General features: G+C 48.3%; 1 protein-coding gene and 1 long non-coding RNA gene across 4 annotated transcripts; one reads left to right on the top strand and one right to left on the bottom strand.

Moving 5' to 3' along the window:
• Positions 1–8,260: 8,260 nt before the first annotated feature.
• Positions 8,261–14,877, bottom strand: Nkx2-5 (NK2 homeobox 5). 3 transcript variants are annotated; one of them, XM_087569304.1, is made up of 3 exons: positions 14,770–14,877; positions 10,685–11,268; positions 8,265–9,250 (listed from the first exon to the last, which is right to left on the bottom strand). In XM_087569304.1, exons 2-3 carry the CDS (start codon positions 11,013–11,015, stop codon positions 8,622–8,624), a joined length of 960 nt encoding a protein of 319 aa, XP_087425430.1. In that variant the 5' UTR covers positions 11,016–11,268; positions 14,770–14,877; the 3' UTR covers positions 8,265–8,621. The 3 variants fall into 3 exon arrangements, with proteins under 3 accessions (NP_446103.2, XP_087425430.1, XP_087425431.1); XM_087569305.1 differs by lacking the exon at positions 14,770–14,877 and adding an exon at positions 11,684–11,815; NM_053651.2 differs by lacking the exon at positions 14,770–14,877 and having other exon boundaries at positions 8,261–9,250; positions 10,685–11,121.
• Positions 14,878–18,443: 3,566 nt separating this feature from the next.
• Positions 18,444–62,983, top strand: LOC148002801 (uncharacterized). The gene is made up of 3 exons (XR_015631512.1): positions 18,444–20,071; positions 60,348–60,493; positions 61,772–62,983. It is a non-coding gene; the product is annotated as an uncharacterized LOC148002801 (long non-coding RNA).
• Positions 62,984–71,192: the final 8,209 nt, after the last annotated feature.

Genomic DNA, 71,192 nt, shown 5'->3' with positions numbered 1-71,192 from the left:
ACTGTAGAAGACAGATTATTAGGAAGTCAAAGCTTTTTTGTTTTTTAGGAAAGGTATCATTACATAACCCAGGGTGGCCTTGAACTTGAGGTCCACCTGCCTCAGCTTCCGGGGCACCAGATTCTGGGCCTCTTCCACCATGCCAATTTCTACTGTATACAAGTAGTTTGAGTCGTGAACATTTGAAGGAATGAGACCCAAACCGTCCATTGCCCAGTACTGTGAATTTGGCATTGAGCTAACTGTCCTTCCCATGTGATCCTGTGTGCAAGGCTCATGTAAGATCCGAGGAAGACTCTCCTGGTGTGGTGCTGGAGGTTACCACTGACCAGCCCATGTCCTATATGTCCCTCCACCTTCCCGTCAGTCCTCTCTCCCCAGGATGGTTTGGTGTGATGGACCGACATGGGTCAGAGAAACAGTGAGTTCCCACTCAGGCCCTGCAAACTTCTTGATTCAGTGGACCTACTTCACTTCCTGTTTAAACAGCAGCTGGACTCATTATGCAGAGGTATTGTCAATCAGGAATAGGCACATGTTGGAAATGTGACATTGACATGAAATTGGCTTAGATGGTATAAAATACCTGTGTTCTGTATTTACCCATCCATCCATCATCCATCATCCATCCATCATCCATCCATCCATCTATCCATCATATCAATCCATCCATCACATCCGTCCATCTACCCATCCATCCATCCATCCATCCATCCATCCATCACATCTACCCATCCATCCATCTATCCATCATATCAATCCATCCATCACATCCGTCCATCTATCCATCCATCCATCCATCCATCAATCCATCACATCCACCCATCCATCCATCATCTATCTATCCATCAATCCATCACATCCACCCATCCATCCATCATCTATCTATCCATCAATCCATCACATCCACCCATCCATCATCTATCTATCCATCAATCCATCACATCCACCCATCCATCCATCATCTATCTATCCATCAATCCATCACATCCACCCATCCATCCATCCATCCATCAATCCATCACATCCACCCATCCATCCATCCATCAATCCATCAATCCATCACATCCACCCATCCATCCATCCATCATCTACCATCCATCCAGTCTCTGGTACCAACTTCTGTCTTAGGGTTTTACTGCTGTGAGCAGACACCATGATCAAGGCGAGTCTTATGAAAGACAGCATGTAATTGGGGCTGGCTTACAGGATAGAGGTTCAGTCCATTATCATCAAGACAGGAGTATGGCAACATCCAGGCAGGCATGGTGCAGGAGGAGCTGAGAGTTCTACATCTTCATCTGAAGGCTGCTAGCAAAATCCTGTCTTCTAGGCAGCTAGGATGAGGGTCTTAGAGCCCATACCCATAGTGACACACCTACTCCAACAAGGCCCACCTCTAAATATTGCCACACTTTCTTGGTCAAGCATACTCAAACCATGACAATATCCGTCCATTCACCCATCCATCCATCCATCCATCCATCCATCATCCATCCATCATCCATTCACCCACCCATCCATCCATCCATCCTCCATCCATCCATCATCCATCCATCTATCCATCATATCAATCCATCCATCACATCCGTCCATCTACCCATCCATCCATCCATCCATCACATCCATCCATCTGTCCATCATCCATCCACTCACCCATCCATCACATCCATCCATCCGTCCATCACATCCATCCATCCGTCCATCACATCCATCATCCATCCATCCATCCATCCATCCATCCATCCATCCATCACATCCATCCATCCATCACATCCATCATCCATTCACCCATCCATCCATCCAGCCATCCATCCATCCATCCATCATCCATTCATCATACCCACCCACCCATCCATCCATCCGTCATATCCATTCTTGGTGTTGAGCAAAGTGTTCCTCAGAGAGTAGTGGAGGAACTGGAGCTAAGCTCTGTGGTAAAGCCTCAATCCCCAGAATACAAATGTAGAAGTCGTAAAAGCTAATGGAGAAAAAACACGGAGACCACCAGGGCTGTGTATAGATAGCTATCTTAAATGGAATACCCAGAAGGCTGGGCATGGTGGCACACACCTTTCATCCCAGCACCCAGGAGGCTGAGGCAGGTGGATCTCTGAGGCAGGTGGAGTTCTATGCCAGCCTAGTCTATGTAGCAAGTTCTGAGACTGCCAGAGCATCATAATACACCCTGTCCCAGTTAAAGTAAAACAAAACAAGTGGAATACTCAGGATGGACCTTCTGACAAGGTAACACTGGAGTAAAGATTTGAAAAGAGGAAGCACTCACTAGGCAGCTCTCTAGGGAAGGGCATTCCTAGTAAAGGAGCAGCTAGTGGGAAGCCCTGAGGCAGGAATGTACGAGGCTCCAGGAACATCAAGGAAGCCAGAGACTAGCAGCAATGAGGAGTTACAGAATCTCATTATGTATTCTGGGTGACAAGTTATACACACACTCACAAATGCACGTGCACACACACACACACACACACACAGCGTTGTGCTCTTTTCCTACTCTAAGGCGTAGGAACACCCCCCCCACCCACATGTTGGGGAGACTTTATTTACCACCCAGGTGTGACTTGTGAATGGTGTGAGGTAGGAACTTGATTGCATTTGGTCTGTGTCTTATGGAGACTTATAGCCACATGATCCTCAGTGCCTGTCTCAGAGGCTTGCCTCCCGTTCTATGCGGTTCTGATTCTGAACACTCTTCTGTATCTCGGACAATCTGTCTGACACTGTGATGTTACCTGCCTCCTTGCCTGATAGGGGAGATCCCCCTGCCTCACTCATTATGAATATCTTGCTTTTATTGTATGTGTCTGAGTGTTTTGCCTTCGTGTATGTCCGTGTACCACACGAGGACAGTGTCTTTGGAGGCATCAGATCCACTGGAACTGGAGTTACAAATGGTTGTAACTGCGTGTGGGTGCTGGGGACCAAACCCAGGTCTTCTGCAAGAGCAGCCAGTGCTCTAACCACTGAGCTATCGGCCCAGTTTTCTCTCTCACTTCTGAACTTCCAAAGTTACAGAGAGCGAGCTGGCTGGTATCCTGAGCACTTCCGAATTATATGGATCTATGTGCCCTTTAAGGGCATCTTAAAGCACCAAGCTTGCATATGCTATAAACCTCAAATCTTCCCCCAGTAGCGTTTGTAGGTGTTTGTACCAGTCAGTTATGAAACTGGATGGTGGAAAGGGTTCAACCAGGACAAATAAGGTGACATTTGTAATGTTTGATGGATTTGGGGGAGGAAGGGGGAAATGTCTGTTTTATTTTTACTTTAAGTCTGTGGGTGTGTGCACCACCTGCATGCAGGACAGCATCCACTGGAATTGAAGTTGCAGGTGGCCTTGAACCACCATGAGGGTACTGGGCACCAAGCCTGGGTCCTGTGCAAGCCATCAACAAGTATCCTTAACCACAGAGCCACCTCTCCAGCCCCAAACTCCTCTTTCAAATGCAAGGAGGGGGTCTACACCAAAGTCACCAGGGAGTCATGCTTCCTGGTGCCAGCCCTCTGCTTAGCTATTTCTTGAGTGTGGGGACAGGGTAAATATCCAAGGCCTCCCCCTCCTCCGAAGCTAGAGACCGAACCCAGGGCCTTGCGCTTGCTAGGCAAGCGCTCTACCACTGAGCTAAATCCCCAACCCCAATCCAAGGCCTTTTAAAGCCTTACTTCCCTTCCACTATACAATGAAGCCAAGGAGTGACCTTACAACTGACAGTCAGCCACCCTGGGCTGGCTCGCTCTCCTTCTTTTTCTGCAAGCTGTCACCAAGGGGTAGTCTGGAATCTGGGCAAAGAAAATGACTCTAGCAGGAGATTGCCCAGACCCTTTGTCTTCTGGGTCAGAGCAAGTGGTTCCCTTCCTCTCCCTCCCTGTCCTCTCCCTCTCTCCCTACTCCCTCTCCTTGGGGTCCTAAGTGCTACCAGGCCATCTCTCTGCCCTGCATCACAATGAATACAGAGTGACAAGAGAGCAGGGCCATGAAACCTGACTCCAGACTTCTCCCAGGTAAAGAGCTGGAGCCTGGGGTTGGGGATTTAGCTCAGCGGTAGAGCACTTGGGTTCTGTCCTCAGCTCCGGGGGGGGGGGGGGGGGGGGAAGAGAGCTGGAACCCACCTCTAGGGTACCTGGTCATAGACAGAGTCTCAACCTGACCTAGGGATCCACTGTGCAGCTGGGCAGGCAGGGGCTCCAGGGGCAGCATGTGTCTTCAGGCAAGTTTGAACACTGCCACTGAGTGCCTAGGGATTCGGTTCCCTTGGAACCTTCTGGATTCAAACCTGAGTGGCCTTAGGTAGGTGAGGTCTTGTCTGACTGTCAGTTTCCTCCTGGGAAGATAACAGAGATGTAGGGTCAGCAGTTAATGCTATACCCTCCGAGCCCCAGCCTGCACCAGAGGATGTAAGGCAGGGACCCGTCCTCACAGCCATCTAAATGGGGGCTGGGGAGGGCGTTGTGTTGACTCTAGTTAAGCACCCTGTGTATCCACCCTCACTGCTCACAATATTCTGGGAGCAGCAAAACGGAGCGGAGTCAGAAGGTTAGACCGCAAGCAACCCAAGAGCTGAAGCAGTGCGCCTTCCCGTTGAGTAGCCGCTTCACAGGTTTGAGGAGGAGGGATGAGGAGCTCTTCCACCAAGTAGGAGCTAATCTCACCGCTGTGTTGCTTAACTGACTAAAAGACCTTTTAGGTGTCAGCCCTGAGCAGCACATATGTGGACAGATGCCAGACTCTCTGGCCCTGGAGCTGGGCTGCTGAGATTTGGAAGCAAGCTCTGGCTGTGCGTGCCCTTGGGCAAGCTCCTGCCCCTTTGGGGGTGGGGACGAGATGACTTTTCACCTGTTTTCCCAGCGCTACTCAGTGGGCTAAAAGCCCCAAAAGCAGTCAGTTTACTGTTCACCTCTGTGAACGACTAAATGATACCAGGTCACCACTTCTTTCTCCAGGAGCCCTGTCTAAGAGACTGGGGGACCATGGGGCTGTTATCTCCAGCCAAGGCCGGCTGAGGTGGGGAGAGTTGGAAGGAAATGTTTTGGAAAGTCTCAAAACCCGAGGGGCCATGTGTGGGTGCTTCTAAGGTCTGGGTCCTAAGGTCCCCTCTGTTTGGCTAAATGGTGGTATTTACATACGCAACCAGGTGTTGGCTTCTGGGACATTTTAAGCAAAATGAGAAGGCAGGGTCCGGAGGGCACGGGCCGGCCGAGGACTTGAGCTGCATTCCAGGAACCCAGGGTTCCACATGTGTGGTGAGATTTGCATGGCTGCCCTCAAACATCACATGCCAAAACACAGGCGCACTCGTGCTCTCTGTCTCTGTCTCTCTCGTATGCACACTCGCATTCCTCTCTCGTGTGCACAAGAAACAACAACGATGTGAATAAAGGCCGGAGTATTCTAATTAAGACAGGAAATGTTCCAATCAGGCAAACCTCTGGCTGGGTGCACCAGGACCTGGATGGAGGGTCGACCTGGGGTTTTACTTGCTGGACCCAGATTCCAGGAGCTCACCTCCTCTCCTACCACTATTTCTCTCGGAATATTTTTAAACTGTGCATGGTCTGTTCGAGTGTTTTTGAAAATAAACTGGTGTTTTTTGAAAATAAACAAGTGAAACTAGCTCCCTGTGCTCTCCACAGCTACTGGGAGACCTGCACTTCCCCACTGTGGCTGAGTTCTGCCTCTTAACCTCTTGACAGCCCCTCCTTCCCATGTCTTTGTCCTAGTTAAATCTTCCTGTCCTTTATGTGATGATTGAAAATCAAAACTAACATGGACTTGAATGGGGGAGGAGAGACCAGAGGAGGGCTCTTGGTTTAGGGCACAGGTTTGCCTTCACTCTAGGACTGAAAACTCCTTCAGTGCAGCTCAGAGCTCACTGGCCAGTGAGAGTGATCAACCTGCTTGGGATTCATCTGGTTTATGAGCCTCAGGAACCAACCAGCTCTTCAGTACCCAGGAGCAGAGTTGAGTGCAGTTTCCCATTTAGAAACACAAATGCAGGGGTTGGGGATTTAGCTCAGTGGTAGAGCGCTTGCCTAGGAAGCGCAAGGCCCTGGGTCCGGTCCCCAGCTCCGAAAAAAAGAACAAAAAAAAAAAAAAAAAAAAGGAATACAAATGCAAGTGGACTAAGTTCCAGACATTCTAGAAAAAACTCCCCTCTCTGGGCTTAGTTCTAGATGACCCTTTTATTGGTACCAGCCAGCCACAGCCCTCTTGAGCTTCCCGAGTAGAATTAGTCCTGGTCAAAGTAGCTGGTGGTGCAGGCCTTTAATCCCAGCAGAGGAGACTGTAGGTTTCTGAGTTCAAGATCGGCCTGGTTTATTGATCGAGAACAGCCAGGGCTACGCAGAGAAACCCCATCTTCAAAAACAAGCAAGCAAACAAAAGTGTCGGTCTTTGGATCCCGGAAAGAGTTGCAAAGGAGACATCACAGAAAACCCTGCAAGGCTCGGGGTACCATCCCTGGCACTGGAGGAGTGAGGCAAGCAGGAGTGATATATAATGTTAAGTGAGAAAAAAATCTTACTCTGATGTTATTGAACACAAATATAAGGTGCCCCAAGCCTCGGCAGGACCCAGAGAGGCTAAACTTAATCTTAGTAGGATCGAGGGTGTGGTGATTTCCAAAGGATTTCCCAGACTGTGAATTAGACCGTGTGTTGGGCATCTGGGCGGTAGAGTGCTGCCCTGCGTGAGCCGCACAAGCCTCAGAGCATCCCTCTGAGGGATGGAGCGAACTGCCTTGCAACAACAGAGAACCCGACAGAACACCCTGGGCACTGGCAGGTGTGTGCAGCCCTTTGACATTGTAACAGAATGCTGTCAGCTACAAAGTGCAGGAACTTGAAAACCTCACTTATGAGTTGCAAAAAAGAATAGACAAACAATGGTACTGAAGTATATTTACAGCTATCCCCGGATACGAGCAGTGGCAGCTGCTGGATGGATTAGTTTAGACCCAGGAAGTAGAATGCTAGGGGCTGAGCTGAATACAGCCACCTAGCTGCAGGCAGTGCGGGCTACCTCAGGTGTGTGGGGGTGGAGGGCACACGTTCTCTTTCTTCACACGGCCCAGCCCAGAACCCTGGCATGGGCAGCTCTTTCCATGCAACTGCGTCTGCACCCTCCACATATCCTCTAGGACCCTAAATGGTAGCACCTAAGATCATCTCCTCCACTCTGGGGGTTAGGAGATGACATTGGCAAGCTATTTGGTTTCCTCCACTGCTGCAAAGTGGTGACTCCTGAGCCAGCCTCGCTAAGCCGGGCATCATGGGTCCTAAACTCTACGGAGCTCAGGTCCTAAACTCCACGGAGCTCAGGTCCTGAACTCCACAGCAGTATCGCGGCTGGATATAGAGGTGCCTGGCCTGCTGACTTTGCCACTTACCCACTGCTAGGTCCAGAGGCAGCGGGAGGACAAAGTCAGGATCCACCCTAATTTTGAAGCAAAGTTAGTAATCTGGCCCTGAGTACCGGGCATAGAGAAGCTGAAGTAGAAAAAGTTGAGGCGGCACAGTGGACAAGCTCCACAGTTGTAAGTCTTTACCCCATTTTTTACCAAACCTGTTCTCTCATCTGTAAAACCAGCAGACCGGTTACATTGGTCAATCGGAGGTGCGTCAAGTCCAATGAAATTACTGCGTCAGGTTGGAGAATCTCCCCCAACACACCCATGGCCTCTCACAGCCTCAACCCCACCCCGGGAGATAGATGTGAGCGCCATCTCCCATCAGGTTTAGGTTCGACCTCCGTGCTCAGCCTAAAACAGCTCCTAAGGCTGGCCAAGGACCCCAGGAGCTTCCAATGAGAGGCAAAAGTCGGAGAAGCTGACTGGGGTCCTTGGCTCTTCATCTGTAAAAGGGCTGTGGCGCTAAGGAAGATGACCTAGGGTGCTGCTCTTCTCTCAACGCCCAGCAACAGTGAGGCAGGTTGTCTGAGGTTGGGCGCTCTAGGGTCAGCCTTTAGCCCTCTTTGATGCAAGAGGACGCTAACCCTTTGGGCTACACCCATTTGCTCATAGGCAAATCATAAAACCCCTCATGCCCTCCGCGTCTATCCTTGGGGGAAAAAAAAGACTGCCCCTTTGAAAATACCGACGACCTCAGAAAACACCTAACGAGGGAGGGGCGCGGGGTACCTTAGCTTTCATCTGTGTAGGTTCTATCAATGCGTCCAGAGAAAGCCTGCCTATGCCTGAGACCTGGAGGAGGCCTCTGCGTTCAGAAATCCTAAAAGAAGCACGCGTGCGTTAGCGCACTCACTTTAATGGGAAGAGGGTTCTCATTTCTTACAGCAACAGGTAAAAACATAAATACGGGTGGGTGGGTGGCGGCAAGGCACCCAGGGCCCGGGCGCCCGGCCCAGGCTCCGGGTCCTAGTATGGGAATCCGTGGAGGGTGCCTTGGCCCTGGAAGGGCTTTCCCAGGACCGAGGCATCAGGTTAGGTCAACAAAAGGGGATGGATCGGAGAAAGGTCCCAGGCCTGCGCAAGTGTGGGTGTGAAATCCGAGGGACAGGACACAGTGGGAGCCTTTCCATCCCCGGAGTCATCGCCCTTCTCCTAAAGGTGGGAGTCGGTCCGGGGTGCCCCAGACGGGCCCTTTCCCTACCAGGCTCGGATGCCGTGCAGCGTGGAGACGCCCGAATTGCCCTGTGGCATCCCGGGACTCTGCACCGTGTTCAAGTCCCCGACGCCGAAGTTCACGAAGTTGCTGTTGGCCGCTGCGGCTGGGGGCTGCGCGGCGGGGGGCGCGGCGGGGTACGCGGCTGCGCAGCTGTAGGCGGGACTGCAGGCCGCGCCACCGTAGCCGGGATAGGGGTAGGCGTTGTAGCCGTAGGCGTTGAGACCCACGCCGTAGGCGGGAGCGTAGGCCGCCGAGTCCCCCAGGCAGGGCTTCCCGTCGCGCACCAACACCGGCACCGCGATCCTGCGCGCGGGCGGCGGCGGCGGCCCCAGCAGCTCCAGAGTCTGGTCCTGCCGCTGTCGCTTACACTTGTAGCGGCGGTTCTGGAACCAGATCTTGACCTGCGTGGACGTGAGCTTCAGCACGCTGGCCAGTTGGTCGCGCTCAGGCGCCGACAGGTACCGCTGTTGCTTGAAGCGCCGCTCCAGCTCATAGACCTGCGCCTGCGAGAAGAGCACGCGTGGCTTCCGTCGCCGCCGCGCGCGTGGTCGCTCGGCGCCGTCTGTCTCGGCTTTGTCCAGCTCCACCGCCTTCTGCAGCGCGCACAGCTCTGAAGGGAAGGAGAGGCAGAGAGACGGTGTGTTAGAGCGGCGGGCCCGGGAGTTCAGGGCCCTCGTGGGGAGGCGGTGGCGGTGTCACCCTTGTCCTGTGCGGGACGCACAGCTCCGCTTAGGCTCCTCGCCGAGTGCGCGGGGCTCGCACGGTTCGAGGTTGGCGCAACTGCGCAGCTGGGAAAACCATAAGTGGCTTGGACACCTTGTGTTTCAGGACAAAACAAAACAAGAGAAATCTCAGGCGCCCCGTCCCAAACCCCTTCCCAGGATAGTTCGCGTTCTCAAGGCAGTCTGTGTTTTAGATTTTCTGGCTGCAAAGAAAATATAACCATAAGGATGCTGGGAGTGAATTGTGCTAGGAATACTCCGGTTTGACCCTCGGGTGGTCAGCTTGTCTTTAAACAAGCAGTTAAAGAACTAGAAGGCCCAAAGCTTGGCGTCTCCCGCACGGCTGCCAGCTGATGTTTGTGCGGTTCCCAGTAACCGTGGGAGGACGGAGGCCTCTACACCGGCCCTGCAGGATTCCAGTTGGTAGCAATCAGTTCTAGTCTTCCTCTAGTCCTCCTCCGATGTTACTGGACCTTCTCTTGACTCCTAGAGAAACTTGGGAATGCTTTTCTAACTCGCAGAAGCTATTGGGCCTCTGTGGTTTTGCTCAGACCCGGAGGTGGGCCTGGGTCTTCCCTGTTCCTTCTGTGAGCTGGCCAGGAGTCCCACTCCCTACTCTGAGATATTTTGTATTCAGCCACCTTCGGAAGCCTGTTGTTCACTTCTGTGTCTTTCTTTATTCGTTCCATATTTTCCAACATTCCCCAGAAAGAAATCTCTGCCTGATCCTGCTGGGAAATTGTACTGGAAAAACAAAGCCAACACCAGCTCCTGGGATCCACAGCATCGCGTCTCAAAATCACGACACTGTCCCCAGACTCTTCTCTTTTGTCACAAAGGAGGCAAGGCCCAGAAAGGCAGGATGGGCTACACAAGGCCCAAGATCTGCGGGGGCTAAGCTTTCGGTTCAGCGATTCTGAGTTTCTCAAAAATACCCCCAATTCTGAAAGAGATTTTAACTCTCCAATAAGAAGATTTATTCTACCGAGAGTTGTTAGGTAGCTTAACTTGGTAACAGATCCAAGAGCAAGGCCCTAACCTACTGGAGTTTTGTAGGCCGAAAACAATTTTTAATCTCTCTCTCTCTCTCTCTCTCTCTCTCTCTCTCTCTCCCCTTTTTCTGATCCTCGAAATTCAGTGTTTCCTCTAAACTTCCGATTGACAGCGGGGTGAGAAGATCCTGGACAACCTGGAATCTTACACTCCAATCTCCCCGCGCGCAGCCTTCACCCCAGACGAGCTACTGTCAGGCTTGGGTTTCCTGACTCAGGGTTTTGGGCATGAAGCGACTTCAGAAGGGAAGGACTTGGGGTTCTCCTTACCTTTCTTATCCGCCCGAGGGTCCTTGGCGGGGTCAGGGTCACCGTAGGCTCGCGGATAAAATGTAGGGGCGGTTGGGAAAGCAGGAGAGCACTTGGGGGGCGAAGGCGCGGGGCCCAGCTCCGCGCGCAGCTCTGCCAGGCCGGGCGCTGCCGCCTCGGGGCCTGAGTAGGCCTCCGGCTTGAAGGCGGCCAGCATGCAGGAGGCGGGCGCCAGGGTGGCCTCGAGGCGCGCAGACAGGTCCCCAGCCGCCAGGCTGCGCTGCTGCTGCTCCAGGTTCAGGATGTCTTTGACTGAGAAGGGCGTGTGTGTGAGCGCAGGGCTGGGGAACATGGTGGCGACGCCGGTCTCACAGCGCCAGGTGGGTGGCAGAGAGTGGCACTGCCCACCCCCGGGGATAGCCTTCCCGCATGGTGCCCGCTGTCCGCCCGCGCACCCGCCTCTCTGCCCTGGATGTGGCGCGCAGCAGCAGGTAGCGCGGAGCACCAGGGGCAGAAGAGGCGGGAGCAGGCCGGAGTAGGGGGGATTCAGCCTGCCATTGGGCCAGGGGCCTCGATGACAGGAGCGACGGGCAGTTCTGCGTCACCTAATATAGACATAGGGATAGGAAAAAAAAAAATCCAGCTCAGCTTTTTTTAAAGGGGCCGCGACACATTTGGAATAGTCTCCCACTCCAGCAGGGAGTGGAAATCCCAGCCAGACACACCCAAGGAAAATACCTGAATCTGTTGTGCTGGGTCTAAACACAGGGTTAGGGTGGGACTATGATTTGAATAAATATTCTTTTGCGCCTATCACTAAATGGGCTAGTGAGGATGAGTGGAAAGCTAGGAGAGGGAAGTTATTTTCAGGGATCAAGGCTATCACTATAACATTGTTTACTGAAGTCTGCCCCAGAGTAGCTTGAATAGGAACAGAAGCACCGAGGAGACAAGTTGTTCTGGGGCGACAACACATCAATTTAGGAATTGGGTGGCGGAGCGGTATTTAATTTGACCTACCTGACCACAGTCAACCCAGGATTCCAGACAGGCCCCAAGGGGTTCTGAGCTGAAGGGAAAGGTGAAGTGGCTAATTGTGGGGTGGGAGTGGCCACCTGCTTCACTCCAGGCTGTCCGAACCCGCACCTCTCCAGAAGGAAGCATTCACGTGGGAATTGACTCTTCCCGGAGAGTAAGGAAGCCAACCCCAGGTTCAGCCCAGCTTCCCTGAGGAGAACTGCCTTCTGGGGTGTCTGACTGGATTCTCCTGAGGCCCAAGCTGCCTTCATTTTTTTCATCCCTCCTAGGCTATCAACAAAAACCCCCAGACCCTTTCTAGCCCCAACCCCCCCAGGGGCCTACCCGAGGCTTCCACTCTACCGAGCGGAGGAGGGGGGAGGGGCAGGTGGAGAGGGATTTTTCAGTCCGGTTCTTCTGTCTGAAAACTGTCAGGGTTTAAGGAACCCACGATCTGTACTAAAAGAACTGCCTGGATCTGAGGAACACTTGAGCCCTCCAGCAGAGTGGGGCTTTTTCCGGCTGTATTCTCAGAGAAGGCACATCGCTTCCAGGCAAAACCTACCCCATCGAAGGTACGGTAGGGCTAGCCACTGGAAGAGCTTGGGCTCCTCACCCGGACTCTGAAAAATCCTCACCACATCGATTTGCAAAGGATATGTCCCCTCACAAGTCCATGTGGCAAGGATTTATCAGGAAGGCAAAGGGTATTAAGGACTAGTTAGCCACCAGAGAAGAGGTTTTAGGATAGAAAAAGGGGGTGTGGGTGTAGGGCCAAAGGTTAACTAAACAAACCACTCCTAAGTCATGAGCCCAAACCCCAGAGATCTAAAATTTTGAGTGCAGAGCGTGAACTGTCCCTCCATCCAGGACAGTGGGCGCTGGCAACCATCCGGGCCATAGTGAAGTCAGCATAGGCCAGATTTGCCTTCTTCCCCGCCTTTTCTCAAACCCAAACTCCGAAGGCCTTAGGTCTTCAACTAATGGAGGAGAACCAACTCCAGGCAGACTGAAGCGTGCAGCTCAGAAAACCCCATTCCAGGTTCCAGGGGTCATCGTCAGACTTGGGAACCATAGGGAGAGCTCAACCCAAGGACCACAGAACCCTCCGAAACTGCTCGCTTCAACTTTAAGGGAAGCCTTTTCAAAGATGTGGGGTGCAAAACTCCGGCTGTCTCTGTCCCTCCACTGTATTTCCCTCTTGAGCAGTTTGCTGCCACTGCTGTGTTTTTTGTTTGTTTTGGTTTGGTTTTTTTTCCTTCCTTGCCATGACTTTTGGTTACTGTTCTTCTAGTTACTTGTTCTGAACCAAACTAGCTGGGGACCCTCTTCCCTTCTGAAGATTGGTTTCTGTGGTTGGAGGGGATGTCTATCACCCAGGCGGTGACGTCTGGCAAACAAGCCACATCCGATTCAATTAAATGTCTTGGTGAAAACAGCTACGGGCGAGGGTCCTGGGAGTCCTGGCCCTGCGGACTGCGATGACAGTTTGAAAGATTAGTGTGAGCCGATGTCTGAAATATTACCGTTTAATTGGGGGGGGCGGGTGGCGTATAACGGGGCCACATCCGGGATCCCTGTTTTACGTCTTTTTTTTTTTTAAATAAAGATAGTTCTGAGAGGGGACATTTCCTTTGCAAATCAATATGGTGGGGATTTATCACCTTTTCCCGGATATAAAGGCTCCCAGAGTTGACAGATCTGTGGGTCAGGTGTCAAGAAAAAGGAAGAAAACTCTTCTAATTTGAACAAAATCAGTGACTTTCCCCGCCCCTACAACCTTGGTGAAAAGGCCCTGGCCTTTTTCTTCGGAGAGGAAGCAGGACAGAGTGAGATAAATGGCAAAACAGAATTGGGGTGACCTGTGGGGGTTTCTGCAGAGAGCTGTCCAGAGAACTTTCCAACTTAGCTTCTGTCCTAAAGACAATACTAAACACACACACACACACACACACACACACACACACACACACACACACACACACAAAATCAATGTCTGGGAAGGAACAAATCTTTCTCCCCAAGGGCAGCTGGCTCAACCTGGCTAGCGCTCTAAAAAGCACTTGGCCAAACACAACCTTCAGTTGAGAGGGCCAGAGACAAAGGAGACTGGAGGAGACTGAGAGAAAATCTGCCGAGTTATTTCTTTGCCTTTTAAAGACTTGGTGTTTTAGGATTAGTCAAATTCCCGGGTAGCTGCGGCGCATCCTGCGTAAATAAATTATTATTGATTGAAAAGCGATCGGCGCGGCCCGGGCCGGCCCCCCCTTTCCTGCAATCAGCAGCGCCGGCCGCGAAAGGTATATATGATTAATTGAAAGATAAGCTGCAACTATCACCCGGAATGTCATTAATGCGCCGGGGAGACGTCCATTGGAGACAGGCGGCGTTATCCGTAGCTTTATCTTCAACAACGCCTCGCTCTCTTGGCCCGCGCCAGGGAAACAGATGGGGGTTTCTGTCTGGGACGCTTGCCCCATGTTTATATTTTGGGAAGAATCGCAACTCTAGGGAGTCCCGGGCGGGCCCCCTGATAAATGAACATTAGCACTTTTTCGGACTACTGTATCAACAAAGGGGCCGCGGCGCGGCAATAATTGGCGAGAAAGCAAACAGAGGGCCGAGAGCGCGACTCTGCTCTTCGTCCGGCTGATGGATGAGCAGCGCGGCCGCCTCCTGGCCTGGCCCGTGCTTCCTTCCCGCGGGTCGCGCAGGGCCGGCCGGATCTGGAAAGAGGCAACGCCTCAGGCTGCAGGTATTCAGCCCTCCTAGCCAGCGCCCTCAGAGGTGGTGCGTCTTGAGTCCTCTTGCCAGACTACCTGGCTAAGAGAAGAAGGTCGCAGGAGAGAGTGACTCTCTCTACCCAGATGAGAAGTGGTGATCGCCGGTTCCTTTCCTGTTTGTCAAAGGGAAAAAGGCAAGATGCCCGCTGCCTGAGAAGAGAACCTGGGAGCCTCCCTACAAGAGGCAGAGACGTACACACAGAGCGATCCACAGAGACAGACACACAGATTAAGAACGTATTTGAGATGTAACCACTCCCCCCTCCCTTTTTTTGCTAAGGTATAACTGAGATAGAATTCACTCACCATACTCCACAATCAACTTGAGGTCCCCCCCCCCCCAGAACCTTTCAGCCTTCAACCTCCACGCACCCTTCTCAGCCCTAGTCACTACTAATCTACTTCCGCCTCTATGGATTTGCATCTCCTGAGTGGGTCATACAAACACGCTCACACAATCTATGACCTTTTGTGTCTGGTATCTCAATTAGCATAGAGTTCATCAGATCCCTTCACACTGGGACACTTATGGGTATGGCTAAATAATATCCAGTTGTTCGAATATGCCATTTTTGTTGACTAATTGATTGCTATTCGGGTGTCTGAATAATCTACCTTCACAGACAGGGAAGCCGCCTTCTGTTCTCCCTATTAGCAACTCTAACCTTCCCAAGTGGGGACTGAGTTTCCTGTAATATTCTGTTCTTGCTGTATCCTGATTCTTACAAAAAAAATTTTTTTACACGTTTCCAGATTGTCATTTTGGGCTGAGCTCACCCCATCTGCCAACAGTCCTACCTTCTAGGTTGTCGGGCAGAGCCCTGGAAGTACTTACACCGAATATTATTTGAGGTCCTAGTCACAAGCCCAGGGCTTTTGGATTTACCCCAAGGTACAAGGACTGAGCCAGGCAAAGAGCAGCCCCCAATGTGCCGTTTTCAAGGAAAGGCTGTGCTGGTCATTGACCTGAAAACCCACAAAAGAGAGAAGCAGAGCAACCTTGCAAAGGAGTGTGTGCCCTTCTGTCTAGAGAATTCAGGACTCCCACCTGTTTCTTCAGAACTCCAGACTCAACTCATTTCGGGGCGCTTGGTCTGACTTTCTCTACCCCTTCATCTGCGCTGACCAGGTGGGTAAATGCTTGCTGAGCAAGGGGGACCTGAGTGCGATTCTCAGGAATCTGACCTCCACAAGTGCACCAGGGCACGCGTGCAGCCAAACTCACAACATATGTACGATGATCTTTAGGTGTTAGCCATAATAAGGATAACAATTTGGAATGTTTGCTTATTTTTCGAGGGAGAGTGAATAGGAAAAAAGATTGAGAAACCATAGGAGATTGCTTTAAAATGTCGGCAAAGATACCATAAATAGAACTAAAGAAAAATAATCTAGAGAGAATAGCAGGGATACATAATGAAATTATGAATTTTAATAATATACCTAGAACATGTTCTGGTAAGTCAATAAGGAAATGACTCAACAGAACAATTGTAATATTGGCCAAGACTAGTAGAACCTTGCTGGGGAAAAAAGGAGGGGGGCAATTGGGGGAATAAATAAATAAATAAATAAGAAATGAAAATTAAGAAATGTCGACTAAATGAGAGAGGTAATAATGGTATATATTAGATTAACAAATGTAAAAAAAAATGACACCCCTAGCTTACCAATAAATAGTGAAGTTGAGCAAAACGGGGGGAGGGGTGGGAATCTACACGTCCATTTATACTGTGGACATAGCTGAATGGAAGAGGGCTTGCCTAGCGTTCCTGAGGCCTGAGCTTGGTACTAGGTCTGCTGGTTTCTGTCAAGTGACCTTTCTGTGTGGTTCGGTGGAAGAATAAATTGAAAAGCCTCTCTGGAGAAGTCTGGTTCTGCCAACATGTAAAACGCAAAAACCATGAGATGGGATGTAACTTTCTGCAGATAAACATGCATATGCAAATGAAATTCTTCCTTTGCACTTTATTTTTTTAAGAATGAAAATATTGTTTTAAAAAAACTAACCCAGTATATTTATTTTTGGGGGACTAGCTAAAAAACCATGATATACTTAGTGAAACTGCAGATGTAGGAGAGAAAGAGTTCCGTTTATATTTATGGCTACGTTTTGTGATATTTAAATATCAAGCCAAAATACAGGTTCTTTCCTTTCTGGTACACTGTGTATGTAAGCAAGTTCTCCATCACTGAACTATACTGAAAGTTTGGATTTTACTTACTTGTTTAACAATGTGTGTGTCAGAGGACAACTTGCAGGAGTCTTCTTGTATGAATTCAGATCCTCAGGCTTCTTAGCAACCACCCTTTACCAATCACCAGCATCTGTCTGTCTGTCTGTCTGTCTGTCTGTCTGTCTGTCTGTCTATTTATCCATCCATCTAGGGTCTCAAGGCTGACCTTGAGCTCCTGAGACTGAATTGTCCTCTGCCCACACTATCCATTTTTGTTACCGTTTGCTGTTCTGTAGCCAAGCCTGGCCTCAAACTCCAACCTTCTAGCAATTCTCCATCCCCAGCCTCCTAAATGTTGGGATAACAGGCGTGAGCCACTATACCTGTCTGTACTCTATTAGGAAGCTAGGGGTGTCAATTAAAAAAAAATAAGGCTTTACAAAATGTTGAAGGAAGGGTTAGAAGGAAGAATAATGGGGGAGGGAGGATCTAGAATTAAACATCACAGTATGTTGCAGTGCTCTTGAGAGAACAGAATTTTGTTTGTTTGGGTTTGGTTTCGCTTTAGGAGCTATGGTGGACCAGAATCTACTATTAAAATTGTAGATTTATTTGCCCTTCCTCTCACTTTGGAATTTAAAAAAAACAAAGGTAAAATGAAGTTTGTGACAGAGAAGCCCAAGTGGCATCCAGTAAACTCACCAAGGTGGGTCAAAAAGGATGGGGACAGGGTCCCAGTTGTGTGTGTGTGTGTGTGTGTGTGAGAGAGAGAGAGAGAGAGAGAGAGAGAGAGAGAGAGAGAGAGAGAGAGTGTGCTCTTTGTCCAGCAGGATCTGTTCCTAGCCTCCCTGCAAAGTTGCCCACTAGCTTTCCCCCTGAAGTGGGCTTTGGTCTCAGAGCGCCCGCTGGAAGGCATACTGGAGCAGGCTCAGTGTAGGACAGCTCCCATAACTCTCAATGCAACAAGAGGGAGAGGGAAGAAGGAGGTTGGCCAAAAGGTGTGGTCGCCCACTCCACCACCACGCCTAGGTACTGGCCCAGCTGGGGGAGGAGTTAGGCAGCCTAATCTAGCTTAGGCCTGTTTGTCCATCCTTCCCCGGGGTGCATGGAGAGCTCTAGTCACCTCTCTGGTGAATTCCAACTAGATCTAGGGTCTTACTAACCAGATTGAGGTGACTCTTGTGGTCCTAGAATCTTTCACCTGTTGCGGGGCCACTTTGTAACTTTTGAACCCGTAGGGACACTACTATAATATTTCACTTTCTCACTAGAACAAGTTTCCAGGTAGAAGGGTGCCACCCCAGCCTTACCCAGAATGACCGCCAGCTCCCTCTTTGCCTAGAGCGGGATTGAGCTCTGGCAAGCACCAGCCAGGCTCGGTGTTCCCAAGCCTTAAGTTGCTCAGTCCGATTGCCTTAGGCTACCGGGAGGAGATGTGCACACCGCACTGTAGCCACCAGAAAAATCCTGGGTTCTCCTTTCTCCTCAGGATTAAATATATTAAAACCAAAACAAAAGAAAAAAAGAAAACAGAACCGAATGTTAACATCTCACTTTCTAAAGAATGTTGTGAGTTTGATCAATCCGGGAAGATACATACATACATACATACACACACATATATATATATATGCATACATTCTACTTGTTTCTGGGGACTGGACTCAGGGGCCTCTCATATGCTGGTCAAGTGCTGACCACGATTCATTTTATTGAGACACAGTAAGTGTGGACTACAATTAACAGGGTCATAAGTATATTGTCCCGTGAGTCTGGGCACGTGGAAAAGCTCGTGTTAAGTTCGGAGAAATACTGGAAACGCTGGCATTTTAAATGAGCTCTTGCAAGGGTCTGTCACAGACTTGAAGAGAAGTACATCTTCCGCAGATTTTATTTGTACGTTTATGGAAAACGTCAAATAGCAGACTGTGCGGTTTTTCGAAATTCTGCCCGCTTCTTTATATTTTTTGCGCCTAAAGTTTGTCGTTAGTTTCTTGCCGCGCACACTTTCCTCGTGCTTTTCGCGGGAGATGTTTCCAAAAGGCGAAATTTCATTTTGGTTACTTGCTGGCTGGGATCAGTTTGATGGATCCGGTGGGAGCGGGAGCGGCGTTCCGATTTCTGCAGTTTCCTTATCTTGAGTTTTCTTTCCCCCAAGCTCCGGGTTCCGCAGTGCCAGTAACGAGGTCTTCCACCTGCCCAGTCCCCTGCAAACTGCTACAGGGTAAACGGCGCTCAAAGGTGGGGGGACTCCGCCCGTTCCTACGGATCGCGTCTCAGAAGGTGATAATTTGAAAAAATCAGGTGAAATGGGACAAGGATTCAAGATGCAGGGAAGAGAAGGCGATGCTTTCAGAGCTTCAGCGCGGCGGAGTGGAGCTCTGGGAAGCGGCTTTTCAGAGTCCTTGGGCGTGAGAGCTCAGATTGAGCAGTGCTCGGCTGCGGGGCAATGCTCGGCTGTGGGCCACGCATAGGGTTTCGCTCCTAGCGCGGACAAACCGGGTCTCCAAGGGTGCTGTCCGCTGTGCTCAGAGTTAAAGAGTCACCGCCTGATCCGAGTGACTGAAACGCAGCCCGTAGCCGCGGAGCCTCCGCCTCCCTCCAGGACTGCTGGGGTCTCCGGTGGGCGTGAATCTGGCCGTAGGCGGTCACCGCACGGTCCTAGGATCATCACTGCCCTTTCTCCCTCCGCACCATGTTTTCCCTTTCAGGCCGTGCTTTTCAAACCTTAATGTGCATAAAATAAGCTGGCCTCCCCACGGAACATGCCGCGTTCTCCCACGCGGGCCGAGCGGATTGTAAACCGGTAGGCGACCAAGTGTCGCACGGGGGAAAGCCCAGACCAGGGACTGTTGGGAATCAGGCTGTACTCAGAGCCACCCTGCGTGGCCTCGGCCTTCGGGAACCATGATACTCCGTTACCGGAGCTCCTGCTCCCACAGCATTCGGCCAGAGCAGGAATTGGCGAAAAGCGGGATGTTGACGCTAAAGGAACGCAGTGTCACATGCCACCCTTTCAAGGTGCACAAGAAGGCTGCAGCCACTCAAACCTTTCAAAGGAGCATTTAAACTTGGGAGGAGTACGAATGGAACACGGAGGCACACCAGTGAGTGTCAACAAGACGCGCGGACTTGGCGGGAGAGCTCACAATTCCGTAGTGCACGGGGACCCGGAGGTGGCCCCGCCTCACTCCAAACTTCACAGTCTCTGCGGGGTGTAAAGGCTTCTTTGCGCTCCCAGGGCTCTACTCGCGCGTCGCCTGTACAAACCCTCTGCTGTGTGGCCTTGTATCTTTAGGTAGGGGACATCTTTTGTCTCTCGGCAAGAAGCTTTCCTCCGGGGAAGATAAAGTAATCGATAGGGTCTTTTTAAATAGCTCCGAGTTTCCTGTCCGGCCAGGAGTATCAGCGCGCACGCCAAATCTGCTCTGGTATGTCACCTTATCTCCCTTTCCCGCTGTTGTCCCCAAACGCTGCCTGTCAAGAGAGACGCCACCCGCATTAGGACCCAGACTGGGGCCCTTCCGCTCGGGGTCACGCGCTGCCCCCTTGGCTCCGCTGTCCTTCGCGTTCCTGGAGGGTGGGAAAGAGATGCTGCAACCCCGGGTGAAGATTCTGGGACATGCAGGGGGTGACTGTGTCACACTGTCACTCAGAAGGGGGCGTGTGGGGGCTGTTTTCTAACCACGAACACGGGGAACAGCGTTGATTGCTTGTCTGTATGAGGGAAAATCATTCTTCGAAGGGGCCCGTTGGATCTTAGAGAGCTCCAGCCTGGCCCGGGTTTTCGTTAACTCCAGGATGACTTTGGTAGGGGAGAGGACTGGGTCAACCTCAGAATCCCCCCATTCTCCTATGCTCCAACTGCTTTATACTTCCAACTGGCAGAGACCTGGAGTGGGGTGACTTTCCGACCTTAGTCAATGCAGGAAGGCCGAGGTAGGAGGTAGCAGGGACAAGTGACTGTCACTTGGGCAGTTTTTTTCTTAAGATGAGTCCTGAGGAAATCTCTGGGCCAGGCCTCTGCAGCCTGAGCCCTTGAGGTTCTGAGACACCCTGATCAGATAGGTGGTGCAGACACTCTTTGAGTATCTAAGCACTGTTATTAGGTGCCCGCCCTTCATTTTTCTTTTTCTATATTCAGTCAGCTGTATCTTTCCTTTTAGACAAAGACAAAGAAGCCCTCTTAGATGCCCTCTGTCCCCATCAGTACTGGTTTCCACCAGCCTGGTCCATCTCAGGCACATCCAGTTATGTCACACTGACACACAGGGCTGGAGAGCGACTGCCATCGCTGGGGGAAATCACTTCTTGGCTTCAATACAGGCTTGCTCCCTTCCAATTGCCAAGGATCATTCTGGATTACTCGAACTGCTGAGAGAGGACCACCCACCAAAACACAGCCCCAGGATAATCTAGGCCTTGGGAAAATCTCCCTCTCCCTTGTCATTTATCAGGGTTTATTTACCCAAGATAGCAGTTTCTGTACGGAAACAAAGTAGGGGCAAACACCACCCTTCTCCCTTCTGCTAAGGAAGAGGTATTTCTTGTTCTTTAGGTCGGCCTTCTCCCAGTGGGCCCTCCATATTTTCCCAGCCCTAACAGAAGCTGATTCTTAGCAACAGCCAAAGATTGGTACGGGAGTAGTGTTTTTTCACTGTGGTGAAACCCGCAGACTGCAAGCTGAACATCTCAATGGTTTGGGAGTCATGACTCTGGTCTCTTGCATTATTTTGACAACTGGTTCTTCCAGGGCGGGCAGAGTGCTCAGTCAGAGCTCTGTTTGAAGAGACATTTGAAGAGTGTCTTTCCTTCTAACAAAAAGTGGGAGACAGGAGAGTGACGGGAACAGCTCTCTTTCTGTCACCAGAACACTTAGCTCTTTTCTTGAGGGGAAGGGATACTGCCTGGTTGGTAGAGGTGGTGGGAGGAGAGGTAGGGGAGCTAGTCCTGCTCTCAACTCTGTGACCCACCCTTCCAGCTTTGCCTGCCTCTGCTCTCCTGGGCCTTCCTAGGTCTCAGGACTTTTGATTGCAATACAGAAGTGCACAGAATAACAGTGTATAGACTTGCGCATTTTCCCAAACAGAACACCCAGATGCCTTGAGCCTGGGTCCCCCCCCCCCAACCTCCTGTGATTTAGGGATGTGCTGGAATTACAGATGTGTGCCACCACGCATCACTCTGACTAGAAACCTAGACTCCTCTTACCCACTTCTGAGCTTCACTGAATACCCAAGCATGAAGAAGGGCGACTTTGTGCTTGACAATATTTATGCAATGTGGGCTCATGAGGTCCTGCCAGATTGGAGCCGTCAACTCTTTTTGCTCTCATTGTATTAATATATTCCAGGCTGAACATTCCTGACTAAAATCCCAAATGCCCACGGTCTGTAAAAGCCCCTGTACCCACACACTGGAGCTCCGTGTGACCATCAGACAGAAAGGGCAATAACATTGTGCAAACATGGATTCTGCATTGACAATGGAGTTCTGTCCATGTGGTGTCTCTCACTATAAGCAAATATGGAGGCGAGTATCCCAACATCAAAGTCTGAAGGGATCCAACCCCACCTCACTCTGGTGCGTCTAATAAGGTGTGCTTCCTATGCTGCTACCATTTCTGTTCTGACGGGGTCTCTTGCAAGTCACATTTCTTGTTTTCTGTTTGTGGTTTTTTTTTTTTTTTTTGGATTTTTTTGTTGTTGTTTTGTTTTTTTTTTTTGTTTTTTGGGTTTTTTGTTTGTTTGTTTGTTTTTGCTTGTCACTGAGGTCCTGCAAAAACACCACTGAGTGAGTGGCGTTTGTTCTGAGCACTCTGGTGCCTGCCTTTCACACACACGTTTCTGCTGTGTGAACACCGCTGAGTAGCGTTGCTCAGCTATAGGATATCCACAGACTCCGTTTCAGTTGTCTCTCAACAGTTTTCCACACTGAGGAACTGGCGCTCTCTCCATTCTGACAGGGAATGACACATGAGGGTCTCAACAGCCAGTCCGTGCCATGTTTTAAAGTTTGAGCCATTCTGGCAGTCGTGGGTTATCTGGACTGACTAGAGAATCCAGATAGTTTCAAAGTCTTATTGGCACTTTGATTATTTTTGCCAAGGTGCCTGTCTATCTCTTTTGTCTTTTTATTCTCATTCATATGCTTTTATTTGATTCTTAAAATTTCTCATTTTCACTTTTTTTTACAGTAATTATAACCTTTGGATATATTACTTATATCCAAATATAAGTTGAATGCTTAAATCAAGTTAGACATACATATTTCCTCAAACTCATTCTTCCTGGCAATCTGTATGCTGGGTTGCTCTTTTGCACAATCTCTCCCAGTGCCTGCTCCCTGAAGAGCACCAGCTTCTCTTTACTGTCCACCCACCCCCGGCTGCCTTTTATTGTTTGTATTTGAGACAGGGCTCACTTATGCCCTGACTGGCAGGAAACTCACTATGTAGACCAAGCTTGTCTCAAACTTAGAGGCATACACCACCTTACCTGGCCTGACTCCTGTTTTGTTTGTTTGTTTGTTTAACTCTCCTAAGACTGTTGAATGACCCCGGGGAGAGGGGGGGGAACCATGGTTCTTGAAGCCTTGAAGTTGTGATATTACTAGTGAGTATACCTGGGGTATCTGCAGCTGAGCGATCTTCTTGTCTCTGAACATGACCCTCAACTAAGGAAAGTCTTGAAGACAGAACCCTGGCGTAGTTCTGTTTGCTTTTCTCAAGGTTGCTAAAACCTCAAACACCACCTATCTATCTTAATGATCCATCAAGTGGTCCAGGTTCATTTATTACCGTGTGTCCGACTCTTTGGTATATGGTGATGGGTTAGATCCTGCCAAGCAGTCTGAGCAGATTTTAAATCCCACGGCTGTTGTTTGGGTCTTGTACTTGGTGCTAAGAACAGGATCTAAGGCCTCTCCAGCAACAGTCCACCTAGCCGCGTCTCAATCCTAAATTCCATGTGTTCTTATTTTTTTTTAATTAAAATGTATTTTGTGCATATATTCCATGACAGCCCAACAAGGGGCTCAGAGGACAAGATTTAGAAATCATTTCTCTCTCAGTCTGTGGGGCCCGGGAATCAAACTCAGACTGCTGGCTGGTAGCAAGTGCCTTTACCCTGTGACCTCTAGCAAGTGCCTTTACCCTGTGACCTCGGAGCTGTCTCAGTTGTCTTCATGCTTCTAAAAAACCAATCCAAAGTAGCTGCAGGTCAGAAACAAAATCACAGAGACACCTTTCTCCTGGAATACAAGAGAAACACAAGCTTCACTTAATGCAGTTTTTTTCTGCAATTTGGTAGTTCTAAGACACTTTAAAAAACATATTAGGTGAAGACAACATATGATTTTTCTAAATTATTTCGATTGGGTGGTTGATTTTATTGAGACAGGGCTTTTTCTGTGTAGCCATGGCTATCCTGGAACTCACACTGTAGATAGGGCTGGCCTCCAACTCACAGAGTTCTGGGACTAAAGGCGCCCACCACCACCACAGCAGGCTTATTTTGATCATTTAAAAGTGTCTGTTACCCACTGATATTTTTCTTTGCATCTTCTAACTATTGGACTTTTTACTTCTTACTGATGTTTGAAGTCTCGCTTCCTGTTAGCTAGTGACCCTTTGTCATGTTATTTTATGTGATTATTTTATTATTGTTAATACATTAATAAATAATATTATTACTATTTAACCATTTTCCTGATTGTCTTTTTAAAAGTTTTATTTACAGTTTAGGGTGCTTGGTAATTTATAAAAGGGTAATTTATAGAAGGGCAGATGAAGGAGGGTCAGTGAACTCTCTTCAAGGTCAGAAAGAAACTTCTAGTTGGCAAAGCAACAAGAACAGAGGGAGGAAAGCCCCGGAAGTCAGGCTTGGGGAGGGGGAGGAGTCTGGGAAGACATTCAGAGGAAAGCCCTGGGGAAAGGAGGTACAGAAAAGTCTTGTGGGCAGACTCAGGCTCTGGACTATGGCTGCTTTCTACTGAGGGACGTTTGCTCTTCTGGACCTTGATGTTCTCATCTGTAAAATGAGACAACAGTCACACTTAAAAGACTGTGGGCATTAACGTAAGAGCGGTCTCAATGGCAGGGCTGTTCCAGTGTAATCTCCCAGATGGGAGAAAAGCTGGAGGTCTTGCTGCTGTGGGTAGCCGGCAACAACAGGTTTTCTCCAGCCGCAGTGACTTCTGGACTGGTTGTTAGGTGGGGTGGTCCCAGAATCCCAGATTCCCCGACTCCTGGGCGTGGGCCCTTGTCCTAGCCTGAGTTCTCTTACCCTGGCCTTATCCCGGCTGCTTAAGGGCCACTGAAGGCCCCACTGCTTGGGGTTGCTGGTCCCAGAGCAACCGGGAGAGAGGAGGAGCCCGGGGGCCGGGAGGGGGGAGAAATGGAGAATAGACGGAAAAGGAGAGAAAAAAATTGGGACGAAGAAAGTGGAGAGTAACGGTGAAGAGACGGGGCAGGAACTTATGGAGTCGAACTTTTCTAAGTTTGAAAGAAGATTCCAAGACTTGCAAGATCCCCGCCCCGCCCCATTTCCTTGATCCGCACTTGGGGTCAGCGGGGGACTAAAGCTCCTGGAGGAGCCTGTAGGGAGCCTGTCCCGTGAGTCCTATGCACAGTCAACCACGTCTCTCCGCTGTAACTCAGGCACTGGGAACTGCTTCTCTGATGTACAGTTTCAGACAGAAAGCGGGCCTGTCCGTCAGGCCTGGTTATGTTTGGAAGGGAGAGGGGAAGGATGTATTTTGAGGTCTGCTGAGCAGTAGTGAGAATGTGGCACAACATATAACAATAATCAATGGTGTGTTATGGTTTATGTAGTAATTCATAATGTTTTACGCGGCTCAAATATGTTATAACTTAGGAGAAATGTATTAAAAATTTCAAAGTAAGCGTTGACTCGAAATGTCTTAATATAAGAAATCAGAGTTAGGCAAACCGGTGGACATGTTAATTAGCTTCATCTAATAATTCTACAGTGTACATACATCAAAGCATCACGTGGTATCCATGTATCTCATATATGTGTGTGATTATGATATGTCGATTAAAATAATACAGTGAAAATGAGAACAGTACGTCCCTTGTCAGTGGCTGGAAAAATTACCCGTGATGCTCTGGATGACCATACAGGTCAGGATAACCGTGAATTTACTCTCCTAACTCTCTTTCCATCTATCGATCTTCCTAGACTATCAGAGGGATCAGTGCACATGGATATACACGCGCAAAAGAAAAACCAACCAACCGAACAAAAAAGGCCTCCCTGCGGAAAACACCTTTGAATTAACTGTTTCCTTACTTCTTGGTGGTGACAGGGATGGCGGTCCTGCCTTGCATAAGCTAGGAGAGTGCTCTGCCCCTAAGCCACACAGCACAGTAGCCCCGCCTACTCCTTAAAACTTGTTCCGCTGTCCGGCCTGGCCGGGTTCTGACTCCGCCAGGCTAGGCTAGGCGAGGCTAGGCTAGGCGAGGCTAGGCTAGGCTAGGCGAGGCTAGGCTCTCCTCATTGGAGAGTGTTTGCGGTCCAGTTGTGTTCAAGAACTACATGGAACCCTAGGTCACTGCAGCGTCTTGGCATGCCAGAGTGTGTAGTTAGTAAAATCATGGCAGGCAGTCCCACTTCCTGGTGCCAGCTGCAGCCTGTGTATTCTTGAGTCCTTGCTCTTTTGTCTTTCTGAGACTCCTCCTGGGGTCATCCAGGCCTCCTCCTTTCTAGAACAGCAACAAGTCTGCCCCCAGAAAGTTTGCTGGCCCCTGCAGCCCCCGGGACTGGTGGGGCTCAGACTCTATGAAAACCAGATCAGGGCCTGGGTTTCGATCCTTAGCACCCACAAAGGACACCAACCAAAGGGGAAAAAAGTAAATGCTTGGGAACAACTTGACCTGTGCTTGAACCCTCAGAAATATGCCCTGGTCATGCTGGGGAGAGCAGGGAAGGTCTCATCAGGAGGATCCCTGGTGTAGCTGGGTAGACAGCCTAGCCTAATGGGTGGTCTCCAGGTCAAGGAGAAATGTCCCTTCAGCGGAGGTGACAATTCCTAAGGATGATAGCAGAGGTAGTTCTTGGCGTGTGCGATCCCACACACACATACACAAACACAAGCATACGCACATACATACATATACACAATCACACACATACACACAAACATGCATATACACAAACACACGAACAGGAATATGTACATACATGAATAAAAATAAAAAGTAAGAACCCCTTGGGTGAGGAAAATAACAAACAGACTTAGTTCCTTGTCTCATATTCATGCTCCTTAACTTTTCAACATTCAAGATTTGTTATTTTCTTTTTTGTTTGTTTTCCTTTGGAGTCAGGGTTTCTCTGTGCAGCCCTGAACAAGGACAAGCTGGCCTTGACCTCAGAGATCTACCTGCCTCTGCCTCGCAAGTGCCAGGATTAAAAGCAAGCACCACCATCACCTGGCCAAGATTCTTGTTATGTTAAAATCACATATGTCATGAATATATCCACGCCTCTGGCCTCACCGTGTGACCCTGACTGGCCCAGAACTAAGTAGACCAGACTGGTCTCAAACTCACTCATAGAGATCCACCCGCCATTGAAGGCATGTGCCACCATGCCCAGCTATGAATATATTCTTTTAAATTTTATTTATTATTTATTCATTTATTTTATGTGCATTGGTGTTTTGCTTGCATGCGTGTGGATAAGTGAGGATATCGGGGCATGGCTCCCACGAGCTGCTGATTTCTGCATAGTGTCCATTTGTGGTTTTCTGGTGTTTTCTGTTTGTTATGAATAAAGGCTTATTTGATGAGGGGTGGCTGCTACATTTATTCAGTAAAGCTGGTTTGACATACCTCAATTTAAAAAATTGGATGCATAGTATTCCCCCATACATCCATAAACCAGAACTTATTAAACTATTTTCTGTTGGTAGATATCTATCTATCCATCTATCTGTCTGTCTGCCTGTCTGTCTGTCCATCTGTCTATCCGTCTATCTGTCTGTCTGTCTATCTATCTATCTCTCCATATAGAGGATTGAACCCAGTGCCTTCTGTGTCTCTCACCCCACAACATCCCCATCCTTTTAGAATGATTATTATTTACTGTCTGTCCACATGAGATGATGGTGGGTGGAAGGCAGGCTGCTGGTGACAATTCTGGGACATCTGGGAGTGTCCTGTCCTCTGAGATGCATCACTGCACATAGATGCACAGAATGTCTCAGTGTTCATTCAGAAGGGAGGGGCTGGAAGTCAGGTCAGGACTTTGTTTCAGACACATGCTGGGTTCTGGGCTCTAGTCTACCTTTTGTGTCTATCTCAGAATTGGGAGCATTAGGAGATAAGGAAGAGACCACTCAGTGGCAGGGGTGACTCCCTGGCTATAGATCCCACCTCCCAAAAGCTCTTGCTGCTAGCAGAGGCCTTGGGGAGGCTGATTCTATCCCTTATCATTCATCCCTACCTCAGGGACAGTCTAAGCTGCTGTGACCTGGGGTGAAAGACCCCAGATCCTGTTACTGGTTCCTCTTGGAAGCCTCCACTCTCTGCCTCCCCCTTTCCTGTGACTAATTCCTGAGATCCCTGTGACTGAGAAGGTATAGGATGAAGTTTCCCACTCCTGGAGGGCTCCACATCCCAGACTGGGGCCAGAGGGTTGATGGTGGGTGACAGCTATGACTTCTGTGTGGTCACATACAATCCTTCCAGAGGAGAAGCGGGAACCCTCAGAATGGGTGGCAGCAGCTGTGCAGGGATAACCTCACTGATGGCTGGGTAGATAGGACTCTCTCTTGTGTTAGGCAATTCCAGAAAGCAGTGCACTCCCTGATGAAAGGGCTGTGGTCATTGTCTTAGGGAATCTGCTGGGCCTGGCTCTGACAGTTCTCAGCTGCCCCATAAATCTTCCATCAGTTCCATCCAGCCAAAAAGATGTCATCACTGTTTTCTCCTAGCGACAAGGAATAAAAGGTCAGTAACTCCCCCAGCCCCGCCTGAGGCTAAGGAGACAAATGGAAAGTTTTCATCAGGAGGTGCTGGGCTGTTTATGCAGAAACTATTTGTGCTAGGAAGTCAGCTTAAGTGTGAGAATGGTGACTGCTTTAAACACAGTAGTACCCAGGACTCTCCCACATTTAAATAGACGGAACCTAAGAAGCTCAAAATTAGAACTGCCAGCCATCATTCAGTACACACAGATTCAATTCTTTTTTTTTTTTTTTTTTTTTGGTTCTTTTTTTTCCGGAGCTGGGGACCGAACCCAGGGCCTTGCGCTTCCTAGGCAAGCGCTCTACCACTGAGCTAAATCCCCAACCCCTCAATTCTTTTTTTTAAAAAAAGATTTATTTATTTATTTATTTATTTATTTATTTATTTATTTATTATTGGTATATGAGTGAACTGTAGCTGTCTTCAGACACACCAGAAGAGGGCATCAGATCCTCTTACAGACGGTTGTGAGCTACCATGTGGTTGCTGGGATTTGAACTCAGGACCTCTGGAAGAGCAGTCAATGCTCTTAACTGCTGAGCTATCTCTCCAGCCCCCAGATTCAATTCTTAAGACAATACAATACAATAGAATCTGTTCTGTAAATAATATGTTTATGCAGGATCTTGATACACTAAAACAGAAGTACTAAGGGTAGAAAAGTCTCTGGCTCCCTCTGACTCCCTCCTGCTATCCTGTGTTTAAACTCTCTGTCTGGCATCTCTGCCAGGGCATCCCTGACACTGGCTGCTGCTTAGGCCCCTTCTATAAAATAGTGTGGTATTTGCATAGCACCCCTACACTGCCTCTCATAAGGTCCAACTTTTTTCTGGAGGGTCTGCAATGTCTAGTATAAGTCAACGCCTGGGGAAGCATCAGCACACATTACAACAGTGTGTGTGGCAGCTCTGTACCTGATCTGGAGACGGTGACTATTTAAAGTTGCCAAGCCACATGGATTGGTCAGTGTGGCTTGTCAGATGTCAATCATCTTGCTTGCATGGATTGTACACACTGAGGGGCTGGCAGCCCTTCTGCCTTGGAGCTTGAGGGCCAGTTGTCATTCTCCAGTCTGGTGCCTGGGTTAAGTTCAGGGACAGCCTGCGGCTTTTAGGGGAGAGGGTGGCTCCACTGCACAGAGTGCCCAGGATGGAAGCTGTTTCAGTAATTTGCATAAAACGGTGACAACAACATCAACAACAAAACCTAATTATGGTGACCATCAAGAAGCAGGGACTCAGAGGCAGCCGGGGAAGTAAGGGTTTGTCCACCTCAACCAGACTCTGAGGCCTGGGGCGAGGCAGTCTGGAAGACAGAACAGTCACCCGGATCATACTTCTGGATTGTGGTGTAAATTTAAGTCCTGGGATGAGGATGGAAATGTCCCACCCGGGCTCTGCTGATACAGCCGGCTTCCTACATGCCAGAGCTCAGCACACACAGAGTCAACCAACCTCAGGTTGAGAACATTTGGGCAAAACTTGTATAGGGTTTTTCTTACAATTGTCCAAAGGATACAGTACAAATACTTACCTAACTTTTGACCTATACTAGGCATCGCAGACCTCCAGAGAAGAGGTAGACCATATGGGAGGCAGTGTAGGGGTGCTATGCAAATACCACACTATTTTATAGAGGGGACCTGAACATCCCTGGGTTTATGAAGAGGAAGTGTCTGGAATGAATCCCCCTTAGACAACTTAGACAACTGCACATTCTCTCTCTCTCTCTCTCTCTCTCTCTCTCTCTCTCTCTCTCTCTCTCTCTTTCTTCTTTTTTAAAAGATCAATTATTTATATGAGTAGCTGTCTTCAGAGACACCAGAAGAGGGCATCAGATCCCATTACAGATGGTTGTGAGCCAACGTGTGGTTGCTGGGAATTGAACTCAGGACCTCTGGAAGAGCAGTCAGTGCTCTTAACCACTGAGCCATCTCTCCAGCACCCCCCCTCCACCCTTTGGGTTGGTGGTAAACTGCTTGCCGTACAAGCCTGAAGATCTGAATGAGGAGTCAGAGGCAGGTGACTCCCTGTCTTGCTGTCCAGACAGCCTAGTCTACTCAGCAAGCTCCATACCAGTGAAAAACTTTCTCAAAAAGTAAAGTAGGGCAGAGCTGGCGAGATGGCTCAGTGGTTAAGAGCACTGGCTGCTCTTCCAGAGGACTGGGGTTCAATTCCCAGCACCTACATGGTGGCTTTCAGGAGTCTGTAATTCCTGTTCCAAGGGTTCCAACACCCTCACGCTGACATACATGCAGTCAAAGCACCAGTGCACATAAAATAAAAGTAGATGAATAGGAAAAAGCAAGGCGGGGGCTGGAAAGATGGCTCAGCTCTTCCAGAGGACCCAGGTTCGATTCCTGGCATCTACATGGCAGGTCACAACCATCTTACCTCCAGCACCAAGCATGCATGAGATATACAGACATACATGCAGGCAGAACACTCATACGTGTTGAGTAAATCTTTTTTTAAAGCAATGTAGCTGGAACCTGAGGAATGACAGCTGAAGCTGTCCCCTTGCTTCCATGTGCACACACACACATCTGAACACACATGTACACACACAGTCCCCCACAGTACCTTACTTAATATTATTTTTCCATGCTAGTGTTTTTAGCAATAAAACCCAAGCTGAAACTATTGTCTGGTTTCTCCTGTCCAGCTTCCTGGGAGACCTGGCTGCCCTACCTGGCTTGTGTTGACTCCCACCTCCCCTCCCCTGCAGACCCACTGTGCAGCAGCTGTGGCTGAACTCCGGTCTACTTGTCAACGCTTGAACCATTTCTACTGCATATAAGAATTTCCCTTGTTGAACAGTCGTTGAGACAGGGTTCTGACCTCAGGTGAATGGCCAGGGATCCAGGGAGAGAAGGGATGTTTTGGCCTCTACCTGGTCTCGCATGATCTAATTGCTTGCCTTAGGCCAGTGGTTTTCAGGCTAGTATGTGTATCTGACCCATCCAGAGGAATGTTGACACACAGAATGATGCCTGCTCCCTGCCGGGTTTCTTTTGACAGTTGCTTGGGTAGGACCTGAGATTTTGCTAAGCCACGGTTAACATTTTTAATTTGAAAGAGAGTCTTGTGCTATGCATCCCAGGCTGGCATAGAACTTATGTAGCCCAGGGTTGCCTTGAATTTGAAAACCCTCTGCCTTTGTTTCTCAAGGGCTGGGAATAAAGCTGTGCTCTTCCTGGGATGACCTTGAGACCTGTTTCAGTCAACAGAATGTGAGTTACCCCGAGGACACCCCAGTACTCTGTTCTCCCGAGGTCTTGGACTTCAAGCCCTGTCCTTTTTTTTTTTTTTTTTTTTTTAAACCTGAGAGCTTGCTGTAGTCATTTACAATTATGAGAGGACAAGAGACCAGGTGGAGGAGAACTACGGCCCCAGCCATTACCAGCATGAATGACAACATCCTGCATTTTCCTGAACCAGTTGATCCTCGAGTTCAAGTTTCTCAACTGAGACACTACAGGCATTTAGGACTAGGTGATTCTTTGTCATGAGGGGTGGTGGCAATCGGGGACACGGATCATGGATGGGCATTTATCTATTTTCTGGGGAGGAGTGGATGGTGATATTTTAGGCTTCACAGAGCACACTGCTTCTATCACAGTGACTCAGACAGACAAAAGTCAAAGAGGAACCACAGACAGAACGCTGGAGTGGGTGTGGCTTCCAGTACCCTCGTGCCACCCTGAGCAGTCACTCAGATGAGAGTGACTGTCACTCAGATGAGTAAGACTTGATTTGCTCTAGACTGCAGAGGGTCATCCCAGAGATGGCACAAGAGTAAGTTTTGCCTATTACCTACATTTTTAAAAAGTTTCTCTGATGTTTTAAAAAAAATATGTGCACTGGTGCTTTGCTTGTGTGGGGCTATCAGATCCTCTGGAACTGGAGTTACAGACAGTTGTGAGCTGCCATGTGGGTGCCGGGAATTGAACCAGGGTCCTCTGTAAGAGCAGCCAGTGCTCTTAACCTCTGAGCCATCTTTCCTACCCCTTGCCTATTTGTTTCAGTTAAGGTTTCTATCGCTGTGATAAAACACCATGACCTAAAGCAACTTGGAGAAGAAAAGGTTTATTAGAACTTACAGTTCCACATCACAGTCCTTTGAGGGAAGTCAGGGCAGGAACTCAAACAGGGCTGGAACCTGGAGGCAGGAGCCGATGCAGAGGCCATTGGAGGGGTTGCTGGATTGCTGCCTGTGACTTGGTCAGCTTGCTTTCTTTTTTTTTTTTTTTTCTTTTTTTGGAGCTGGGGACCGAACCCAGGGCCTTGCGCTTCCTAGGTAAGCGCTCTACCACTGAGCCAAATCCCCAACCCCCTCAGCTTGCTTTCTTATGGAACCCAGAACCACCTGCCCAGGGATGGCCCCGCCCACAATGGGCTGGACCCTCCCACATCAATCAGTAATTAAGAAAATATACTATAGACTTGCCTACTGGCTTGGCATTTTCTTAATTAAAAGTCCCTCTTTCCAAGTGACTCTAGCATATATAACGTTGACATAAGCTAACCTGGACATGTACAGCAAAGAAGGCCTTTGATGAGTGACAGCTGTCAGTTGCCCTGTCATAGGTGTGTATGCCTTACTCCTTCTTCAGTCATTTTTGTCTTTGGTTGTGGGCTTTCCTTCAGCATGGTTATTTGACTTTGTTTATGGTTATTTTGGTTCATCTTTGGCCAGTAGTGGTAGCCAATTCCAAGATGGTGCCCTACTGGCTTCAGTTCCTGGTTTTCTGGAAGGATCAGAACCATTGGAGAGGAACTGTGCTCTCGATGCCATCCCACAATGCATAGGACTGACCTGGCATCCAATGGGCATTGTAGAACATCTATAGAAAAATGACATCAGAGCCCCGGTAACGAAGACACTGTGGCTTCTTCTTTGCCCTCTTTAGGTGGCCCATTGGGAGAAACTGGCCGTCACCTTTGAGGACACCCAAGCAATCCTATGGGAAGGGCTTCCTGTCATAAACTAGCCTGACCTTTCAACCATGTGGACCATATTGGAAGTGAACCTTGCAGTTTTGGCTCAGCAAGCTTTCATATGACTAACACATGTTGATACTCTGATCCTAAGCCATATGGTACAGTTTAGCTGGGTTTCTGACCCCACAGAAACTTTGCAACATTACATACTCCCCCCACCACCTTGAGGACATTCATGATGCAGCCATAGCTAGCTGTTACATAACTACATAACTCTCATGTTTACCCCACATTGGCTAACTGCTGCTTTCCTTGTGGAAGGGCAGAAGCTGGCTTTGCAAGTGAGAACTTCTTGTTTGCCCAACATTTTGCTCACAGAATAAACGACAGAAAACATGATCATCTGGTCATTACTGCTAGATGTTTTTGAAAATTCCTGACTTTAAGTGATTTACCTCTAATTTGACCTGTTACAGCCTACAGCCCATCTTCTGGCCCTATGGACTATGAATATGGTATATCAAAATTAATAACACAATATACCACTTATTACATATCATCGCCGTCAAGGACTCTGAAGAAGGTCCTGGTATCAGTTCCGCTGTGTTCAGGTCAGGGATGAGCCTGCATATCCTCACCAAATTTCATGTTGAAATTCGAAATTTAATCTCTGCTTAATACTCCTAGATACTAAGAGGTGGGACCTTGAAGAAGTAATTAGGTGCTAAGAGCTCTGTCCCCATGAGTGGATTAATCCACTACGGATTAATGGATTACTAGGCTAATGGGTTATCTTGAGAGCGGGTCTGTGAAGCAAGCCAATTTGGCTCTATTTCTTACCTAGTCACCTCTGACGGTGTGGGACCATGCTACCTCTGCAGAGTCCCTGCCAGCGAGAAGGACCTCACCACATGTGGCTTCTAGACTTCGGGCCCTCGCCATCAGAACCGTGAGATAAATAAAACTTAATTCTTTATAAATTAGTCTCAAGTATTCTGTTGCAGCGCTAGAAAACAGACTAAGCTGTGTCTTTGAGATGGATTAGACTTAGAGTCTGAGTTAGGACTCAATGTAACTGTGATTGAACTTGAGGTTCCGGCATCCCAGACACTGTTTTGTAGAGGCCCACGCTGCCTTTGTTTCCTCCTCCCGGTGTTCTCCGCCCTCTTCGGCAGCAGGGCAAGGGAACATTCCCCTTTCTATTTCAGGCCCCAGCTCAACTGTCACCTCCATTGTGCCACCTTCCCTTGACATTCTCAGCCACTTAACAAATATTTATCTAGGGACCAGCAATTGACAAGTCCAGCTCCGCAATCTGAGGGTTCACCAGGAAAAATAAAACAAACAAAAAGACAGAAAGAAAAACAGGCTTCTTGCGTTTAAGGGGCGTTCCCGTGGAAAGGGGGCGTTCCCATGGAAGAAAATAAACAGACACCAAGTGGATGGTTTTGAGGAGGGCAAAGGAAAGAGAGGAGTGAGGGGAAAACCCTAGTGTCTAAGTATATGCCTCAGGAATCTAGGCTGACTTCCTGGGGTGGGAGGACTTGAAGAAAACCCGTGGGCGTAAAGTGGGCACTCGGCAAGAAAGCATTGGCTGTCTTACAGTGAGGTTAAATGTTAGGTTGTTTTTATATACATCTAAGTTTCTCTTTTCTTTGGTTTGTGTTGGGGACCAAATCCAGGACCTTGTATATGTGGGACAAGTGCTTTGCCCCAAGTCAGACTCAAATCAGACACGCACATCTGGGTACCTTTGTGGATGGGTCTGGGATGAAGTTGAAAACCAGTGTACAAAGGGTGTTTAAAGCCAGAGGGGTGGGTGAAATTAGTCAGGAAGACTGTAAGGAGAAGTGAGCCCAGGAACAAAAGCAGGGAGGGTGTAGAGGGGGATGAGGCAGCCCAGGAATGGTCCTATCTTGGCTCAAGTTATTTTTTCCCCCTCCTAACTCTACCATGCTCTATTTTTTGCACTTGTTGAAAGGGTTCGTTCCTCGGCAAGCCTGGGAGTGTCTTGGGTGCAGATCCCACGTCTAATGTTGGTTGTTGCTATGCTCAGTGTGATGCCCGGCCACAGTGGGTGGTCCTAAATGGTAACTGGTGTCCCAGGATCGTACAATTGAATGAGGAGCTGCTGTCAGCCGGGAAGTCAGGAGTTGTCCACACGGAATCCACACTTCCAGCCCAGCGCATACCCCCAGGAGTAGCTGTTGGCTCTTGGATGTAGGATTGGTGAGACGGCCTACAATGGGGGACCCAGTTAAGAAAGTGGGATGAGGTGAAACAGAACCCTTTGACAGAAAATTGAATTGTGTAATGCAGTAGTCGGTTGAGCCTTAGAATTTGAGCTTTTCAAGACTTTAAGGAACAACTGGGTGAACAAGACATCAGAGACAACTAATTGAGGGGAAGTCAGAGCCTCAGCAAGGAGAAAGAAAAAAAAGGGAGCAGGGCAGGATTGGGGATTTAGCTCAGTGGTAGAGCCTTTGCCTAGGAAGCGGAAGGCCCTGGGTTCGGTCCCCAGCTCCATAAAAAAAAAACCAAAAAAAAAAAAAAAAAAAAAAAAAGAGGGAGCAGGGCTTCAGTTTTACAATAAATACCAGGTCTTTGTATCTGTTCTAAGTTTTACCTGTTTTAATTTTATTTATCTTTTATTCTTTTAAACATTTTTTCTTTTCTTTTTCTTTTTCTTTTTTTTTTTTTTCCGGAGCTGGGGACCGAACCCAGGGCCTTGCGCTTGCTAGGCAAGCGCTCTACCACTGAGCTAAATCCCCAACCCCTTAAACATTTTTTAAAAAAAAAATATTTTTTATGTGCATTGGTGTTTCATCTGTCTGTCTGTGTGAGGGTACTGAGGGTACCACATCCTCTGGAACCTGAGTTAAAGACTGAGCTGCTATGTGGATGCAGGGAATTGAACCTTGGTCCTTTGGGAAAGCAGCCATTGCTCTTAACCACTGAGCCGTCTTTCCAGCCCTATTTTTTTTAATTCTTTAAAATTATTAAATTATTATTGCTGCTGCTGCTGTGTGTAAGCATGCACACGTACTACGGCACATGTGTGGAGTCAGAGGACCGCTGTACGGAGTCAGCTTTCTCCTTCCTCCTTTGTGTGGTTTCTGTTACCCTGAGCCCTGCCTCTGGCCTCTGCCTATGCTTTAACCAGAGGTCTACCCTCAACCATGGAGGAGGTGATAGTTGTGGTGAACCTTCAGACAGAAGTAGAGGTTTTTCTTATGCTAGAGGAGGAGGAAGGGACTCTAGGAAGAGAGAAAAGTGTGGGGAGAGATAGTGAGGCATGGGCAGCTTCACAGTGACGTCACACTCAGGATTGGTCCACTTTTGTGGTAGGAAACAGAGCAGTAGAAAGACAGACTTCCTTCCCTCAGTGATGGAGTGTGAATGGGAGTGTAAGCCAAAAAAAACCCTTTCCCCACAAGTTTCTTTTGGTTATGGTCTTTACCAAAGCAAGCAAACTAGGACACACACACACACACACACACACACACACACACACACACACACAGAGACACACAGAGAGAGACAGAGAGAGAGACAGAGAGACAGAGAGAGAGAAAGACAGAGACAAAGACAGAGAGACAGAGAGACAGAGACAGAGAGACAGAGACAGAGAGACAGAGATCTCAGCCCTCCACACATACAACATAAACAATTTTCATTTGAGTTCTTAACGTTTGTTCATGTATTTTTCAGCTCTAACACCTCTAGTTGGCTTCTAGTCTTGTTTGAAACAGGGTCTCCCTGTATAGTTCAGATGGGCCTTGAACTCACAGGCATCTCCTGCCTCAGTTAGCCAAGAGTTGTGATCTTAGTCATGTGCTACTAAGTCTGGCTCTGTAGCTCTTTAAAAATAGTTACCTGTTCTTTTTCAAAATCCCTCCTCCTCCTTCCTGTTCTTCCTCCTCTTCCTCCTCCTCTTCCTCTCTGCCTCTGTCTCCCTCTCCCTCTCCCTCTCCCTCCCCCTCCCCCTCTCCCTCCCTCTCCCTTTCCCTCTCCCTCTCCCTCTCCCTCTCCCTCTCCCTCTCCCTCTCCCTCTCTCTCTGTCATGCACACAAGGTAGAGGCTGGTGTTAAGTGTCTTCTGTTGCTCTCTACCTCATGTGTTGATACTGGTTCCCTTGCTGAACCTGGGGCTCGCTGAGTTGGCTGGGCTCCCCTGTGAGTTCCAAGCACAGAGCTGTGGGGCAGGCCTGGCTTTTTCCACGTGGCTGCTGGAGACTCGACTCAGGTTCTCATTCTTCCGAGGTAACAGCTTTGCTTTGGGCCAGCTCCCTACCTGCCTCTCTCACCTTCACCTTCGATTTTATTTCCTTAAATTTCACAGGAATATTTTTGAAGAATTTGTTTGCTCTAATAATCAAAGCCTCCTCGAGCTTCTCCTGCTTGTGGATTGTCTGCCTCTCACCTTAAATGCTCGTTTTTATCTTTTGAGACATTTTATTTTCCACTGTGGTTGGAGTATTGTATTTGCAGATACATAGAATTAATTTGAGGCCCACATGATAGAAGCAAAACAAACTACCCACCAAAGACCCCAAACTCCCTAAAACAAACAAAAACAGCAACAAAAACCCCTCTTGATGATATGTCTTTATTTATGCTCCAAGGATTTCCATCCACTCCTATTTGCCCCGTGGCCTCCGCTCTTGGTGGAGGGTGAGGTTGCTCTGAGCCACCGAGCTTGCACATTGTGGTCTCCAAGCTTACCGCCGAGTTCACGCAGGACCTTGGGTTTTGTTTCTTTATTTGTCAAATGAGAATAAAAATTCTGGCTTCCATGCCTCCCAGATTATAACAGAGACAGGTGGGATAGGCTGTGTGGAACCTGGGACCAAAACGCTGCAGCCGTTTCTCCTTGATTCTCATCCCGGGACTTCCAGAGTTTTCCAAACTCTTTGGGAAGGAGGGGGTTGATGTGGGCTCACAGCCCAGGGGTGCGGTGCCCAGAATAGCTGCATTGAAAACACTGAGCATGCGCTCTCTACCTCTCCCTCTTCCCCTCCCCCTCCCCTTCCCCTCCCTTTTCCTGTCCCTCTCCTTTCCCTCTCTCTCCTCCCTCCTCCTCCCTATGTCCTTTTTTATTTGTTGAGACAAATCCTTACCATGAAGCCTTGGTTGATGCAGAGCTCACTGTATAGACTCAGGCTGGCCTTGAGAGTTCACATAGATGGTCCTGCTTCTGCCTACGGAGTGTCTGCAGTGCCAGGATTAAAGGCTCGTGCCACCACTCCTAGCTTGGAGGTTTCTTGTTCCGCTGTCTGCGCAGTAGCTTGCTGAGGAGTCCAGAGCTCATTGTGTTGGGCAGATCCACCTCGCCCCCAAATTCTGGAGATCAAAACTAGGCCGTTGATCTATATCCTCAGGCTGAATTGTTCAGTGTTACTATTCTATTTATGTACTTTTTGATGGTGGCATGAAACCCAGGACCTCCTGCACTCTGGGCACAAGTAACAACACTGGGCTTCATGCCAGCCCAGCAATCGGCTCTCTTGTATATTTTATTTATATTTATGTGTATGGGTGTTTTGCCTGCATGTATATCTGTGCACCACATTCATACCTAGTCCCCACGAGGACAGAAGAATGTGATGGATTCCCTGGGACCGGAGTTGTGGGTGCTGGAAATTGAAGCCAGATCCTCTGGAAGAGCAGCCAACGTTCTCTCACCATTTCTCCAGCCCCAGTTAGTTGCCTCTGAACTCTTCCTACTTCTCTGTCCACCTGCTCTGTTTTCAGGAAGGTTCTAGTTACTTCTTTTCCTTTAGCCTCTGAGTCTGTACCTTTCCCCGCAGATTTTCAGGAAGCATCAGGAAGAAGCCTGGGTTAGCTTCCGAGCAAACCTCCCGACCCTGGCCTCTGCCTGCTGGGGCCCCTTTACAGAGGCTTATTTTGGCCTCTGTGAACTGCGCAGGACCAAGGCTGACCCCACTGATCTGTGGATGTGTGGCCAAGACAGGTCCCAGCGCACTGCCTGGGCTGCGTGTGTGAGGCGAGCCAGTGTTGCAATGTGATGGCATTGTGACAGGGTGAGGGAATGATAGCTGTCTGGGACTTCCAGAGGTGATTAGATTACAGTAAAGCTGCCTGGTGAGCACGCATGCATGAGGTGGGAACTTTGGTTCTGTTTGCCCCATCTGCAGTGGAACCCACGGTTACCTGCGCCACCACCACCCCACAAGCCTTACTTTTCTTTTGCTCCTCTAGCCTGGTTTTTGTTTTGTTTTGTTTGTTTGTTTGTTTGTTTGTTTGGGTGAACTCGGGTGTTTCCGCACTACCAAATCCATCTGGGGAGGACTGCAAATCACATGGCTCTCGGGCTCCTACTCCCGTGCCCTTCTCATGGCCTCTGTGGGAAGTTCAGTCCTTCTGAGGCAGGGGCAGTGGAGTTTGGAGCAAGGACCGCAGGTTTCACTTGACATTTTGCTAGGAGACCTTGAGTCTCATATTTAGTCTCTGGCTGCTTTTCTCCTCAGACCTGCTACATCTCAGTTATGAGGGCCGCGTGGACTGGGATGCTTCCTGTTTCTAGACTAATGTTGGAGCAGTCGAGCCCATCCAAGGGGTATTAGCCTTCTCCTCTTATCCTGTTGCTGTGGTTCTGCTCATTTCCTGTTAAATAGTTTGGGAAAAACTTAGTCATCACAAGTAACTGTACCTTTCACCTCGGGCTTCTGGGGGCTGCTACTGAGGACCTGGAGTGAGTAGGCACGTCCAGCTGAGGTGGAGGGAAGCAGGGCCAGGAAGCAGGGCCCTCTACTTAATCAGAGGAGACAGGAGCTTCATCTAGGCCTGCTTACCTCTACTGCACCTCTACTGAGATTTCCTGCCCAGGACCTTTGGAACAGCAATCTTAAAAAAAAAATTACCTTATTTTTAATTGTATGAGCATGCACACGAGCCTGTGTGTATATGTGTGTGTGTATACACATATGTATATATATGTATATATATATACAATATAACTTTTAAAAAAAGATTTATTTATTTAATTTATATGAGTACACTGTAGCTGTCTTCAGACACACCAGAAGAGGGCATCTGATCCCTTTATAAATGGTTGTGAGTCACCATGTGGTTGCTGGAAATTGAGCTCAGGATCTCCGGAAGAGCAGTCGCAGTCAGTGCTCTTAATTGCTGAGCCATCTCTCCAGCCCTAATGTGACTTTTGACAATTAATAAACTTTTATTTTATATTCATATTTAATATAAACATGTCATATTTCTGTTTATAAACATATTTATGTAATATATAAAATATACTTATAAAAATAAATATATAAAACATGTAAAGTTATAATAGATAGCATAAAATATATTTATAACTAAGAAAATATATTAAATATAAATATATATTTTATATATGTAATTACATTTTATAAGTAATTTTGTATATAATCGATATATAATTTATTTATATAAAATACACTTTATTTTTTATTACTGATTTTTTTTAAATAAGCTTTCACTATGTAGTCCGGGCTGTCCAGGAACCTGCCATCTTCTTGCCTCATCTTCTGAGTGAGTTTACATGCCTGTAACACCACACTTGCCTTGAAAGGTATTTTTTTTTTTTTTGGTTCTTTTTTTCGGAGCTGGGGACCGAGAAAGGTATTTTTTTAAATTGTTTTTCTATTTTATTTTATTTTATTTTATTTTATGTGTATGGTATTTTGCTTAGATGTGTCTGTGAACCCACAGGGTCAGAAGAGGGCATCAGATCCCCTGGGACTAGATTTCCCAAGCTTCTATATGGGTGCTAGGAATTGAGCCTGGGTCCTCTGGAGGAGCCACAAGTACTCTTTACCACTGAGTTATCGCACCAGCCTTGAAAATTTGGTTGGGAAAAAAAACCCCAAAAACATAATTCAAACCCCAGTGTAGCTTTTCTTAACCCTGGGCCGTTTATTTTCACGTAACATATTTTTCATTTTAATATGTTAATTGAGTGGAGTCAGGTTTTTCTTTTTGATTTGGTATTTAAAAAAAAAAAAATTCACTCAGAAGGCAGAGGCAGGTGAATTTCTGAGTTCCAGACCGCTGTAGTTCCCAAAGTGCAAGTTCTAGGACAACCAGGGCCACACAGAGAAACCCTGTCTTGAAAAAAAACAACTACAAACCACAACAATACAACACAACAAAAGAAACAAAATGAAACCGAACCAAACCAAAAAAAAAAAAAAAAAAAAAAAGAAGAAAAACAACCAAACACAGACAGTGTCTGTGTGTGTGTGTGTGTGTGTGTGTGTGTGTGTGTGTGTGTGTATCATTGTGTGTGCGAGTGTACGGGTGAACATGCTGCCATGACTCGCACAGAGAGGTCCGAGGACAACTTTCGGAGGCCGGTTCTTTGTCTCCCTGTTGGGGCAGGTTTCTCCTGTCTCTACCACATTGTGCGCTTCAGGATAGCTGGGCCATGAGCTTCTGGGTGATTGTCCTGACTCTACCTCCCATCTGGCTGACAAGAGTCATGGAACTATACCTCCTCACCACCACATCTATCTTTTCTTGTTGGATCCAGGAATCAAACTTGGGTTGTCAGCCTTGGGAGTGTAGTGTAGGGCAGCGTAGTGGCTGAGCCCTTTCTCTGGCCTTTTCTGGAAATTTTATTCCCAACCTTGACCTGTAGAGTTGTAGCTGAGAAGGTATATTCAAGGCGGAAGTGACTGGCAAGGCTCCCGCAATTGAGACTTCGTGTCAATGACTATAATCTTAGCCGTAGAAAGCACAGGCCATAATTATCTGAGCGAGGTGCCCGTTGCTCTCTGTAATCATTACGTCTGTTTTATATCATCGAGATCATCTATGCGCTTTTGTCCTGAGCTTTAAAATAGAATTTCATAATTTGGATATAGTGTCATAAACATGTGTTCTGTGTCATTAAACGTTTCTTTCAAATCTGACCTTGAGGGTTGAGCTTGCTCTGGTGACCTACGGTGACACACAGTGTCATGGACCCTCTTTGGACGAAGCCTCTATCTTCAGTGGGCTGAAGGGACTCTGACGCTGGCCAGCTGGCTGCCCACTTGCAGCCTGGAGCTTGGGGCCCTGAGCTTTGTGCAGCTCATGCACCGAATACTTAGAGTGAATTAGAAGGGAGAGGGCGTGGTGGCTCTCCTCTGTGTGTGGAGTTTAGGAAACTCGGGTTTGATAAAGTTACATGAAATGTCATGGGCACCCCAAACCCAGTGTGGTGTATAATAATGCTCTCCTCAGAGTCAGAAAGTGGCTTGTCAGAAACGCGCCAGGAGTCTTGTTCCACTCCTAGACCACAGGAACGTGACAGTGGTTTCCTGATCACGTTCCTCCCACTTTCCCCAGATACCCAGAGGCTTCTAACAGTGATTCCATAAGGGATCAAGTATCTTGGAGAAGTAACTCTGGGACCCAGCTCCCATCCTGCTTCTGCACACCTCACGGGCGTGCCTCACGGTCTCTTCACACGACAGCTCTGGTCAAGCTGCTCCATGGCCAGTCGTGATGTCTGCTCGCCTTGTCCGAAAGCATGTGCCTCAGGAGGGACTTGAGTACTCAGAGTGCTTTTGGGAGCACAGCTGTGCTGTCAGGAGGAAGCTCAGAGTGTGTGAGGAAAGACACGAGTCTCGGCTGGGGGTGGCTTGTCCATCACCTGGCAGCTAAAGCACTGAAAGGAGCATACGCAGAGCAGAAGTGCCCGAGCCATTTGTGTGTCAGCCTGTGATCCCTCAGGACATGTCAGTTTGAACAAGATGGCTCAGCACAGCCAAGCCCGTTGGCTTCTTCCAGAGGGCCACAAGCCATCTTTGGAATGTCATGGGTTAGCACTTTGAGTGGGCCAGGAGTTTAAAACTGAGTCCTGGGGCTGGGGATTTAGCTCAGTGGTAGAGCACTTACCTAGGAAGCACAAGGCCCTGGGTTCGGTCCCCAGCTCCGAAAAAAAGAACAAAAACAAAACAAAACAAAACAAAAAAACCAAAAAACAAAAAAAAACCAAACCAAAACAAACAAAACAACAACAACAACAACAACAAAAAAAAAAAAACTGAGTCCTTACGCTTGGTATTGGCAGCCACAGATCAACTATCTCAGTGCCACAATGAGACCTGGTCGTCTCCAAGCTGGAAGCCAATAATGTACCGAGTGACCATTAATATCCAGAAGCAAACTCAGTGGGCAGCATTTCTTGCTGCTCAAGCACGAGGACATGTGATTGGATCTCTGGAATCCACCTAATAAGCCACAAATGCCTGCGACCCCAGCACTGGGGTTCAGAGACAGGAGGATTGTTGCTGGCCTAGACAGAAACCATGAGGCCTGGGTTCAGCGAGAGACCCTATTTCAGGGGACTAAGGAGATACTTGCTCCTGGATTCTATACACAGAGTTAGAAACCAAGCCAACGGGCCACCGAACTTGGACCGATTTGTGCCACATCCTCATCTGTCATCGCTAAGAGCAGGAAGACCCAGTTCTCCATGGAAGCTCAGATTATCCATGGGGCTTCTAGAAAAACCATCTCTCTCATGGCCTCGGTGATTAGAGGTGTTTTTCATCAGGTCCTTTTCTAGTTGCATCTCCTCTCTCCCTCCCTCCCTCCCTCCTGCTTTATTCTGACTTAGATTCTCAGCCCAGGCCACCCAGGGGCCGTGGGCCGTGGCTAAGGGCAGCCCTGCAGCTGCTTCCTTCAAATTCTCTGGGATTCCATGCAGGGCGGGCACTGGGCGATTACACCCCTGTTAACTAGGATTAGCTATTTTCGCCCTTGTATTTATCTCATGGAAGCTGCTGTGTGATGCTGCCAGATGCCAGCGTGGGCAAACTGCCCTTCCTCCTGCACGCACCTGCTGCTCTGCTAATGCCTGGCAAGGTGGCAGTTGGTGGGGGAACAGACCTGCCAAACCCAAATCCCCCTTTCCAAATGTCCAGGGTGGTGACTTGAGCCATGGGCCCAGTCTCAGCTTGGTAGTGACAGACAAAGGACTTGGGGGAGGTAAGGCTGGCAGCCGTCCCTGCAGAAGACGCCTGTCACCTCCCTAATCCCCTGAAGACTTCAAGTCTAGGAGCCCTCTTGCCGATCCGCACCCCTGCTGTACCCTGACACACTCTGTGTGTCTTCCAGGTTGCCTGTGAAGCTGGGAAAGGCCAAGTGCCTGGGTGTCCTGAATTTAAACGTTCAAAGACCCTCCAGCTTCTGCTTGGCTAACTTTGTGAGGGGAGACCTCTCCCTTCTATCCTGCTTGTCGGCTCAGCTTGCAGGACATGGAAACGCTTTCTGGAAGGGAGGCCTTGCTGTGTGAGGGGTAGATGGCATGACCCAGGTGGGGGATAAGCCAGAGAGTGGCGCAGAGAGAGAGAGAGAGAGAGAGGTGCCAGCCCCACTGTAGCCAAACAGGCGTCTTCCTTGTGCCTGGGAAGGTTGCTTGTCCTTTTCTTTCTGGCAAAAATGGATAGTGCTGGGCCTCGATACACCAGGAACCCACTGTAGATGACTCTCAGGACTCTGCCACAGCTCCACTTGGCCCCAGACCCAGAAAACAGGAAACTTGCTGAGGGTTTGGAGTGGGTTTCTGCAGTGGCCTGACAGCCCTCTGTGCTCAGTGGACTCTGTCTCTCCCACAGCCCTTCCCTGTTGTCACTTCTCAGGGCAACGATTGTGGAAAGCCGTGATAGCATTCGCCATTACAAGATGGCGCTGGCTTCCGCTGCGCCAGCCCGACTTCCTTTCAGGAAACTAGCTGTGTGCGCATGTGCAAGGGTGTGTTCGGGCCAAGTCTTTGTCCACCCGAGGCATGCCAGTGAGCTCATGGGTAAGCGACCAATCAGGCGTGGACGCGCCGTGCTAGGGTTTTATAAGCAGCACCTTTCTGGGGCTCGGGGTCTTCCTCTTCAAGATGCAATAAACGCTTTGCTGCAGAAGGATCCGAAGGATCCTGGTGTCCGCGCGTCGTTCTTGCTGGCGAGACATTGGGCGCGCGACAAACGATCACATGTATGGCAATGAATTAGCCCCTCCTAGGTATATTTAAAAATGATAAAAAGGGGTTGGGGATTTAGCTCAGCGGTAGAGCGCTTGCCTAGCGAGCGCAAGGCCCTGGGTTCGGTCCCCAGCTCCGGAAAAAAAAAATGAAAAAAAATTTGGGGTCAGTGAGGCTAATAACTGGAGCTCTAGTTCTAAGGTGGCAGGAAAAAACTGACTTCAGAAAGTTGTCCTTGGACCTTAATTGCCCCCCTCCTTCCCTCCCTCCTTCTCTCTCTCTCTCTCTCTCTCTCTGTCTCTCTCTGTCTCTCTCATATACACACACACACTTTCTCTCTCTCTCTCTCTCTCTCTCTCTCTCACACACACACACACACACACACACACACACTTTCTCTCATACCCAGTCCCACACATTCTCTCTTCTACACACACACATACACACACACACACACACTTTCTCTCTCATATACACACACTCTCTCACACACTTTCTCTCTCTCTCTCTCTCTCTCTCTCTCTCTCACACACACACACACACACACACACACACTCACAACATTTTAAGGTTTTAAGGTTAGGGCTGAGTAACATGCAAAGTGCTTGGGGCCAGCAGCACTGCAGACTTTTTTGGGGTGGTGACGGTGGATTTTGGAATACTCATATGGACTTGACTGGGTGGACATCCTTGAGACAGAAAACGCCCTGGTATCTAGAGCTATTAAAACTTAAGTGTCGGATTCTGAGGCAATTTTAGCGTTAATGATTTTGTATTAGGAACACTCATCTTCTCATGTTTAGAGACATATAACAGTAATAAAGATAAGCATTAAATAAACACACTTATCGAAACATGACTTCTAACCCCAAACGTTTATTTTCCTTGACCCATTGAAGGTAATCTAAGAAATCATGGATTTGAGGTTTTAGTTCATTATAATGGACTTCAAAGTAATTGCTTAACAATTTCAAAAGAGCCCATCAAACTCTGCCACTGGGGAGACAGAGGCAGGAGGATCTCCGTGAGTTCAAGGCCGGCCCGGTCTACAAGTGAGTTATAGGACAACTAGGGCTGCACAGGGAAACCCTGCCTCATAAACATAAACAAAAACAAACAAAAAGTTCAAAAGATTGGCAAATTCTGGCCTGAGGGAATGAAAACCAAGCTGGGGCGTAGCTCAGTGACTAGGTGTGTACCCAGTGGGTGTGAGGCTCTAGCGTGGGCCTCAATACAGAAAGAAGGCAGTTCAGAAACATGTGGAGAACCAGGTTCAGTAGGTGTAGGGATTCATGAGGGCCATGGATTAGTGGGAGGTGGGGGGAGAGAAACTTTGTTTTATAGGTGTGATAATGGTAGTGGACCAACCTCAATGCCTTGAGCATACTAGGGAGTGTTTCCTACCACTCCCCATATCCTGAGTCCCAAAGAAACTTCTTGATTGACAGAAGGGAGCGCAACATTATATATTTTGGGAAAATTCAATTCTTTGAGGGAGGGAGAGAGGGAGGGAGAGGAGATAAGGGAGGGAAGGAAGGAGAGAGGGAGGGAGGGAGGGAGGGAGGGAGAGAGAGAGAGAGAAGAGAGAGAGAAGAGAGAGAGAAGAGAGAAAGAACTAGAACTTCCTCTCAGTCTGTTCGAGGAGCTGCAGGTAGTGGCGGTGGTGGACTCTGAAGCAATAGAGGACATCTCACGGCACATCATGGTGGAAGGCAGGGAGAAACCACCCATGGTCTTACTCAGTTCCTCTGGTACTCGGTTATGCTTCCTTCCTACCACGAGCTTTTCTGACCCTAATCCCTCCCAAAGGTAACCTCTGAACACCACAGTGCAATTACATTTCTGCCTCGATATCTCACGGGACAGGGGTGGGGGATCCAACTCCGACGTGCTTTAGGAGAGGAGCTATGTCTGAACCACAACAGCCCTGTCAAAGATGACAAAGACCGTGCCTTGGACAAGTCATCTTAAGTCAGGAACATGCCTTCCTGGCCCTTTCTATATAGAGGGGGAAGCAGGCAGGAGTAGGCTGAGCAGAGAGGCCACTTGGTCAGCTCTGTGACCTCTCACTCTCCTTGCCACTCCTGGCATGTTGGAAGCCAGTGCACTGCTGTATGCACCAGGGGGCAGCAAGGCCTGGGCTGCAGCTGTGGTTTCCCACACAGACAGAGGGGAGTGTAGCTGAGTCTTTTCTAGTCCCCAGCTCAGAAGAAAGTCAAAGGGAAAACTCTTGGACAGGTATTATTCTACCGTTCAGCTATGACAACCTGCAGTCCTTCCTATGCATATCTTATTAGCATAAGTTAATTAGCATATGTTAATTAGCACATGTGCATCACAAGAGAGCTTCACTATATTTTCACACAGATTATACACTTTGACCCTATTTAGCCTCCCCCCCCCCCCGTTATTGGTCCCCTCCCACTAATGCTCTTCCTCTGTCTAACAGCCTGCCTTCTACTTTGATGTCCTTTTCTCTGTTGTCACTGACCTAACCAATTTCCTAAGGGTTGCTTACAGGACAAGGCTGAGATGCTGTTTATAGGAGCATGGGCACCTAACCACTGGCTACTTACAGAAACATCCCTCCCAGGGCTGGAGACACGACACAGAAGTTCAGAGCCCCGACAGCTCTTACAGAGGACCTGGGTTTGATTCCCAATGACTCACAATTGTGCCTAACTCCAGTCCAGGGGATCTGATCCCCTCTTCTGGTTTCCCCTATGCATATGGTGTTCATACCCTCAGCCAGGCAAGTAAACACACACAAAATAAATAAACAGGGTTAAGAGAGATGGAGCAGTGACTAGAACCCAGAGGACCCGGATTAAACTCCCAGCACCCATACCATGGCTCAGAAATATCTGTTAACTCTAATGGGAGGGGACTTGCTACCCTCTTGGCTTTCGTAGGCAGCATGCACAGACATGTGCGCAGCATGTGGTGCACAGACATAAATGCAGGCAGAGTACCCACACACATAAAATAATTAAAAGCAAGTACATAGATCTTAAAAAAAAAGAAAATAAGAATGTCTCCCCCTCCTCCAGCACCCACTGGATGGGTGGGTAGATGGCCTGTAGATGGTCAGGGAGAGGAAGGGCCTGGTGAGCTCAGTTGTGACAGTCTTTTGTGAATAATCACAGCCACTGGGAGCTTGATTGACCCAGTCATGACAGGCCCTGCAGACAGCATTTTACAATGTCATTATGCAGATGAAGGCAGGTACAGGACAGAACGAGGCCTGTCATTGGATGAGAAGGAAGGAGGGCAGGAGAAAAGTTTGAGAAAAGGAGCGAGGAGGAAGGAGCTGGGAGAACATGGCAGCAGATGTTAAGATTCTCCTCTGGAGAGAGACCTCACCGCCTGATCAGGTGGGCACTCCTGAGGCTGCAGAGCGGAGGAGACCACCAACACTGCCCACCCCTGCCCACATCCCTGGCCCAAGAGGCAACTGTATAAGGCCTCTGGGTTCCCGTAGGGGAGGGCCCAGGAGCGGCAGGACCCCTGTGCCTGAGACACCGCCGGAACCTGAAGGAAACAGACCGGATAAACAGTTCTCTGCACCCAAATCCCGTGGGAGGGAGAGCTAAACCTTCAGAGAGGCGGACACGCCTGGGAAACCAGAAGAGACTGCACTCTGTACACGTCCAGACGCCAGAGGAAAACACCAAACACCATCTGGAACCCTGGTGCACGGAGGCTCCCGGAAAGAGCGGCGCAGATCTTCCCGGTTGCTGCCGCCGCGGAGAGGACTTGGGCAGTACCCCACGAGCAAACTTGAGCCTTGGAACCACAGGTAGGACCAACTTTTCCCCTGCAAGAAACCTGCCTGGTGAACTCAAGACACAGGCCCACAGGAACAGCTGAAGACCTGTAGAGAGGAAAAACTACACGCCCGAAAGCAGAACACTCGGTCCCCATAACTGGCTGAAAGAAAACAGGAAAACAGGTCTACAGCACTCCTGACACACAGGCTTATAGGGCAGTCTAGCCACTGTCAGAAATAGCAGAACAAAGTAACACTAGAGATAATCTGATGGCGAGAGGCAAGCGCAGGAACCCAAGCAACAGAAACCAAGACTACGTGGCATCATCGGAGCCCAATTCTCCCACCAAAGCAAACACGGAATATCCAAACACACCAGAAAAGCAAGATCTAGTTTCAAAATCATATTTGATCATGATGCTGGAGGACTTCAAGAAAGACATAAAGAACTCCCTTAGAGAACAAGTAGAAGCCTACAGAGAGGAATCGCAAAAATCCCTGAAAGAATTCCAGGAAAACACAATCAAACAGTTGAAGGAATTAAAAATGGAAATAGAAGCAATCAAGAAAGAACACATGGAAACAACCCTGGACATAGAAAATCAAAAGAAAAGACAAGGAGCTGTAGATACAAGCTTCACCAACAGAATACAAGAGATGGAAGAGAGAATCTCGGGAGCAGAAGATTCCATAGAAATCATTGACTCAACTGTCAAAGATAATGTAAAGCAGAAAAAGCTACTGGTCCAAAACATACAGGAAATCCAGGACTCAATGAGAAGATCAAACCTAAGGATAATAGGTATAGAAGAGAGTGAAGACTCCCAGCTCAAAGGACCAGTAAATATCTTCAACAAAATCATAGAAGAAAACTTCCTTAACCTAAAAAAAGAGATACCCATAGGCATACAAGAAGCCTACAGAACTCCAAATAGATTGGACCAGAAAAGAAACACCTCCCGTCACATAATTGTCAAAACACCAAACGCACAAAATAAAGAAAGAATATTAAAAGCAGTAAGGGAAAAAGGTCAAGTAACATATAAAGGCAGACCTATCAGAATCACACCAGACTTTTCGCCAGAAACTATGAAGGCCAGAAGATCCTGGACAGATGTCATACAGACCCTAAGAGAACACAAATGCCAGCCCAGGTTACTGTATCCTGCAAAACTCTCAATTAACATAGATGGAGAAACCAAGATATTCCATGACAAAACCAAATTTACACAGTATCTTTCTACAAATCCAGCACTACAAAGGATAATAAATGGTAAAGCCCAACATAAGGAGGCAAGCTATACCCTAGAAGAAGCAAGAAACTAATCATCTTGGCAACAAAACAAAGAGAATGAAAGCACACAAACATAACCTCACATCCAAATATGAATATAACGGGAAGCAATAATCACTATTCCTTAATATCTCTCAACATCAATGGCCTCAACTCCCCAATAAAAAGACAAAGATTAACAAACTGGATACGCAATGAGGACCCTGCATTCTGCTGCCTACAGGAAACACACCTCAGAGACAAAGACAGACACTACCTCAGAGTGAAAGGCTGGAAAACAACTTTCCAAGCAAATGGTCGGAAGAAGCAAGCTGGAGTAGCCATTCTAATATCAAATAAAATCAATTTTCAATTAAAAGTCATCAAAAAAGATAAGGAAGGACACTTCATATTCATCAAAGGAAAAATCCACCAAGATGAACCCTCAATCCTCATCTTCAGTTGGTTTATATACAAGTGTGCAATTTCTAGGCTTGAAAGTAAAATGATGCTATCTGGTGCTGGATAGAGGAGCCTTATTTTTTATTATGGCAGCTTGCTATTTTTGTAACATGGTGATTTGGTTGAACACAATAAAGTACAGTAGTAACTGATCTCCCCTTCTTCCTGGATGAGTGAGGAGATGATTAAATATTGATGTCAGCATCCTTGAGCATATTCAGATGAGCTACTGCTTCTGTTGAAAAGGATGCTGTGTTTGATTGTGGTCCGAAGCTTTGAAGCACTACTTGGCATCTCCTTCCTTGGAGGTCTCACTGTTTAAACATAACAGATTTGATAGCCTGTTGGTAAGGTGAGGTCCAGCTTGTCTCCACTAGGTCATCTTCATGTGAATCCGGTGGTTATACGGTTTTGTTCTAGGGATATTTCATTTTTTTAATAACGGTTTTAGCTGACATTCATGGAGAGAATGAATCCTTAGAAGTGTGCCACTAGTGAAAGGAAATCCTGTCTAGAGTATGTTTCTTTACAAAGCTGTGTCACACCATCCTTTGGGCCCTCTGCTGGAAAAGTAGAATCAAGTCTCAAATAATGCCTTTTAAATTGTATCCTCTAGTATTATAGATGTAGGACAGTACTGTATCATACCTCTGTGGATGTAAAATAGCTTGTACCTGCTTTATGATACGTAGTAGTGACCGTGCTTTATCAGAGCTGTTTTTAATGATGTTGCTCAGAATGTTTTCTTTCCAGATGATGATTGAGAAGCTAATTTAAAAAAAAATGGTGCCAGGTACCACAAGAGTAACAGAACTGTGCTGTTTTCTCAGGTTTTGTTTTTTTACTTTTTTTTTTTTTTAATGGAGTGTGCTGGATGTCTCTACAGTTTTGTTCAGATGACTGCAGAACCTGGAAAAGCTGTTGCTGCTGTTGATGCATAACACACTGCTATTATTGGTCTTTTTATATAAATATAAATATATATATACAGATATATAATTTGAATTTTTTGAAACTTTAGCTGTGCTGTCAACTTTGGAAAAAAGTATCCCCGTTTACTGTGTTGAGTTGTAACTGTACAGAAATTAACAGCCATATTGGTCTAGAAATGTTGAACTTAAGTTTTTTCCATTTGTACAGGGGTAACACACTGTATTAAATATGTAAGGTCTTATCTACGTGGGTTTGATTACAAAAACTAATAAAGTATTCTCTAAATTTAAAAAAAAAGATTCTCCTCTGGACATTGATACAGATTGTATGACTATTTTTTATAACTCCTTTTTAAAGATTTATTTATTTATTATACGAGTACACTGTAGCTGTCTTCAGACACACCAGAAGAGAACATCAGATCTTATTACAGATGGTTGTGAGCCACCATGTGGTTGCTGGGAATTGAACTCAGGACCTCTAGAAGAGCAGTCAGTGCTCTTAACCGCTGAGCCATCTCTCCAGCTCCCTGCTATGACTATTTTTAAGGGCTGGGTGTGTACAGGATTTTGTGTAGTCTAGATGGGCACATTATATCTTATCAACTGGATCAGAGGTTATTGTGTGGTGTGTTCTTTCACTGGGGGACTTAATTGAGTCCACAGTAAGAGAGCCGTGAGATAGGTGCTCTCCATATGAAAGTGGTGTGACAGAGCCCTGCTAAGGAAGCTGTGAGTGAGGCAGGGTGACTTGGCATGTGCCGAGCTGGACTGGCTCGAGGGCCACCTGGATCAGAGAGTAAGTACTTGGGGACAGCGTGGAGTCACTGAGATAAATTAGCACTAGTTCCAATGGCCCTAGAGAGAATGACCTACGGGGTACAGCAGGAACCATACCGCTGTTTTGTTTTTGTTTTTTTCTTTTCTTTTGCATTGCAACATTGTAACACTCTACCCATCTCCTGGCTCTTCATTCCTCCTACCCCATCTTCCAAGATGTCCGGAGCTGTAAAGGGGCTGACACGGTGATGTCCCAAGTATTGGGGAACATTTGGAAGTTGCTTTTGTCAGCACTTGGACAATAATTAGGAGTCTCTGGGGTCACCACTGCCCTTTACAGAAAACAGAAAGATGTTTCTACGATGCAAGCTGATGGCAGTGCTGGTCTGTGGGAATAAACATAGTTATTTAGAAAGCAATTTGGCAGATGCAAATGTCTATATAGCATAGCAATGTCTATTTAGCTCCCCCTCTGGGGTTCCGATCTCCTGCTTTTGGCTGAGTTTGCAGCACAGTGTGAATGCTTTTCTTTGGAGCATGCCTTACTGCCAGTCACAAAGCAGTTGCTTTGTCCTGTGTTAGACCCCCCTACTATTGGAGTGCTCATCTTGCAGGGTAGCATGGCATTCAGGGTCCACAGTTGAGACACAGCATCGATGGCAGTTCTTTCCCGGAAGCCTTTTGACATAGCATACACATTTTTATAACTTGGATTGTAAAGACTACATTATTCTTGTGTGTCTGGACACACATGCTGTAGTGCATGCACGTGAAGACTCCAGAATGACCTACCTCCACCACGTGTGTCTTGGGAATTGAACTCAGGTTGCCAACCTTGGCAGCAAGGGGGCCAGCCCTCTGAGCCATCTTGTTGGCTGCCCGTGCATGTTACACAGCTGAGGACACATTCCTCGGCTGAATGTCAACATATACAATGTTCACCCGCCTGGGACATAGTACTGTCAATGGGACTTAGATCACCATAGAAACAGGCCTCTGGGTATGAGGAATTTTCCAGGAGTGGTTAACTGAGTAGGAGAAGCCCATCCTGGATGTGTCTGACACTAAGACTGGGTTCCTGGACCAAATAAAGAGAAGAAACAAATGGAGCTCCAGTGTTTGCGAACCACAGATCCATGTGGCCAGCTGCCTCCCATTCCTGCCACCATGACAAGCCCCACTTCAGGCTATGGGCGGGAATAAACTCTCCCTCCAGGAGACTGGAGTTTGGTCAAAGCAAGGAAAGAGCTTGCTTCTCTTCCAAACTCTTTTTAGGAAATTAATCAAGATTGTCAAGTTCCTGTCTTGATGCATCAAGAGTTCTTCTTTATTACTAAAAATAACACTGCTTTTAATATCTTAGTTCATACAGAAAAATGTTTTCTAAATATAGAGACAGAGTGCTGAAGACTGTCTTTTATGTAACTGATAACATCTGTGTATATATACATATATATAATATATACTATTACACATATGTATATATACTATATACACACATATATACATATATACACACATATAAATGCACACACACACACACACACACACACACACACACACATACTCAGATGGACTATTCTTTACCTGAAAAGGGTTCTTTTTGTTATTAAAAGGTGTTTGTTTTATTTTTAGATTTTTATACCCTCATGTATATCCGTGCACAGTGTGTGTGTGTGTGTGTGTGTGTGTGTGTGTTGTCTGTGGAGGCCAGAAGAGGGCGCTTGATCCCAGTACTAGAGTTGTAAACATTTGTGAGCTGCCGCTATGTGGGTTCTGGGAACTGAACCCAGGTCCTCTGGAAGAGTAGCCAGGTCCTAACTGCTAAGCCGTTTGTCCAGTGCTATTTTATTTTCGAGGGAGGGCCTCAGTATTAGCAATGGAACTTATAAAGAGCAGGCTATCCTCAAACTCACAGAGATCGACTGGCTCTGCCCCTGGAGTGCTGGGATTAAAGGCCTGTGCCACCGTGCCAGCTCTTTCTTGGTCTTTCTTTCTGTGAGTGTGCGTGTGCGTGTGTGTGTGTGTGTGTGTGTGTGTGTGTGTATGTGTGTGTCTGTGTGTGTGTCTGTGTGTGTGTATGTGTGTGTCTGTGTGTGTGTCTGTGTGTGTCTGTGTGTGTGTCTGTGTGTGTCTGTGTGTGTATGTGTGTGTGTATATGTGTGTGTATGTGTGTGTGTGTCTGTGTGTGTGTGTGTGTGTGTGTGTGTGTGTGTGTGTGTGTGTGTGTGTGTGTTTGACTACTGTGATAGCCCATTCCTTTCCCTATTCTTGTTCTTCTGAAATTCAGGATTTATAATTCAGGATTATAAAGTCTGGTAACACACGGTGTGTAACTTCGTGGCATTTTCTTGTGTTGTCTACGATTGTTTCCTTTTGACCTTCTCCTCCATCCTCAGATTAAAACTTCTGGGACCCTCAGTCCTTGGTTTTTCCATTAACTTTCCCAGACTGACTGACAGTCTAATTTCTTTTCAATTGTTCCTCACCCATTGTCATTTCTGTGACTTTTTTTTTCTATTCTTTTTTTCGGAGCTGGGGATCGAACCCAGGGCCTTGTGCTTGCTAGGCAAGCTGCTCTACCACTGAGCCAAATCCCCAACCCCCTGTGACTTTTTTTTTCCTGAATCCTTTGAAATATCCTGTGTGCATTCTTGTACTGTAGACTTGTTTACTCTAGGGACAATTAATTTGGAATGTTTGCTGGGGGTGGGGGACGTTAGTGATGACTCAGTGGTTAAGAGCACTGGCTGTTCTTGCCGAACCTTCCTAACACCCACGTTGCAGCCCACAGCTGTCTGTAACTCTAGTTGCAGGGGATCCGACGCCCTCTTCTGGCCGCGGCAGGCACTGCATGTACATGCTGCACAGACATACACAGAGCAGACCATCCACACACATAGAATGAAAATAAATAAATATTTCTAAAAGCTTTCTTTTTCTGAGTAAGTTCTTGTTCATGGCTGTTTTGCTTGTTTTTTGGTGTGTGACCCTGGTTTTGTGGGAGCAATGCCATCCCTTCCTGCTCATACGCCAGTGGCTGTAACTCAGCATTTCCCAGTGAGCCCGGCGCTGTGTCTATCTGCTGGGTCTCTTTATCCGCGAGACATGTTCTGGTCTCTTTCATGGTGTCTGAGGGCCTGGCAGCCACTGCCTTAAAGTTCACATCGAAATCACAAGAAGTAGATTGGAAGTTCTATTTATTTTTAAATAGTAGATAATTCTCATACAGTTAGGTGACTTTCAAAGTTGTTTGGCCACTGCCTCTGCCTAATGGGGCACATTTTCACCGTCCCAGAGACAAACCCGTACCCATTAGGCACCCCTCCTCATTCCACCCCCAGCTGCTGGCATCTACTTATCTCCTTTTGGATTTGACTATCTTGGAATTCATATAAATAGCGTCGTATGCTGTGTGCCTTTGTGTTTGGCCTCCTTCGCTTGGCATGCTTTCAGAGCCCATCTCTGTGGTGGCGCATGGTCGGTGCTTGGCCTTTTAGTTACTTCATAATATTCCACGTCGTGTACACATCAAATTCGGTTCATCCCTTTAGGTTAGTTTTTTGGGGGTGGGGCAGGGAAACACTTTTAATCTTCACTGTGTGGGGAATTAATTACAAGAACAATAAATGAAGTCATATGTTGAACCAAAATTTCCTTTATGCAAAGTATTAAAATACAATTGCATCTCTAAAATGAAATTATAGGTATACAGTTGTAGCCATTAAGGTAAAAGCTATATAATAAAGAGAAACATCAATGGGCAAATGAGTGCACGAAGGCACTCCTGAATTCTACGGTTTCTTTGAGCATCAAAACCACCAATCTTTTAGTTCTTTTCTTGAACATTATTCTGTATAAACTTTCTCAGCATCTGATTAGATCCCTGATTAGATTTTCTTTCATTTTCAGTGTGACACTCTCCACAGATATCTGTCATTGGCTGCTGCTTTGGGAGTTGGACGTCTTCTGGGTGTCCACTGTTAGTGTCCCTGCAGCTCAAAGGAGCATCCCCTCCTTGTGCACACAAAAACTTCTTCCCTAAGTTAGTTATTTTTTATTATTGCTGTAACAAATGCTTAACAAAAGACACTCCAGGAAGGAAAGGTGTTGCAAGATATTTGATCACATCGTGAACCTCAAGATCGAATTATTTGCTGAAAAAGCTCGACCAGTCCTTAGTACACACCTTTAATCCCAGACAGGGAAAGTAAAGTTAGTTTGTAGAAGGAAGCATCCACGTTTAAAAGTGGTGTCTAATTGAGTGGCAGACAAAGTGGCAAATCAGAGAAAGGCTTGACAGACTAGGATATGCTCAATCCTCATGAGAAGAGAGGAAAGGGAGCTACTTCAAAGAGCAGTGCAGAGGGAGAGAAAGGAAGGAGGCAGTTTTACCGCAAGAGTTTCACAGAGGCAGGTTGAAGAGAGAACAAGCTAGACATGGGTGAAGACAGAATGAGCCAGAGAATGAGAAGGAGACAGACGATTAGAACAGCCTGCCAGAGTTAGTTTAAAGCCAGGCATAGCAATTCAGGAGAAGCTGAGAGAAGCCAGATTAAGTCAGTCAGCTTGGAGTTTGAGCCAGAAAGGTTAGTTGATCAGCCATCCAGAACCCAGAAAGAACTAGAAAGGGTGAGCTTATTCAGCAGTAAGTCTCCGAGGCTAAAAATAGTTTAGACCTAGATTAGAATGTATGGAGGCTACAAGCTTCCAGGACTAACCCTAGGTTAGCAGAGAAAGTCAATAAGCCTTCAAGATGACAGTTACATCAGGAGAATAAAAGATACTTTTACAGAGGATTTATTTTGGTTCACAGTTTGAGAATCTATCACGGCAGGAAGGCCTGGAGCAGGCATGGGAGGCAGCTGGACACACTAAGTCTGCAGTTGGGGAGTGGCGGGAGATGAAGGCTGACCCTCTGCTTGCTATCCTCTTTTCATCCAATCCAGGGGCTCAGCCAAGGGGTGGGACCGCCCACCTTCAGGGTGTGTCTTCCATGTTCATCTAAACCTTTTCTCATAGATACACCCGCCCAAGGTATGTTACTTTGGTGACTCTAAATCCCATCAAACATCAACCATGACCTCCCCCCCCCACACTTACTTAAACATCACTTCATATCATCACCCTCCAATCTTTGTCCTGAGAGTCTTATTTTCATCTCATAATGCAAATGCATTATTTCGTCTCTAAAAGTCTTTGGAGTCTTGTGGCAATCTCACAATGTTGAGAAGTACAAAATTCAAGGCTTCTGAGCCACCAGGCAATCTCTTTGTGAAGAGAAGTCTATAGAAGAAAGCAGTTATGTTCCTGAAAGACAGAGGTGCAGAGTGCGCATGCGCATTCCAAAGGGGTTTCCTCAGCAAATATTCCTCCGCTATTATGTCTGGGCACTGCACTAGGTTCTGGGAGATCCTGTGGTAGAAAGGTGCCCACTCTAGGGATCTTACCCATTAGTGAAGCTTCACTAGTGTCTAATGAAGCTAGGAGTGGGCACAGTTCTCCACTGGCTTGCGTGAGGGAGGAAGGGAGGAGGGACTGTTCTGGTATCCTCTGGTTCCTTATTAGTTATTTTGGGACAACGTTCCTGACAGAAAGAACTTCAGGGGCAAAGGCTCACTTGGGCTTATGGTTGGAGAGAGATCTTGTCCTATCACGGCAGAGATGGGAAGGCACTAAGAACCGCAGCAGGGACTTTTTTGGTGACTTCATTTCTCATGGTGGCAGGCAGGAAGCAGAGAGCCTGGGTGGGAACCAGAGTTGGGTCTAAGCCTGTGGAGTTAGTTTCGATTGATCCAGCTCACCAATCAGGTCATACCTCCAAAGGCTCAGTCTTCAATGGAAGGAAGCCGGTGTTATAAACCGTGCTTAAACACGATTTAAACCGTTTCCAGCGGATACTCATATCCTTGGCGTAAAATGGAAGGTTTTCAAACAATCCACACACTCTCCACTGCATTCTGCACTATCTCTGTGGTGCTTGGGAATGCTGGGTAAATACGTGCTGCTCTGCCTTGTCCAGCCTTGCACATACTTAGTACAGACCCAGTTTGCTCAAGGGGTCCACGCTTGTGAAGATGCAGATGTTGGTTTGATTTGCAGACATGGGACCTCTAGCACAGAAGGATGCCTGAGAGTGAGGGTTGGGGAATGGGGAGCCCAGAGGGGAGTGCTAAGCTCAGACTTGGAGGGGAGTTCTCCAGAGTCCCCTACATGGTCCAAGATGGCTAACTTCAAAGAGAAAAGTGACCTCGATTTTGTCATAATTTCTTGCGTGGAGCTGGCTCTCCAGGCTCCGTGGGATGAATTGTAAATCTTTGGGCCATTGGCCCAGTGCCTGGCTTCATCTGTGTCATAGACACCATTCTGTGATAACCACTGGTATGGGAGGGCACGATACTAGGCTAAGGCTTCAAAGACAGGCTCACACGGGAGTGTTTGGATTCAGCCTAGTTTTCTGGGTAGTTCTCAGTTCCTGAATGTGCTGGGGGAAAGGTCTGTTTGGGACAGGATCCCTGAGGACAGAAACCAGGACCAGACATAGGAAAGCACCGGCTAATGAGGCTAGGGGAGAGAGATATAGAATGTCACCAGCTGAAGTGCATCACATTACAAACTGTTCCAAACTCAGCTTGTTTGTTTGTTCTGTCTGTCTGTTTGTTTGGGATGGATAATGTGATATAGCCCCAAGGTGATCTTGAACTTGGGGTCCTCCTGCCTCTAACTTCTCATGTGCTCCGTGCGTTCCAGGCTGCACCACCACACCTGGCTTTCAGCATGCACTTTTATGTCTCCTTGTAGCATGTTCTGTGACTGTACAATGACAGAGGTCCAGGTCAGGGAAGTGGCCTGACCCAGCTGGATGCATGTGTCCTCCCTGGACTTTTGGGACATGCTGAGTGGTGCGGAGACACAGGGACCAGGAAAGGGAGGAGGGAACGCCTTGGGATGTTAGCGTGAACGGAGGCCAAGGGCGGAAATAGACCCGGGGGAGGACGTGTGTCACAGGAGCTGGACTTAGCCAAACGTTTTGGGAAGCCATTTCTAATTATGAATGCTTTTATGAAAGGACAGGCTACCTGGTGCAGCCGGGGTGTCCATTTGCAGTTTAAGCAGAGGTTGGGAGGTTTAAGGGTGTTGGATGAAGTTGTACCTGGGTGCTAGTGTCGGCCTCGGGGCTAAGAGGCCATGCGACTTCTGGAAAATGCTCCTGGCAGCCTTGAGGTTCATATTTGAGAGGTGAAGAGGCTTGCCTGCCATCTTCTAGGCATTAGGCAAATTCACCAGCATGAAACCATAGTACTGTGTGTTCTGGGTTATGCTCAGCACCTAATTAACCAGACTGCCTAGACATTAGACACAAGGAACAGATGACCAACACATACACACAACCCTCTCCCTCTCTCTCTCCCCCTCCCCCTCCCTCCCTCTTTCTCCCTCTCCCCCTCCCCTCTTCCTTCCCTCTCTGTCTCTCTGTTTCTGTTTCTCTCTCTCTCTCTCTCTCTCTCTCTCTCTCTCTCTCTCTCTCTCATTTCTCTCTATTCCCCCCTCCCCTTTGAAGTTCAAATTTTCTATTATCTTTTACCCAGTTCCCTTAGGAGCCTCTGGAGATGTTTGATGGATGCTGACCCACAGGGACACCCCTGCCAGCACAGCAGGGCACTGCAGTGGCAACATTGGCAACACTACATTCTCTCCAGACATCCCCAGGTCTCCACAGAAGGACTCTGTGAAGGTAATGCAGAATCTAGAGGGGAAACGCCCCTGCTATTTCCCTTAACAACTTGTTTTTCAAGACAGGGTCTCTGTGTAGCCTGGCTGCCCTGGAACTAGCTCTGTCACCCAGGCTGGCTTCAAACTCACAGAGATCTGCCCACCTGTCTCCCAAGGAATTAAGGGCATGTGCCAGCACTTTAGTTTTTATTGCTATCTAGTTTATTTACTCCAGTAAGTTTTCCTCTGGGGGAGTGTATTCTCTAGATACACCCATTTTCCTCAGTGTGCTACATCTCTTTAGCATTACAACTTTAGATATTCAGGTAACACGTTTGACTTATCTACCTGCGTCATTTATTTACTTTATTCTAGAGACGGGGGTCTCCTGTAGCCCAGGGTGGCCTCCATCTTACTGCGTTGCTGAGGATGATCTTGTTCTGAGCTTCCTGACTGTCCCTCCGAGCACCACTAGACCTGGAGTGGTCTGGTCCTGGGAGACCAAACCCAGGGCTTCCAGCATGCTGTGAATACGCTGCCCAATGAGCTCTCCCCAGCCCCTTGTGACCTTTTAATTTCTCTGCTCCCTCAGGCAGTCTCTGCCTTAGTCTTTGGCAGTTTGCTGGTTTATTTCCAGGAGCCTGCCTGCTGCCAGCCAACAGCATTCACGGGCACAGAGAATTTCCCACCTTTGTTTTGCAATGAGGGAGGCGGCGCGCGCCTGCTTTTCCTTTCTCCAGAATGGCTCTCTGAGTGTCAGGAGCAGGCCGGCTCAGGTTATCTAGGATTTGGCTGGAAGAACCAAAGATGGGTCGCCATCCAAAGCTCAATGTCGCCTTCGTGTGAAAGTGTGCAGGAACTGCAGGGCTGGGAGGCGGGGCCTGTGCCACGGCGGAGGGCGTGGCGATTAGGAGGAGATGCTACAGTTCTCGGTTTGGTGGTAGGTCTGGGCAGCTAGGCAGCACTAGCTCACCAGGCTGCAGATGGTGTCGCTTTAGTTTTTTTTTTTTAACTCTACTTAGATACTTAGTTTATTTCCTCCTGTGGACAGGGAAGCAGGGTGGGGTGTGTCCAGAGCCACTGTTATTTAAGTACCCACCACATGCCTGTCTGTTGCTGGATGGCTTACATGCATCGGTGCTAGCTTTCATAGCAAGTGTCTTGCAACTGCTGTCTAACAAATGAAAAACCCAAGGCCCAGAGACACCGAGTCACTTACCCAAGGTCACCCAAATGCCAGATGCAGATGGTTTGAGTGGAGCCTTGGTGTGTTCTAACCTTGTGCTCTTTGCTATGCCAGGTCTATCTCCAAGCAGACCGTCAGAACAATACGGACCTGAGTCCAGGATGATTGACACATCCTTTGTGACCCCCAGGACCCTGCTACTGTCCCCTGACCCTATCGAGGCTTCAACAGACTGGCAACGGGTGCCAAGGCGGCCAGCTCTCCATGCTTCGTGGCTCCTGGCGGGATCAGCCAATCACAAGGTGCCTGCTTCCACTGGCTCAGCTGTGCCTCTCACGCCAGTACTGAACTATGCTCCTGCTAGCAAAGTGTGCTTTAAAAACCCAGAAAGTAAGCAAAGAGGAAGGCAAGCAAATAAAATTTCCATATTCTTAGCTAGCTTCCATATATCACCGTTGCCGTCATCGTCGTCGTCATCATCATCATCAGTAATGAACCCTAAAATGCATTTACATGACAAAATCACGACCTCAATATCACAGCAAACAGAAATAAGAAGTAACTTCCTGGGAGTCCTTCCAGAATTTTCTTCAGCCCTGGACCTGGGGACGAATATTTAAAATACGCCTGTTGGACTGCACTGGGCTCACCTCGTGTCTTTGCTTTTCCTTTCGCGACGTTTGCAGGCCCCTGTCCCAGCACAGTTGCCTGGGATAAGCGAGCCACATCTGTTTCCCCCATTTTCTTCAGCATTCGCCTACACGTGAGCTCCATGCTCAGCGCGCTGGTCCTAAGGAGCACGGCTAGAGACCCAGGAGCTCAGGTCTCGGCCCTGCGGTCCAGCTCAGCGCCGGAGCTTCGAATTGCTGCCCTCTCGTGGCCAGTCAGGGGAACGCCTCGAGAGTCCCAGCCATCCAGGATCCCACGCATTTCCTCCAGCTGCAGTTCACCCGCGGAGAGGAATCTGTTCTTCATCTCCCAGGCTCACCTAGGGGCCAAACCTTGCCTCAGCGAGGCAGCTGTGGAAATTAATTGGAGCAAGGATGCTTGACTGGTGCTCCTAAGTTGGAGAACTCAGATAATGCCAGGTACCTGTTGGGTGTCCTACACAGTGCTAAGAGACCTGGGATTCCTTATGCTTGAGTTGAACCAGCAAGGGCAGGTGCACTTGTCTTTGCCACGTGATTAGCTAAGCGAAATGGTATCAATCTATTTATCTACCCCTCCCTTCATCTATACCCATATGACTAACTCGCCTATCCACTCGTCTGTGTATCTATTCAACTACCCACCTGTCCTTCTGTCATTACAATTCTTCCCTGATTATCAGCATCCTGAGCGCCGAGTTCTGTCACTTTGGATACATTTGACGTTCACTTTCCACACATTTAAACTGCATATAGGAAAAGCTAGGTTAAGATGGCAGCAGAGAAAGCAGACTAATGTCTGTGAACTCCCCCCGCCCCCACCGTGTATGTGAACAGCATTTATTGGATTGGCCTCTTATAGAAGTATCTGCTCTTGGGAGGAAGTCGGGATGCAGGTTCATACAGCAGCCGGAGGGTTTCATTGTGTGACACTGTGAGGCACACATGAGCACAGCCGTCGTGTGCAGGCTGCAGGCTAACTCGGTGTGAGGAGAGGGCTGAGGGCGCGGCATGTCCTTAGCATGACTCTCAAGAGATGAGATCACAGGACAGAAGAGGAGGTGCCTGAAGAAGGGAAACCTTAGCAACTCGATGGTTCATCTGCCATGGAACCCCCACAGCGGGTGTGCCCCATTCCTGTTGGAGGCTGGAAAAACACCAAGAGCCACTTTAGCCCCTGATTTGTAAGTTATTTAACGATATTGCCCAGGAGTCCTCTGTGAAACCGGACAGAAATGACTAGATCAGCTGGTCTCAACCTGTGGCTCTCCACCCCCTTGGAGTAGAACCACCTTTCACAGGGATCACCCAAGACATATTAGCTATTACGATGCAGACCAATAGCAAAATTACAGTTATGAAGTAGCAACAAAAATATTACAGGGGTCACTGCAACTGACTTCAGGGGAGGAATCCAAGATTCTGACGGAACCAAGTAGGCACCCTCTACTAGCCCGTGATGATTTGGGGAGGTAGGAAAAGAGGGAGGATGACAAGAAGGGAGAAAGATGGAGAGAGAGGGAGGGGGAGGGAGGGAGAGAGATCAGCCACCACAGGATGGATACCAATACTGTGGACCACCAACTGGCTAACCACACTTCTCTCAGAATGTTTACCCACGGAGGATACATGACTATCTTTGCGTTTCTTGGCTGTGGGACTCCCTTTCAGGGTTTCAAGGGTCTGCCTAGAGGGTGAGTGTGTCAGAAGGCCAGCCTGAGGAGGAAGGGTCTGATACCTTCAACCCTCAGCTGCACCTTTGTGAGTTCTACTTCTGGGAACTGCCAGGCAGCCTGTCTCTCTGGTCACCAACACCTCAGCCTGTCAGAGGAGGCTCATTCCCTCTGCTCAGTACAGACACTGCAGCCCCAGGAGGGACCGAACACAAAGGCCATATCTAGCCCTAGTCTCCTGCTGTGTGGCTGCGTCTACAGCCTGGGCTCAGATGACAGAGACAGAATTGAGCTCTGGATGACAGCTGGACTCCAAGCTGTCAGCCTGTCAGCTAGGGAGGGTGGACACACTCCGGCTTGCTGGTTCTGCCTAGAGAGGCCCGGCCCTGATGCTGTGCAGAACCTCTGTTTATAATTTCCCATGATAACAGGCCCATTCATCCCCTCTGCCCGCCCTAATTGCGCTGGGGCGAGGGATGACAGCTTAATTATGAACCTCACAAAAATTGAACTTGGGCTGTGTCAACAAAGTCCAATCGCTGTCACCCAGGGGTAGCTCTTTGCCCTTCATTGTGGCAAAGGGCAATTGGAAAAAAAGAAAAAAAAAAGAGGGGGGGGGGAATCTTGGCTGAGTTCCAGTTCCAACAGACTTTTATTTTCTGGCTCCAAAGCATCCAAGTTTGGGAGACAGAAGCCCTTTTCTGTTTGCTGGGAGCGGTGGCTGGCTGGTCACTGCCTGGTTGGAGTGGCGTTTTGGTCCCCGGAGATTCAGGATGTGAGCGTTAAAAGAGGCGCTGGGGACTGCTTGTTTGGGATTGAAAACTGGGTGCAATTCAGCCCGCAGATGTTTTATTTGGCTAGCAGAGTTTTCTTTTTTTAAACTTAAAAAAAAAGCTGCGGTAAAATCCACATCACATAAAATTAACCATTTTAGAGCCTTCAGTTCTCTGTTGGGTCAGCCTACTCATGGTATTTACAGTATGGCCACCAGCTGTCTGCCAAGTGTTTTCACCACCTCAGAAGAAACCTCTATACCCGTTAAGCCCTGATTTCCTGCTCTATCCCCACAAGGCCCTGGCCACAGCATTCTGGTCCTGGTGCCCTGGATAAGTCTTGGCTGCGGCCACTGTGGTCCTCAGCGTCTGACTCACCATCTCTCACTCCGGAGGCTCCTTCATGCTGTCTCTTATAAGCGCTTAATTCCCTTTTTAAATTCTTTCTTTTTAAGCCCGAGAAACAGGAGAGGCTTTGCACTGGCTCCTGGCACCCTTATCGAGTGAGACACAATGAATGGCTGTGTCACGAAGCCTTCTCTACCTTCTCTTTCTTGTCCACTGTCACCCATTGTGTCACCATGACTGAATCAAATGAGTTGTCAAGTGAGCTTGATGTTCACACCACAGGAGGACGGAACAGCTTTATGATCTAGGCACCCATGAGTCCTTGCTACCAAACTCTGGGGACGTGGGAGTCTGGATGCCTTGGTTAGACAGATGAAGGACTGGAGGCTACCCAAGCCACTGTGCTTATGAAGATCACAGGGTGACAGGGTCTAGGGAGGACCCACCTCCTTGCTTCCCACCACTGCTGGCTTTTTCTGCCGGTATTGACAGTAAGGAGCAGGATTTCCATCCGTGCTCATGATAGGTCATACCCTGGTGTTTGGTTATTTTGTGTCTTGGGGACCTTTGTGTTTCCCCTTGAGAGACTCACCAAATACTATGTGGTCTTGGCAGATGGGGCCTGCCCCCTCCCGGGCATGTGCTATATTCTAATGGGCTGAGGATCTGGCTGGGTTGCATCGATACCTAGATCAGTCCCTCAGCCTGAGGGACTCCTGTGAGAAAGTCTGCCTGAACTTTGAAGGAGGGAAGGAGGGAAGGAGGGATTTGAGCGCTTTGAAGTGGCTCTACCTGAAACCCTGACAGTTTTTGCTTCCTGCTGAAGATGGCAGCCTGGACCTCACAAGCACTGAGGAGCAGGCTTGATTGAGCGACACTCCCGACCCCAGATCTTTCCGTTTTATAACTCAATATGGCCACACATTATGATCAGGGACGTTTTTTGAGACCTGCAGTTAGGCAGTTTTTTTGCCATGGAAACACGCATGTACACAAACCTAGATTGTCAGCTCAGGCACCAAGCACAGGCCCACGATGCCTCTGGGGAGTGTGCAGTAAATCCAAATGGCTGGAGCCGCTGGAGAGCGTGGCGTGGTGTAACGCACTGGAAGCCAAGAGCAGAGATGGAGCGGTGGCAGCCACTTACCAAGCACTGTGTGCACAGGCCACAATCGCAGGTGCTGTCCTTAGCAAGCCTGGGAGCTGGGCAGGGTTTGTTTACACCAGCCGAGCTACAAAGTACAAACTTGCACTGGCTATCCCAACAGGCATGGCCACAAAGGGTGGTAGGCTCCCCCCCCCCCACCGTATTCCTTTGGGGCCACCATCACATATACAGGCTTCTTTTCCATTTCTGTGATAAGACACCATGACCAAGGTAACTTTCAGAGGCTGAGTCCATACATAGCATGGTGGGAAACACGGAGGTAGATAGGCATGCATGGTGCTGGAGTTGTAGTTGAGAATTTACATCCGAGATCCAATCATGAAACAGAGAAAGCTAACTGGGCCTGGCATGGGCTTTTGAAACCTCCAAGCCCATCCTCAGTGACACACCTCCTCTAACAAGGCCACGCCTCCTAATCCTTCCCAAACAGTTCTACCAGCTGGGAACCAAGTATTCTAATAGATAAACCCATGGGAGCTATTCTCATCCAAACCACTGTATGGTCCATTTGTCACCCGAAGAATGACCATCCATTTTATCTTTTGTCACCTCAAACTGTGTCAAGCTTCTGAAGTCTGCAAGACGTGACTTGCTGCTATCTTGCCACTTAAGTGCTGTGAGGTAGGTAGTTATAGTTGCTGGTCATGTATGGAGGACAGGATGGAGATTAAGTAGGTGACTCCCATTTTGAGTTGCTGGCCTTGGCTTTTAACAAGCTGTGCATCTGTGTTTAATGGACCCAGGGAAGCTGGAAAAGTTGGACTCTGTAGAGAAGTGCACTGAGAATCCCGTCACTCATAGATCACCGTCCCTGGAGCTGTAAGAGAATTTAGGTTCCACTCACATTTCTGCATATCTGTTGCCCCCGGCAGAAGTGGAGGGCCGTTCTTAGCATCTCCCTGAGTCCAGGGCTGTGGGGAGGCCACAGGCTCCCGGCCATTCTGCTGCTGGGTGGGGAGGAAGCTTCCATAGAACTTTGTCATGGCCGGCAGCTAGGGATGGCGGCTGTCCAGCTCCCCTTTCACCTGGGTGACAGAGGCAGTTGCAAAGACGGCCCTCTTGTTCGTGCTACCACTAGGTGGCGCTGCGGAATAGGAACCAGCTCCTCTGGCTGGGCGTGAGAGGGAAACTACGGGAAGGACGCCAGTTGTGAACACGCAGCAGCTTAAAGTGTGGGTACCACTCAGGGCCAGGAGGAAGGGCGAGGGCCCTGCTGAGAGAGGACTGAAAGTCGCAAGTCAACAAAGGGTTGGTCAGAGCTGATAGGAAAGGAGGGCGAGGCAGCGAGATGGTGGGAGTTCTGGAGTTGCCTGGGGAGGCGGGTGGGAGTCAGGGGTGAGAGGGGTGACGGGGTGGGGCTTGGGCCCAGGCTCAGGCCCAGGCCCACAAAGGTAATAAGATGGCTGCAAAAAGCTATCCAGAGGCTGGAGCCTGAAGAGAGATTGAATTCCTGTCCACAGCCTAATCACGGACCCTCAAAGGCTGAGGCAGGAACAGGTTCTGGGGGTAAGTTCAGGGAGCTCAGTGAAGCAGAGGCGTGCATGTGCACGCATGCGCGTGGGCGTGTTCTCTGGTTCCGTTGAGTCCAGCATGTCCTGAAGACAGTGAGTGATTCTTTTCCTCCTGTGATGAATTCTAATGCACCCTGTGTGAGGAAGCCCAGATCTATAGGGCACCAACCCTGGTGGCCTTACTGTGGACTCACCAATAGGATGGTAAGTAGGGACCAATCGGGAAGAATGGTGGAATCTGGTGCGGAAAGGAATAAACCCTGAGCCGTCAGAAGTTGCTAAACTCACACAGTCGATCTGCAGGCACGCTTGCTGTTTCTGTCCATCCTGGATCCGTGCGGCCCCCACACACTACTTCCTTACTTTATTAGGGGTGTGAGGGGGTGTGAGGGGGTGTGAGGGAGGTTGTTCTTTTATCAGCTCCTGCTGCCTCACGGTATCAGCAGTTTGACTTCGTGTCCTGAGCCCGTCACTTGTCATATTGGGAACTCTGCATAGCCCTAGTATCAGGTCTGAAGACTGGGTGGTCCCTGTCTGTGGCACTGATGAGGATACTAAGGGGCTTTCACCGTTCCCTGGCTCCCTGCGTGTGCCCCCCCCCCCCCACCGTGGCTTACAGGCCTGTGGAGAAAATAGATGATTCTTTTTTTTTTTTTTTGGTTCTTTTTTTTTTTTTCCGGAGCTGGGGACCGAACCCAGGGCCTTGCGCTTCCTAGGCAAGCGCTCTACCACTGAGCTAAATCCCCAACTCCAAAATAGATGATTCTTAGTGTGTTCATCAGGGACCGCCATCTTTGCATCTCTCCCCTCTGCCCAATACATTTTGGATGGCATTGAGGTAGGAGTGTACCACAGTGCACCATGGGACAGAAACAGAGGCAGCGTGGGGGTCAAGAGGCCTGAAAAGCTTTTTAGAACAGGGGAGTCTTGAGCTGACCTTCAGAAAACAGGCAACCATCACTGGAAAGGCTAGAATCACAGTGTTTGGGTTTGGGGGGCAGCCTGAGCAAATCTGGGAGGGGCTTCCTGCCTCCTGGTGCAGGGAGGAGAGGCAGAGGAAAGGAGGGCATCTAGGGAGGAAGAGCACCTTCCCCAAACCCAGAGAGCTCTGCCAGAGTACGCATATATGCAAGTCTTGTCACGGGAGGCACTGGGTGGTCAGGTCAAGGAGGCCTGACCAGGGGCAGCTACCACATCAACCTGTCTTGGAGCTCAATGTGAGTAGACGCCTACCACGTACAGAGGCTGTCAGGGAGGGCAGTGGACACATTGCATCTGCACGGGCAGTAGATCTGGTTGCCTAGCTTAGAAGGATGCCAGTGTGGGCACCACAGTCTAGATGCTGCAGTTTCCCTCACTGTCAAGGTTGCTTAGCCGTTATCTCTTAGTCTGGGTGTGTCTGAGAGGAGTTTTGAGAGAGGACAATGGCTCATTCCATTGATGGATTCAAATTTTGAGGAAACAGAGGGGTGGTGGAATTGTTGAAGGTGAGGCCAGGTGGAAAGACTCAGCCACTGGGTGCGAATGCTTCTAGAGGGCTGTTCCTTGCCCTGACTCCTTCCTGTTGCTGTTCTACTCTTTCCTGCCCATTACTGCTAAGGAATTCCTTCAGTCACGTGCTCCTGTGACCACGATTATCGGCTCTGATGTTCTTCCCACCCATGTGCACAGGAGCAGTGGCTGAGCACTTTGAAAACATCAGCCAAGACCAACCTTCGCTCCCAGACTTGTTCTTGTCCGATATTCTGTTGCAGTGATGTGCGAGTGATGAATCCGTTTTCCATCTGCCAGGCCCAACGACTTCAACAGAGTTGAAGGAGTGAGGAGTGCTTGCAGCCTTTCTAGTCTTTCCTCCCAACACTCCCGCAACACAGCCTGGCAACCGTGTGGACGGCGTCTCAATATCTGATGTGAACGAGTCATCTAGAAGCGGTGTAAAGTGCACAGGAAGTCATGCAGACGCCTATGCCTATGTCCATTTTGTAGAAGGGACATGAGCATCCTAGGGGTTTGGTAGCCTCAGCTTTCCTGGAATCCACACACGGATACCGAGAGACAACCATGTGTGAATCCAGCCAGGGTGGTCCCCAAACACATGCACTGGGCATTTCGGTTCCCAGGGAGCCCCACTGCATTGCTGAACAGGGGTCACACTCAGGAAAGGTCAGTGCTGTCCTGTCAGGCTGCTGCCATGCTGAGCCTGAGACTCCTTCAAGAGCAGCCTCTGATGCTATCCACGATGGCCACACTATGGAAGCAGCCTGCATATCTAACCATCGATGGGCAGATGAAAAGCGCATTGTAGATGCATGGTGGAACTTACTCATCCATGAAGAAGGAGGAAATGACATTTCGGGAAAATAGGTAGAATTCGGCATCATCGTGTTAGGCAAAACAGCCAGACATGGGAGAACAAGACAGAAATGTCTTACCACAAATGTGGGAACAAGAGATTGAAGAAAAAGATGTCCTGGATACAGAAGAGAGACTATTAGGGGCCAGCAGGGCTTGGGCCGGGAGCACTAGGAGAGGAAGAATGTAGAAAGTTGAGCAGACATCTCAATGCCTGTATGAAGATGCAAGAGTGCATCCTTCATTTGTATAATTATTACGAATTAATAATTGCAACAAAAAGAAATGCAGTGGGTCAAAGGTCACAGCACATGCTCATTCCAAGGTTTTGCAAATTAGCATAATTTGGTTTCAGGATCACTTAAAACTATTGAAGAGTCCAGTGAACTTTCGTGTGTGTGTGTGTGTGTGTGTGTGTGTGTGTGTGTAATCTCACAAGTGCATGTATACATGCTGTATGCCTTGGGCATATATCTTGAATAGTCGCCATGGTATAAGAGAGGTTAGACTCTCTTTGTACATATTATTATAGATTCGTTACATCCTAATTGAATTATAAGAACTCACCGATGTTGAACACTAGCGAGGTGTGGTACATGGAGGATGAAGGCTTGGTTGGTCAAGCACTCACCTCTCAGACATGAGCTGAGTTCCATCCCAGCATTCTTGTGGAGAGAAAGGCTGGGATGCCGGAGTACGGCTGGGATCCCATCAGTGGGGAGGGAGGCAGAGACAGAGGGTCCTGGGTTCGCAGGCAAAGCCAGGCTAGCCAGATTGGCAAGGTCCAGGTTCACTGAGAGACTGAGCAAGACCCTCAGCATTGATCTCTTGCCTCCTGAAAAACACATGCACACGCACACACACACACGTGCATGTATGTGTGCATACAACACATATGTAAAGGTATTTAAAGGATTTTTACAAAGGCGTTGCCTTTGGTCCGAGTCAGGTGTTTTTGCTCTGTCCCTGTGGCGTGCTTCGGCTTTCTCAGGGTCCCTGACATCTCCCGCACTGCCAAGGTGACTGGGCTCAGCCTCTGTCCAGCGATGGCACAGTGCTGCCC

Source organism: Rattus norvegicus, chromosome 10 (genome assembly GCF_021556685.1).
Source record: "Rattus norvegicus strain SHRSP/BbbUtx chromosome 10, alternate assembly SHRSP_T2T, whole genome shotgun sequence".
In the NCBI taxonomy this organism is placed as follows: domain Eukaryota; kingdom Metazoa; phylum Chordata; class Mammalia; order Rodentia; family Muridae; genus Rattus; species Rattus norvegicus.
The sequence above is the reverse complement of the archived record's forward strand: the minus strand, read 5'-3'. Positions and strand labels throughout refer to the sequence as shown.

What these genes read in the sequence shown, in the direction of transcription:
- Nkx2-5 (XM_087569304.1), bottom strand. Translation starts at nt 11,015, where the DNA reads ATGTTCCCCAGCCCTGCGCTCACACACACGCCCTTCTCAGTCAAAGAC. An exon ending in CCCTCGGGCGGATAAGAAAG is followed by an intron (nt 9,251 to 10,684) that starts GTAAGGAGAACC and finishes CCTTCCCTTCAG; the next exon opens with AGCTGTGCGCGCTGCAGAAG.